Below are 72,089 nucleotides of genomic sequence, written 5' to 3' on the forward strand. Positions count from 1 at the left end.
AAGCATTTGTTCAACTATGTTCATAGCAGCACTATTTGTAATAGCCAGAACCTGGAAACAACCTAGGTGCCCCTCAATAGAAGAATGGTTATAGAAGGTGTGGAACATATATACACTAGAGTTTTACTCAGTGGTAAAAAACAATGACATCTTGAATTTTGCATGCAAATGAATGGACATAGAAAACGCTTTACTGAGTGAGGTAAGCCAGACCCAAAAAGAGGAATATGGTATGTATTCACTCATAAGTGGATTCTGACCAAATTTTTAAGCAATATAATAGATGCCCACAATATTTAGCTGTACCTCATTTGGAAGTAAATCCCTGAGGGCTGCTTCCTAATCATATATGGCAAATGCATGTTACTCATATTACTGAATTCGTAAAATTGAGATATGTGCATGTGACAATCAATACGTATTCAGGATTCATGATGGCCACTGTACAAACTGGGGAAACCGCCAAGCATGTAGTAACTCATTGCTTGAAATGCTTTTCATGCATGGGAACCCTAAACATAATAAAGACGGACAATGGGTCTGGATATGTTAACAGAGCATTTCAAATTTTTGTGCCCAATAGAATATTGTACTTAAGACCAGTATTCCTTATAATCCTCAAGGGCAAGGAATTGTGGAGCGTCTGCATAGCTCCTTGAAAACACAACTCCAAAAGATAAAAGCAGGGAAGTTGTATCCTCATAATGTGTTAAATCATGCACTGTTTATGCTAAATTTTTTAAATATGGATGTCCACTATCAGCAGTGGACAGATTGTGACATAATAGTACAAAGACCACCTTTGCTAAAACAAGGTGGCAAGACCCTTGCACTGGAATAGGGAAAAGGCCAGACCCTATATTAATCTGGGGTCGAAGGCATGTCTGTGTTTTTTCCCAGGATAAAAATCAAGCGAGATGACTTTCAGAGTGACTGATTTTGTGTATTCAGCAGAACTGATGACATCATAGCTGATAATGTCCCAGCATGAGAGACAAAATGAAAAGAGGTGGAGAGAAATCTATGGTCCAGCTTTCTCTGCCTCCACAGAAAGGAATGCCTGATTCAGGACCTGCTGTGACTGTCCTTGTGGCTGTTGCTGTCGCTGTCACTAATCTGTACTGCAGGTGCCATTCTGCACTGCAAGATGCTGAACTGCCTCCAGACCAGACACCGCCAAAGAGGTCCTGCTGAGGTGATCTGACTACAGTGACTACAATTTTCTGCAGTTTGAATCCTGTTTGCTCTGGAGCTCAGATACAGACTGAACATTTTACTGTTTTAGTCACTTAGACACAGAACTCATTTTGATTAAAATATCAGACCTGAGAACTAAAACCTAAGCTTTCGCCTCAGGGAAAGAAAGACTCAAAATAAGAAACGACTGAAACCCCTCTTCAGGTAAGAAAGGGGACGGCCTAAGGGTTTAACGGTTGCTCAGAGACTGGAACTCATATTTGATAACAGCCATCTCATTGTACTCTTACCAATCAGAAAAGCTTTTCTTGTTCTTTGATTAATGTGGATTTAAGAAAATTGTGATATGTTTAATTGTTGATTCATTTTTATGGTATTGACCAATAATGCTGAGAATTATGGTACTGACCTGATGATATTTGTAACTGCATATAAGATGTTCAGAAAGTTTGACGACACACTCTGTAAATGTTTGAATTTAATCATATATTAAGATTTTTAATTTTGATATAATGTAAAAGATTTAAGAGGGGCTCTAGACTAGCTGAAGAAACATTTTCAACTCAGGTGATTCTCCTCTCCTTTAAATATGAGACTATAGCCTTTAGGAGCATGATTATTCACAAAGTATTATAATTTATCCTGACAAGAAAGTATGGCTCCAAAACACAGAGCCCAAAGGTATCTCTCTCCTCTAATCTCTTTTCTTTACAGAAATCAGCAGTCAATGACGGGTTTAAAGTTTTTCCCTCCCAGAAACTTAAGACAGGAAGTTGAAAAAATAAAATATGCCTGACTTCCAATGATGAGTAATTTTGGGTAAAGGGAGAGGTCTTTGCCCAAGGCAGACATAATCTGTCCCGTTGCAGAAGCACAGGTTTTATTTTAAAATTATTAAGAGAGAGTGAATTGTAGGGCAATATTGTACAGGCCACATATTTCTGCATGGTATGGAAACCAGACTCTCAAGCCAGTCACACCTGAGATGGTTACAAAGCACTTACAGATTGGCTGTCTCCTGGGTCAGGATATGCTAATGTTGTTCTGCTCCCTTCTTTGTAATTACAGAGATTGCCTGGGAAGAGGTGTTAATCCAAGCTAGTGACAGAGCCATGGACATGACTTTAGTCCTGCTACCCCAGAAACAGAATGCTAATTAACTTCCCCCTAAGTTTACCTTTGGGGATAAAAGCTGTTTTGAGAATAAACATGGGTGATCTTCAGGATCTGAATGTACCCTGAGACTCCCTTCTGATATTGCTGTGTGAACTGTGTCTCAATTATTCTCCTGCCTCCATGCCGGTCCAGAAAGATAATTTGTGTTGGGGATGGACCCCCAACAAGTAAGATACAAATGCCAGTTATTAAGGCATTTACCTGCAAGTTATAAAGGTGTGAAGACCAGTACAGGTTATCAAAATTATCTCTCACACTGCCTTTCCTATTCTTAAAGATATTTTCATTATGCAAAAATATCTGTCACAGTCATTCTGGTATAAATATGCTGCTATTTAAAACTTATGTTTTCACACACTCAAAAAATTCTTGTGAGTTCCAGGGAGCTGAGTTGAAGGATCCACAGAATGCTGAGAGGAGATAGAGATGAAGAGTGACAACGAAACACCCACTGGTCTTGGGCCATCCAGGTATCCTTGATTTGGAGAAGGAAGTGAGAAGAAGATAATGAAGTAGTAGATGAGAGTTGTAAGGAGATAGATGACCAAGGTTGAAAAACACAGGCGAGGAGTATTGCAGTGTTAGGGGTAAGAGAAAGGAAGCCATGAAGATTCAGGAGGAAAATATTGGTTAGTAATCCCACATCTGTTTGGAGATCCTTGAAGACATCATGAAGGAGGAATGTGGAAAACTATACTGGAGTTTCTCCATAGAAGGGCAATTGGAATTCATAGCATTAGTTTTTGTTTCTATGTGGGTTATCTTTTATTTATAGGTTATTCTTTATTTATGTATTTATTTATATTATTTAATTTTTTCATGCAATATATATTGATTATGTTTTTTCCCCTCTCCCAGACCCTCCTAGGTCTTTCTCATCTCCCTACCAACCTAACCTCACTAACTTTATGCTATTTTTTTCCTTTCTCCCTATGTCCCCCAATCCAAACAAAAATCTAGTAAGACAAAACAAACAAACCAAAAAAAAAAAAAACCCCAAAGAGCTGAGACCGCCTCCCACAAAAACTCAAATAAAACCCATTGAGTCTGTTCTGTGGTCTCCAGTTTCTTCTGGGCGTGAAGTGTGTCCTGGAGAATGGTTGATCCAAACAGTAAAATTTCATTGGTAAATACTTATTTTTCTTTTCCCAAAAGGTATCAGTTTCTTGGTTAGGGATAGGACTTTGTGTCTAGTTGCTTTTCTCAGTGTTGGGATTTCTTATGGTTTGGACGTATGCAAGTCTAGTGTGTGTTGTCCCAATCTTCATAAATTCATGCCTGTATCAGCCTTGTTGTATCTGGAAGATGCAGTTTCACTGGAGTCTTTTATCAGCCCTGGTCCTTACAGTCTTTTGGCTTACTCTTCTTCATAGATCCCTGAGCTTTGAGCAGAGGGGTTTGATAAAGACATCATATTTAAGACAGTATGCTCCAAGCTGCTTCCCTTTCCTAGATATTGTGAAGAGAACAGCAATGAACATGCACACGTATCTTTGTAGTATAAAGTCTTTTTGGGAATATGGCCCAAATTTATCTCACTCTCTCTACGTATTGATGTGTTTATATATCTATGTATCTATCTTCTGTCTGTCTGTCTATCTATCTATCTATCTTTCTATCTTCTACTATCTCTATCATCTATGTATGTGTGTATGTATGTATGTATCTGTCTATCTATCTATCATATGTTTTCATGTGTTGTAGACCTGTGCTGGGCATAGAGTATTAGTTTGTGCATGTGTGTATATTCTTGTCTATGTATTGGAGGCCAGAGAACATAAAGTGTCTTCACCTTCCACACTGTGTTCCCTTGAGATAGGGTATTTTGCTGAAATTGGAGCTTGCCATTTTCTGGCCAGACTGGTTTGTCAGTAAGATCCAACATTCTTCTTTATTTATAGTCCCCTAACACTGTGGTTACAGGTATCTATGCCCATGCCTTGTATTTTACATGGCTACTGAGGATCCAAACACAGGTCTTCATATTCACACAGCAAATGTTTTACCAACTGAGTCATCTCCCCAGCCCATGTATGCTATGCTTTTGTTTAATTACTAGTTTGTTCTTACATGGGAATGAAATACAAAAAGAAGGCAGAAGTTTTTTTTCTTATTTATTTATTTATTTAAAGAATTTTCATTTCCTCCACTCCTCCCAATAACCTACTGCTCCCCGCTCCCCCCACTTCCTCTCCTCCTCCCTCACCATTCCCAAGAGCAGTCAAGGTTTCCTGCCATGTAGGAAATCCAAGTTCCTCCCCCCTCCCTCCAGGTCCAGGAAGGTGAGCATCCAAACAGACCAGGATCCCAAAAAGCCAGTCCATGCAGACGAAACAAGACCCAGTGCCATTGTCAATGGCTTCTTAGTCAGCCCCCATGTCAGCCACATTCAGAGAATCCAGTTTGATCACATGCTCGTTCAGTCCCAGTCCAGCTGGCCTTGGTGAGCTCTCATTAGATCAGTCCCCTTGTATCAGTGGGGGAAAGCACCCTTCGCGGTCCTGACTTCCTTTTTCATGTTCTCCTTCCTTCTGCTCTTCATTTGGACCTTGGGGGCTCAGTCCAGTGCTCCAATGTGGGTCTCCGTCTCTATTTCCATCCATCTTTGGATGAAGGTTTCCTCTGGTTCTGCTTTCCTTGCTCACATTCTCCCTCCCTCTGCTTCTCATTTGGACCTAGGGAGTTAAGTCCAGTGTTCCAATATGTGTCTCTGTCTCTATCTCCATCCTTCGCCATATGAAGGTTCTGTGGTGACATGCAAAATATTCATCAGTATGGTTATGGGCCAAGGCCAGTTCAGGCACCCTCTCCTCTGCTGCCCAGGGAACAATCTGGGGACCTCTCCTTAGGCCTGGGAACAAGGAGACAGAATTTTTGCTTTTTATCTTGAGACATACATTTGGTAAGATGCCAGGGTGACTTTAAAGTCCTAGGCTTAATATAGTTCTCTTATTTCAGCCTTCCTAGACCACCAATGTACATCACTGCACCTAGCTAAGATGAAGTCCTGTAGAAGAAAAAGGAATCTAACAGTTTAATGTGTACATGTATGTGCACGTGTATGAATGTGTGTGCATGGGTATGAATATGTGTGCCTGGGTATGAATGTGTGTGCATGGGTATGAATGTGTGTGGATGTGTGTGGATGTGTATGAATGTGTGTGCATGTGTATGAAATCAGAGGGCAATGTCAGGTGTTATTCCTCAGGCATTGTCGACTTTTTTTTCCCTCTTTTTTGAGACAGAGACTCTCATTGCCCTAAAACTTAAGTAGGCTAAATTGGCTTAGTAGTGAGCTCAGGAATCTGCTTGTTTTTACCTCTCTAGTGGTTGGATTACAAAAGAGAACCATCATACCCAGCTTTTTATTTTTTATGTGAGTTATGGGAATTGAACTCAGTTTTTTGTGCTTGCAAAGTAAGTACTTTATCAACTGAGCTCTATCCCTAGCCCAGAATCTAGATAAAAAATTTTTGAAAAAAAAAAAGCAGTGCAAAACTCAGCTGGATGGTGGTGGTTGCATGCCTTTAATCCCAGTACTCAGGAGGCAGAAGCAGGAGGATCTCTGAGTTCAAGGCCAGGCTGGTCTGCAAAGTGAATTCCTGGACAGTCAGGACTACTCAGCGAAGCCCTGTCTCAAAAGATCAAAACCAAAATTACCAAAACAACAACAAAAGATAAAGCCAAACCAAACCAAACAAAACCAAACTAATCCAAACCAATCAATCAAACAAAAAAAGCGCAAAACCAAAAAAGAAAAGGAAAGAAAAAACTCTACTATTAATTATATCTGCAAGTATATGCGTGCCCAAGCCACATATCCACACTCAAAATGACTTTCATTGCGTGTCTATACTAGGCATTTTTCCTCATAACAAACCTATCATCTACTCCCATATATAGATGCATATTCATATCCATACATATATCTGCATATGTTTATATAGCAGAATAAAGCTCTGGCCCCATCAAAATTACTCTTCTTTCTTCTTATATGGGAGCTTTATACTACATACTTTATATGTAGTATAAACATTATATTACAAAGATACTTGTGCATGTTCATTGCTGTTCTCTTCACGATATCTAGGAAAGGGAAGCAGCTTAGAGCACACAGTCATAAATATGATGTCTTTATCAAACCCCTCCTCTAAAAGCTCAGGGATCTATGAAGAAGAGGAGGCCAAAAGACTGTAAGGGCCAGGGCTGATAGAAGACTCCAGTGAAACTGCATCTTCCAGATACAACAGGGCTGATACACGCATGAATTTATGAAGACTGGGACAACACACACTAGACTTGCATACGTCCAAACTGTAAGAAATCCTATCACTGTATTTTCTAGCTCCCTTTGTGTTTATGTGCAGCCATAAATCCCAAATGCAATTTATCTCCGAGCATAGATACTAAAGCCTGGGATGGACTTTCAGGAGATAAATGCTGGGGAACCGGGGTAGGGTCCTAAATTTGGGGAGTGAGAGAGACTGGAGAGACAGGAGGAATGCTTTGAGGAGGGGCTTTTTTCATTCTTTTGCCTCCCAGAAGCAAAACATTTTATTTTGCTATGTCACTATATGTTTAGAGATGGTTCTTCTGTGTTAGGCTATCCCAACTAATATGTATGACTATTGGGAAGTAGTACATACCTGTTTACTTCTGTACTGTTGGATATGAGTGACTTATTTTTTGATGGACGATAACATCTTTTCTAATTTGCAGTAAAAAATCAGTGTTTCTTCAGTAAGTAAACCCTGGCTGTATTGTTATTAAAATTATTTATTTTTAAGTCAAAACTGCCTTTGAACTTGATTTAATGGTAGTTCATTAAAATCCAGTCTCTCACCATTGCATCTGTATTATCACCAGCTTGGTGGACGGGAAACACACCACTGTTGTAGTTAGCATTGTGTGTAGTAGGGGTTGTTGCCTGAGGCAGAGTGGACACATCTGTGCCTTTTTGTCTGTTTTTAAACTTTATTTATCTTACTTTTTTATTAGTTCTTTGAGAATTTTATACAATTTATTTTGATTATAGTCATCTTCCCTTACTAACTCCATCTAGATCCATGACCTCTTTCATACCCAGTCAACTCTGTATTTTCTTTTCTTTATTAAAAACCATCAAGTCCATTTTGTGCTGCTCCTGTGTCCTTGGGTCATCAGCTGGAGAAATGCTGTCCCATCAGGGGTCACACCCTTAAAAAACTGCCTCTCCCTCTCCCAAATGTAATCGATTGCTAATCAATAGGTTTTCTACCCCCATTATAGGTTTCTCCATGGATGCAGTAAGCCTGTTCAAGCCAAACTGAAAAAGTGTAGCAACAGGTTTCTTTGAGCAAAGCAATTCCTAGTCAGATTCTCCAGTCCCAGAGATTGAGATCAGAGAAGCCACACCTCGAAACGAAAGCAGGGAGACTTTATAGCTTGTAGGCCAGAAGTGATGATATGTCTACCACCAGCTGGTTTTGTGCCCAAGTGTGGTCAAAAGCTGAGCCCTTTAGACAGGGACTTGGGTGGCTTGGCAACTTCAGGGGAGGAAGCTGCAGTTGCTGCCAAGTATGTGAAACTGGGATATTTCGCATCTTCCTTTGCTTGGAGACTCACCGACTGGGCAGAATTAGGAGAGAGGCAGGAATGGGCTTTCTGGATCATGCCGGGGTGTGCTGGAGGTTCCAACTGAGCACCAATAACTCTTCGGTTATGAGTGGGACTTTTCACCTGCCTCTCCTCTCCATGCTGGGATTTTGTTTGACTTGAGCTTGTCCAGGAACTGTACATGCGATCACAACCATTGTGAGTTTGTGTGTTCTACTGTCCTGTTGTATTTGGAAACGGCATTTGCTTGGAGTCATCTGCCACTCTCTGTCTCTTACAGTCTTTCCACACACACTTATGCAATGACCTCTGAGCCTTATCAGGGAGAGGGCAAGTTTGATACAGATGTTTGATTTGAAGCTGAACATTCCAGTCTCCTCTTCTATGCCTTTGACCAGCTGTGGCTCAATATGTTAATCACCATTTGCTGCAAGAAAACAAAGAAAGCCAAACTCGATCCTTCACTGACAAGGTTGGAAGATGGACTAATCTGTAGGTATAGGTTTCAATAGGTCTTTGCTAAAGGTCTTCAGTGTTAATTATCCCTTCTCCATGTTCTCTTCTCTACCCTGTCCTCCCATGCCTCACTCCATCTAACCTCCGCTATCCCATAATTCCCTTTAAGTCCTTTGTTCTATTGCATCCTATCTTCCCTCTCTTGAAAACTTCATTTTTCCCATGGCCCCTTACTAATTCTCTGTCTTCTGGGGGTTTTCTAAATGAAACACACATATCTGAAGCATCAGGTCTACAAATGAGAGAAGACATGGAGCATTTGTCTCCCTGCCGCAGAGTTCTTTCCTTCACTCAGAAGTATTCTTTCCAGATCCATCAATTCACTTACAAATGTCATATTTTTTCTTGTTGACATCTGCATAATATTCCACTGTGTAAGCATATCACATTTTCAGACATCTGTGTTGTGGTATAGAGAGTCTATAGGGAACATGTCCAGAAGTGGTAGGGCTGGATTGTGTGGTAGATCTAGTTTTACCTTTGTGAGGAGACTCCACACTGATTCCCAGAGTTGGTACACCAGTTTGCATTCCCGCAAGCAATAAGTGTTCCCATTTCCTCACATCCATGCTGGCATTTGCTTTCTCCTGTTTTCAATCTTAGACATTCTGACTAAGATAAGATAAAAGTTTTAATTTTCATTTTTCTGATGATTTTAGAAGTTGTTTCTCGGGTATCTGCATTTGATCTTTTCATTGCTCCCTGCTTAGTCATTATCACATTTTAATTAGGTTGTTTGTTTTCTTGATATTTAGTGTTTTGAGTTCTTTACCTGCGCTAGACAATAATCCTCTGTTGTATTTACAGGTGATAAAGATTTATTTCTCACTCTGTAGGTTGTCTCTTCACTGGAGAAATGGTGTCCTTTGCTCTACAGAAGCTGTTTAGTTTCATGTGGTCCCACTTGTCAATTGTTCTTAATGATGTCTGGGTTCTGTTCAGAAAGTCTTTTCTAGGGCATATAAGTTCAAGAATATTCCCTACTTTCTTCTCTATCAGATTTAGGATATTGGATCTTGTATTGAGTTCCTTTATCCATTTGGATTGAGTTTTGTGCTGGGTGAGAGATAAAGATACAGAAATACCATTGAGTTCATTTTTTGTTGGCCATCCTCTGTTGGCCATGGGGCCTACCCTAAGTGCAATTAATATGCCCAGTGAGACCTGTTGGTGAAAATTAATTTTTCACAAACAAGTGGTTGTCATTTGGAGATAGCTTCTGGGTTAGGGGTGGAGACTTGTGCTCACGTCACCTCTTAGCTCTAGGACCCCATTTGTTACAGACTTGTTGTACAGGCCCTGTGCACGCTGCCACAGTCTCTTTGAGTTCATATGTGCAACATTCCTGTTGTGTCTGGAAGGCACTGCTTACTTGGTGTCTTCTGTCCCCCTGGTTCTTAGAAACTTTCTACCTCCTGAGCCCTGAGGAGGACATTTGACGAAAGCATCCCATTTAAGATTGAGTGTTCCATGATCTCTTATTCTTTGCATGTTTTCTAGCTGGGAGTACCTGTATTAGTTCACATCTCTTGCAAGAGGAAGCCTCTCTGAGGCTGGCTAAGTAGGAGCTGATCTATGGGCATAGCAGAGTATTGTTAGGAATCATTTTATTACTGTGTTCCTTTAGTAAAACATGAGTATTTGGTTTTCCCTCATGTCCATGGCCTATGTAGTATCAAGTTCTTGGCCACTCAAGCAGTATCAGGCATGGATTCCATCTCCTGGTGTGGGCCTTAAATACAATCTGAGAAAGGCTGGTTTTCCCACAATGTCTATGCCATTATTGCATCAGCACATCATGCAGGGAGGTCAGATATCAAGGGTTTATCTGGTTGTTCTTCTCCTCTAGTACCATACAGAGTACCTTCCAGTAACCATGGACACTAGTCAATAGAGGTGAAGGCTTTGTTGTGCCTGGAAGGTACTGATGAAGATACTAGGTCAATTCTCCATGTTCAATTAAAATATGTGTGGTCTTCAGCAATAGGCCCTTGCCATCACTAAGTGGAGATAAACCAATACCATTGGAAACAACCTGAGTTATTTGGCATGGAGCCCCTTTGACAAACAACTTAATTAGTTGTAACCCATTCCTAGAACTGGAGGTTTCACTTGGTGTCAAGAGAGGTCTAGTTGGGACTTTGTCTTTCCTGTTATTTGGTGAGTTTATTTACATTTATTTCATAGACATATATATTTTAAGAAGCTTGTACTGTAGTAGGTTTACACATAAACCCTCAAATGTCCCTAATTATTAGTTGTCCCTCTCCATATATTATTTTCCCCCACTTCCCTCCCCTCTCTTTGCTGACAGAAGTTTCTGTCCCACCTGGTCCTACAGCCATGCAGTCCCTAAGAAACCCAAGGAGGTTTACATTAATTATAAACTGGTTGACCTATTAGCTCAGGATTTTTATTAACTCTGAAAAATTACATTAACCCATAATTCTTATCTGTATTAGCTACATGGCTTGGTACCTTTTATCAGGGAGACATTCTCATATTGCTTCCTCTGTGTCTGGGTGATGACAGCAAAGTGAACCTTTCCTCTTCCCAGAATTCTCCTGTTCTCTTTGCCCTGCCTATACTTCCTGTCTGGCTACTGGATAATCAGCATTTTATTAAATCAGTACAACTGACAAAACTTTAAAGAGTACAAGACCATTGTCCCACAGCACCGTCCCGCCATTTTTTTCAAAACAAGAACTCTGAATCTAATCTTCTTTGTTTAGCTTTCTTCCTGACCATTATCAAGAACAACTTGTAACCAGCACTCTGGACAAAGAAAAAGAGCCATAATCCATTTTTTGGGGAATGCAAGCTACTTCCTGCTGATTGGGGGGTGCTGGTAATTTTTCGAGGACCTAAAGAAAAGTTAGAATTTTAGCCAAGTCCTGAAATATTCTGTGAGGCTTGATCATCTCAGGCAGCAGTCTTAAGGCTGTTCTGGATGTAGAGCTCAGACATCTGGATCCACCCCATTCCTTAGCTTTCTGAGAATCTAGCCTCATGGCAGAGGTTCTGGCCAGATCCATGTTTATTGCCACAACTCTATGGTGTTTCAAGGTCCCTGGCACCACCAGGAAGCATGTTATTGGCTACTCATCAACACCATTTAAGTGTTTGTTGGTGGGTCCTCTTAAAAGGGCTACAAGATTTTTGCAGCTATAGCTGAGTCAGGAAGCCTCTCTTAAATGAGATGTACTTCCCTCTAGCAAACAGAGCCCGCCTGAGAAAATGTTGCTACCAAGAAGCCATGTTTAACTCTCTTCTTTTGTATCTAGAATTACTTTCCAAACTCTCTCTGATTTTAAATGGATTTACTTGTCTACGTGGGCACCAGAGGTTTCTGTCCCACCTGGTCCTACAGCCATTCAATCCCAAAGAAACACCAAGTCTTATATTAATTATAAACGGTCTGGCCTATTAGCTCAGGCTTATTATTAACTCTGAAAACTCACATTAACCATTACTTTTTGTCTGTATTAGCCATGTGGCTTGGTACCTTTCATCAGTGAGGCATTCTTCTCTTGATTCCTCTGTTTCTGGGTGACAATAGCAAACTGAACCTTTCCTCTTCCCAGAATTTTCCTGTTCTGGTTGCCCTGACTATACTTCCTGCCTGGTTGCCCCACCTATACTTCCTACCCGGCTACTGGACAATCAGTATTTTATTAAACCAGTACAACTGACAAACTTTTACAGAGTACAAGACAATTGTCCCACAGCATCTCTCTATTTATCCTTTCTAGTCTCCCCACCCCTCTGCATCTACATAACAATTTATCCTGTTTCCTCTACCTTTGTAGTTTCTTCCCCATAGACACTTACTCTGTACTTAAGTTGTGAGGTTGTATAGATAGTAGCCTATCAAAGAGGCTTAAACACTAACATCAGGATATAAGAGAAAAGATACCATGTTTGTCTTTTTGATGGTAAGATGTGCTTCTTGGATGCAGAAGAAGGATGAAACCTGTTTTCTAATTCAATCTGTTTGTGTCTTCTGATTGGGGAATTGAGGCCACTTATGTTGAGAGTTATCAATGAACAATGTTTATTAATTTTTGCTATTTTGTTGTTATGATGTGGCCCTCTCCTATCTTTTGAGTTGTTTTTCTGGCAGGTCTGCCTTTCTGTGAGATTTGGTCTTTCTCTTTTGCTGCTTTCAATATCTATTCATTTTTCTGTACGTTTAGTGTTTTTATTACTATATGATGTGAGAATTTCTTTTCTGTTCCTTTGTATTTTGTGTTCTGTATGCATCTTGCACATTGGTTGGCATATCTTTCCTTAGATTTGAGAGAGTTTCTTCTATGATTTTGTTAGAAATATTTCTTGTTTCTTAGACCTGGGTTCTGTCTTTTCTTTTCTGTACCTATGATTAACAAATGTTCTTAAAATAGTGTTCCAGTTTCTGCATATTCTATTTCTGATTTTCTTAGATTTAGCTCTTTCTTTTTGGAGTGATCCAATTCTATTTCCTTGGATAAAGCTTGATATCATTTTTGCCCTTGACCCATTTTTTTTTTGGTGTAGCTTTTTATTGAGTTTTTTTCTTAACTGAATTTATTTCAAATTTTTTTCCATTTTTGTTTTTCTTCAGAAACACATCTCTATTACATTCTCTTTTCATATCTTTAATTGCTTTCTAATTTTTTTCATGGTCTTGAATTTACACATATTCACTATGAGTTATTAGAGCATATTAATATCTGATATATGAATTCATTATCTCATGACTCAACTAAATAGCTTTTCTCAGGGAACATTATTGTCTTGGTTATTCATGTTGTGTTTTAGTGATAGACCCTTGAATTTATAGTTATGTCATTGGTGGTACTTCTTCATATGGATATCTGATTCCACCATTGTTGAATAGGTCTTTAGATATTTGCTATTTTCAAGTTGTCAAATTGTAGACAAACTGAATGACACTTGGGGCAATTCTGTGTTGATTTTGTAGGGTACCCCTGCTCAGTTATTTATTAAAAAGAGGTCATCTCTGAACACATGCTCATAATAGCTACACTAAACAGATCCAAGTAGGTTATATATAAATGTAACAATACTAATTCAAGCAATGAGCTCATGAATTTGAAATGGAATATACAAGAGGAGTTGATGGGGGCCAGCGAGAAGTAGACATAATGCAAATATAACACTTATGCTTGAGATTCTAAAGAGGTTAAATAAAAAGGAAATTGAGATGTGAACAAAATAGCTAGAAACCATGTCTCTTCCGAAAAGGGATAAAAGATTTGATGTTGGGGGGGTATCAAGACTTTTATTTCCCCAGTATAGATTGTACCTTTTGGGGGGGTCTATTGAAATGCACTGTTGATCATAACAGAAAGAGCTAACGTGAAGGGCTTTTGGAGAAAAGCTATAATCTCACCAAGGAGACAGGTTGGGACAAGAAAGGCAGTTTGCTTGATTAAATGGAGAGTTTTTATTTAGAGTCTTGCCAGATATATTGACAGCACATGCCTTTGAGACCTCTATGTTATCTTGGAGTTAGAGATGATTATGTGATTATGTGTGTGAGAGAGAGATTGCTTTTGTCTTATCTATACACATTCTTAAGTCCAATACAAAATCGCTGATCCTTAATCCCTTCTTGAAATAGCCTTGGCATCTAGCTACTTCTTTCATGTTTCAATTTCCTCTTTTAAAAAAATGACTGACCAACTACATTTCAACATGAATATCACCTCAAGTGTTAACTACTTAGCTGCATGATTAAAAGATAAACACAGGTATGTACTTTTTCTTGTGGAATGGGACTTTATTACAAATGGGAATCTGATTTCAGAGGCGTATGTTAGCAAGAGTGGGGAGATGTGAGGAAGCAAATTTGTGTGGATGTCCAGACATGAGATCGTTGGAAGAGGTGAGAAGTCCAACAAGTTAGGAGTTCTATTGATACTGATTAAAGGTGTGATGGAGACTGCTATCAGTACCAGAGTGTGGTAGACTAGAAACTGGAGGCCAGGCTGGACAATGTTTCAGTACAGAAAAAGTAACCTTTGTGTCAATAAAGTACATAATCTGTTCTTTGTCATATGTAGGGTTCTTTGTTACTTACCCATATAGATGAAACTTTGGAAGCCCAAGCGGCCCATCAGTCCTTGGCTTAGTTAGGGTTTCTATAGCAGTGATAAAGACCACAACCAAAAGCAATTTTGAGTGGAAAGGATTTACATCATCCTATAGTTCTAGGTAATAATTCAACACAGGAAGTAAGGGTAGGCCAGAAACCTGGAACTGAGAATCGAAGCAGAGGCCGTGAAAGGGTGCTGCCTACTGATTTGTTCTCCATGGATTTCCAAGACTACTTACTTATATACCCCAGGCCACCATCCCAGGGGTAGTCCCATCCCAAACAGGCTGGACTCTCTCACATCCACCATTAATAAAAAAAAATCCCCACAGCTTTGCCTACAGACCAATCTTATTGAGGCATTTTATCTTTCAAGCTTTCTTCTTTTCAGATGGTTCTAGCCTGTGTCGCGTTGACAACGAACAAACAAACAAACAAACAAACACAACCAAAAACCAAACAAACAAACAAAACAAACCACTGACTAACTCAGTCTTCAACAGGGAGGTATTTCTTTCCCTGATGACTCCTCAGAGATCAGGAACAAATGTTAGAGGCTTTGATCCTTCTTTAGGTTTGACCTAAGGATGAGGTCCTTGGGTTGAGATCTGCTTCCATCAAGAGGGAGAGAGGAATTTTGACACTTCCAGTGGCTTTCAACTTCACAGACTGGACACAGCTCCTAGGGAAGGGCATCGATATTGACTGTGTTATTCTCAGTTAAAATGCCCTTGAGAACCACAGTGATAATAGGGAGAGTCCTCTGAACAGGAGTTGGGTATATTCTTGTAGAAGCGATGAGGTGGCTGCTGGAGAAGATTCTCAGAGTTTTTGCATTGAGCAGAGAACAGGCAATTGCTGTGATCATACACTGAACTTTTAATTTATCCTCTTTCACCCCTTCCCAGTTCATCCTTTCTAGCCACTGAGATCTCCACCTGCTTATTAAAGATCTGAAATCTTTGTCTAATTAGATGGGGAAAGGAGTCAGGTTCCTGGTTGAGTTTTAAAGCTTTTGTCCACTATCTATAAAGAGTTGACTAATAAGTTGCACAGCCAGAACGACTTGGCATTCCCAACTCTCGGTGCTGAGATTAAAATACTTCTTCAGATTTTAGGTAGCCTACATGGAAAGATATAAGAATTATCAGAAGCTCCCCAGGTTATCTTTCATAGCTTGCTACAGTTAATATATTCGTTAAGAACTTCTTCACTCATTCTAAAGACAGGCAGTCATACAGTCTCAGTGAGTCCTTCTTCCATCAACAAGACTCCATTTTCTGTGCATCAGGGCTGCCTAATCTGGCTGTAAATGAGTTATAAGCATGAGCATCGTCAACTCAGGTACACACTAAAATGGGACTCTTTCTCATGCACTTGCAGGCGGTTAGGATGATATGGATGTCTTATCAGGTTAGGAGGTCAAAAGCCATTCGAAGTCATTAACAAAGATAGGCTCTGGAAAAATGACTGTAGTTTGAATTGTATCGGGGACAGGTCAGACACAGGGAAGGGGAGGAATACCCAGATGAAGACCACATAACTACCCTGAGAAAGAGAAGGGTATTGTCTGAGGGAGAGAGACTTTCGTTTCCCAAGTTCCCTATATGAAGTCCCAGAGCGAGTGAGGGAAAGTTTGTTCAGGAAAAGGGGATAGTTGGAGAGAGATCTGCAGGGAGGAAGGAGGGAGAGGGAGAGAGGGAAGATGATGCAGAGTTGCCAGGTGAGGGATGACTGATGACAGAGAGGCTGACGGCTGAGGATGTGCTTGGGTATGCACAAGTCATCAGTGATGCCATTTGTGGCTGAGTGTGAGGAGATGAGGTAGTGTAAGAGGATGCAGACAGCACCCAAGGTATCTTCCTCAGAGTTTCGGGTCAGTGACAAGGCAGTGAAAGCTTGCCTAGAAGACATCTCAGTCTCTTCCTACATGACTATAAAAGTTACCCAATTAGTGGATGCGTCGAAAACTCATTGTACCACACGGTGCAAGTATTGGTGACAAGAGAGTGGCCATAAGGGCCAAATTTTATTATAAAAATTTATTTTTTCTTTTTGAGAGTCTATGGATAAATTTAGACCATTTTATTGAAAGGACATCTCACAGTTTACTTAGAGGGAATAGGGACATGGGATCCATTTTGTGTTTCCTACTGGAAGAGCAATGTTCATCCAGAGGGCATCCTTTGTGGGTAAAGGACCTTCTCTGACTGTCATGTATGAGACCTGGACCCTCTGCATTGATTCACCTGAGGTCTGTTGTGATCATCCCTGAAAAGAATTACTGTCCCAACTCATGGAGGTGAAAACAAGGCAGGGCCAACCCCATTTGCTTGGTCAGGCTAGACACACCTAAAATAGAAAAGTTTGCAAACTAAAACTGACCAAGAATCCATCTTGAGGGAAATGGAGAATTCATTGCTCCAATGAAAGCGAAAGTCTGGTTACCTGTAGGTTTCTTGGGCTGAGAGGAGGTGGTGAGTTCAAACACCATCAGCCACAGGCTATTCTTTCCTACTCTAGAGAGCAGTGGTACATGCCACAAAAAGGGACAGATGTGAACAGGAGAGGGGAGAAGAACCTCACAGAATATATGTCAGTTCTATCCTGAATAAGTTGCCATGGCCACCATGTCACCTATTAAAAGTTAGGGTCCTCCCAGAAAGAAGGTAAAGTGGATCCTGATGGGCTATTATGGACTGTTCTTTTAACACTGATGTCGGGGTGTCTACCAAAGACAGCCTGGGCCAGGGACCTTCAGCTGCAAACAGAAAACAAGGGCTCCACAGAAGACTGAAAGGCTCTCTTTAGTGTGCCTGCTGATGGCTGACATCACAACTCAGGGGGCCTTCAGCTCTCTTTGGGGAGCAGCTGCAGTCAGAGACCTTCAACTCTTCCCAGACTAATCAGGCACCCACCACAGCATCAGAAGGAAGAGCGGGTAGAGCCAGTGGAAACAAGGAGAGTCACATGGACCATCAAAGTGTCACCATGGGAACAAGGCTGACTATCCAAATGCCTGGTGGTAAAAGTGCTTAGCAGACTAGAATAGCTATAAATGTGTTTTCATAAAGAGAATATTCTGGAGGAGGGACTCTGTGGGGAGGGTGGGTAAATTCTGAGAGAGTATTTCTTCCCTGAATAGATTGGGAGAGCTTTTATAACAGCTAAGGGAAGTTACTTGGTCTTATGTGTCCACTGTGTGCGGTTGTATCAAGACAGCTAAGTGAACATCGCACTCACTAGCTTATTAATTGGCAGAATCCACAGCACCATTTCTTCCTTGAGACTGGCCATCAGGATAAAACTCCATGGGTCATTAGGAATTAGACTTTAGATGTTTGCAGGTGATGTCACAAGTTACTGGGGAGTCAGGCCCCAAATGGACAGGTAAGACTTGGTGAAAGTATGGCCACTCCTTTTAGTTTTGGCCATTTCTTCTTCACCAGTGGTTCTCAACCTTCCAAATGCTTGCTATCCTTTACTACAATTCCTCGTCTTGTGGTGACCCCCAATAATAAAGTTATTTTGTTGCTACTTTATAACTGCAATTTTGCTACTGCTTTGAACAGTATTGAGATCATCACCCACAGACTGAGAATCTCTGCTCTACGCTAACTACTCAATCACAGTAAACTCTTATCACAGTGTTTCCCCAATTTTGTTAATGTCTGTAAGAGGTAGTTCTTGTTCTTGTCTCGACACACTCAAATTATTTAGTCATCTTAGCCATGGGGATAATTTTTTTCATGTTGTCCCAAGTCTCTTGGGTTTAGTTATCATCAAAGATGCAGGTTTTTATAGGGAAGCAACATTTGAGAAGGGCTACTACTTAAGCCTTTATCGCTTTTTTTTAAAAAAATCCCACATGCTAAATCCTCTAGAAAAAAAGGAAGGATAAATTAGGGACAGATAAAAATGAAGACTCGTGACAGGCTATATATATGAGCACTTAGAACTCATTACTTCAAGATGTGGTACAGCTTCAACCAAAATAAAACTCTCTTAAATAACTAAATTATTCTTTTTCATATCTCACAGACCATTTCCAGACAGAGCATGTAAAGCTTACTGTATTCATAGTTATAACTCTGTCATGGATTTTCAATATATATATATATATATATATATATATATATATATATATATATACATACACATATATATACATGCATATATATATATGTCAGATAAAGGTTTAAGTTTCATACATATATGCAAAAGTGGAAAGTGTAGACTCCAATGTGAAGCTATAAAGTTTCTGTTTCAAGTAGCTATTCTAACTGTATAGAAGTTCTCTGAGATGTAGAGACTTTGGGTCTTACAAATTTTGTTGAGTGTGTTTTCTATTTGCAAGTTATTTATAATAAAGTTTATAAGTTAAAATAGCTAGATTAGTTAAATTTCTTAATAACGCAAACAGAAGATTGAATACTATTCTGGAAGGTGTTTCTGATCTTTAAAAAAAATCTCCTATACTCACTTCTCCTTTTTTTTTTTTGCAGAATTTTGCAGAAAATGGTTAAAGTCACAGGCTATTAGAGCGTGTGAGGAAAAATGAACTTTCAGGGTGCCAGGGAGAGGAGAATGCCAATAGCCTCCTGCTACCTGAACATCCAATCTCAAATACAAGTTCAACTTCCTTCTGTCTCCTTTGACAGTTTCAAATCTTACACTGTGCCTTAAGGGTTCCAGCCTGAGGCCGCAGATAAGAACTTTTTTAGATGCTAAAATTTAGAGACAGCTCTGACTGACCCACTGGCTTCTTGCCTTCCTGTCAAGCATTTGCCTCTTACCTCAAGCGACCTGTGCCCCTGTTCCTGTGCGTGTTAGCTGCCACTCTGCTCTGGCTCCATCTATGCTTGCTCCAGAACCTGAGCTCTTTAGCTTTGATGTCACCACTGTGTCATTTAACCCTTGCTGGCAGTCTGATGTCAGAGATCTTGGTGACCGAAGGAGACCTGTGCAGGTGCTTTCCCTACTGAGACTCTTGTCTGTGCCTCTTGTGGCTGTTGGGCACAGTACCTCCCAGCCAAACTGATACAGAAATTTGAAGAGTTACATTCAAGCAAGGTACGTAGATAGTATAAGCTTTGGGAGGCGTGCCCAACAAACTATCCAAAGTTTTAGCTATTATGCAAACAGGTACTTACACTAATAAAAGAAAAAAATGTTTTTTCCCTCATATGTTGGCAAGAAAGTTGTTTGCCAATCCTTTAATGGGCAGAGTCAGATAAGCAGAGGTTGGCACCTTCAGATGAAAAGTCTCCCACTGATATGGATCATTGCCAAAGAGGTGACAACCCTTTCTCTAATTATAGGTTAGGAAGTAGTCATATAAACAGAACAAATAGCATCTCTTCTTTTTTCTTACAATAAAAAATATATTTATGGAAAAAGTAGATCTTGAATTTTCGTTTTTTATATAAATTTTTATTTTTTTCTGAGAATTTCATACATAAGTACTGTATTGCATCATTTCTATCCCTCCCTTACTCCCTACAGCTCCTTCCATGTTCTTTCCACTCGTTCTCAAATTCATAACCTTTTTTTCATAATCATTGTTTTTTCTTTTATACAATCCACTATTGTCCATTCAAAAATTTACTAAAGCATGTTAGTATAAAATCTTTGAATGTATAAAAGTATGATTCAAAATAATTCTTGTAGAATGACATATTTTAGCTTTATTTACAATTTCTATAATTTTGCACTATTTGTAGTTTGTATAAGGTTGGTCAATTTTTAAAAATCTATTAATGTTATTTACTCCACTAATAATTTAGCAATTGATCTTCTGTTGTTGAAGATGCATTAAAAGGTCGATGTTCATTTATGATAAAAAGCATTGTTAGGAAACAATGTAGGGAATGAATGTCTTCAGTTTAGTAGAACATAACTTTCAAAAAAAATAAGAACCATATTGGAAAAACTTGAAGTTGTATTTCTACTTAAATTTAGGAAAAACACGATGAATCTCTCAATCTCTGCTTCCTGTCACCACTGTATAGAAGACTCCAGCCAGGAAAAGACGGAGAGTAAGGGCTCTACTAGCAAATCCCTTCACCTGGGAATCTCCAAGACAGACCAGTAAAATGCATGAGCAAGAGTTCATGAAACACAAGCAATATCAAGTCTACTCAATTTCATGAGCAGTCAAAGATGGGCATCAGACATCTGTCAAATTACCAAGACTTTGAGGGCATAATGAATTGGTGAAGATACAGGCCCACTGGAACTTTTGCACTCTAGTAGTGAGAGTGTGGTTGGCATAACCATTTCGGAAAGACAGTTTTCAATTCTTGGTTAAGTTGAAGCATGTCTATTCAATGAACATATTCTGGAGAAACTATTTTGCATGTTCACACACAGGAATGTTCATAGAATGATTAGCAATTCGGGCAAAGCCAGGTAGCAGACAATAACAAAAGAACAAAGTATGAATTCATACAGGGAAATAAAGGATCAATGGAAAACAGAAATTCTCACTACTCGAAAGCCGTGTAAGGCAGATGCAATATAAATTTGGTCAGCTGCTGTGGAAATCAGACATGAGTTATACTTAGCTGTGTTGAGCATGTCAGTCTTTGAGGAAGGCCATGTCTCTGGATGGCCATGTCCCACATTTTTCCCAGCTCAGCATATAAGCACTTTCCCCCTCTTGAATATGACTTTCTTCTCTTCTGGCACATCCTTAACCCTTATAAATCATACTTTTTCTACCCTATGTCTTTTCTTTGTTTTCCCCAGAAGCTCTTATACAACAGGATTTGGAGACAGAAGGCAAGAAGCTGTCTCTTGCAGAAGATGCTGAGAATCCAGGGAGACTAGAGTAGCCTTGGATCCTTTTATCACTGATAGTTCTCTCTAGTTTGGCAAGGACTTGCCACTGCAACCTCCTACACTCTGAGCCTCTTCTTTAACTGTGTTATTAATGGGTGAACTTGAAAGCTTGCTTCTTTTACTACTATTTAGAATGCCATGTTTCAATTTTGGATATCTATTACTTAATGCATAATAATACAATGTTCAGTGATTTTATGTGCCTACATTTTGAACTTGCTTAAAAGAAAAAGATTTTTTTTCATCATATCATATCCTTGGATTGGGTCTCTAGTAATAGCATGATGCTTGAAATGTTTTGGTCTTATGAGTATGAGTATGGTTATTCCATACTCAAAAACATGATTCTAACTCTGATTCTCTCTCTCTCTCTCTCTCTCTCTCTCTCTCTCTCTCTCTCTCTCTCTCTCTCCCTCATCCCTTATATCTCTCCTTCCTTCCATCCCCTAATACAGTACATATTATATATTCCTGAATAGGACTCAAATGGGTTAATATGTGAATTTTCCATTTTGAGAGATTTTTGCTTTCAACGTTTGAGGAAATGGAAGTAGGGAGAGATTTAAAGAGTAAGTGGAATCCTGAGTGAGCAAAGAAGACTTATAGTGAAGAGTCATTTATTCTTGGAAATTCAAAAGCTGACTACATGAGAGATGGACTATTTAGTGGTGGCAATTAATGACCATATTTGTCTTACAAGAACACTATAGTTTCTAAACTGAGGCACTCTCTATTATGGTTTAGGTAAGTGGCCCTCATGTGTAAAAGACTTGGTCTTTAGTTAGCTGCTACCAAAAGCAGCCTTTAAGAGGTGGGGTCTGATGGTAAATCTTAGTTTATTGAGATTTTACCATCAAAGAAGACTATCGGACACCCATCTTTTCTTTTTGCCATGGGTTTCTGGCTGCCATGAGTTGTTTTAATACATGTTTCCATCATGATGAGCTGCTTCGCCATAGGCCCAACCAACAGCCAGGTACCAAGAACCAAAACCTCTCAATTTATGAGACAAAATAAATTTTTCCTTTTTAAAAGTTGATTAAATGTTCGTATTTACCACAGAAATAGAAACCTAACCAACACAGTTAGTTAGCTAGATGGTTAAAAAGTACTTTAACATAGAGAATTGGTTGCCATGGCCTCCAACTTGGAAAGGCCTCCTAGGACAATTTTGCTAGGTACCCACAATAGAACAAATATTTGCTTAACCCAAAGTTCTCACATTTGTATTGCTATGTTACTTTGTATATTGTTCTTTTCAGCCCATAATTTCATCTCTCTAGATACAATATAAAGTTTGCAGCTGCAGGAAGACTGTCAATTAGAAAGCCAGCTATGTATGGTAAACACTAGCTAGTGGGATTATCACCATCTATTAAAGAAAGATGCTGGCCAGAAGCATCAGCACTTGTCAGATTGTCATGCCATTTGACCCCTTTACAATATTCAAATCAGGGGTCAAAAGTTCTACTGATACCTGTTGCAGGAGAGCATCTTCTTGAATGCATCCCTGAGCTCTGGACTCCAAAAGGCATATATAAAGGGGTCAATGACTGCATTACACATGATCAACATGCCATTGATCTGGAAGAGAGACATGTAGCAAACACAGTAAGGGTTATTCGGGCAGAAGGTCATTAAGAGGACATGGAGGACAAAGGGGGCCCAACAGAAGTTGAAGACCCCAAGAAGGATAGTCAGTGTGATGGCACCTTTCATGTTGGCTGTAGGTAGAGTAGAGATCTTCCTAGCATGGGAGCGGGCAAGTAAGAACATATGAATGTAGAGACACAGGATGAAAACTAGCATCAAAGGGAAGAGTGACGTGAAGGTGATCACGGTGGGGATGTGGTGGGAGAAGATCACCATGGCGATGCCGCTCCCCATGCAGAATATCCAGATTACTGCTAGGGTGATGACGGTGTGGCGCATGGTCACAATGCTGTGGTATTGCAGGGCATGGAAGATGGTGATGTAGTGGTGAGCAGCAATCACAGACAGGCTGAAGATAGAGCCCAGCAAAGAGAGGATGAACAAGCAGTCAATGATGTCATCGGCTGTACTTTCAAAATTGCCACGAGGCTCGAGATAACCCCGATTTCTGAACATGATCAGAATGTTTTCCAATATCTTGTACAGACTGCCCAACATGTCAGAAATGGCCAAACTGCAGATAAAAAAGTACATGGGGGACTGGAGATTCTTATTCTTGATCACAGCCAGGAGGACAATCAGGTTCTCCAGAACTCCAATGATGGAGATTGTGAAAAATATCTCTTCTGGCAAAACTGCATCAGGGCAATCTGAATTGTTTCTTGCCGTGTCATTGGTGTGTTCATATGGACTGATAATACGTTTCATTTTTCCTGCTTGGGGTTAAGACAGATGGTGCTTGAACTTGACCAGACAGAAATCTTGATGGGTTCTTCAGAATATTTCTTTGTGAGGGAAGATCTGAAGTTAAAGAGAACACATGAAAACACATATTGCAGAAAGACTACAGAATAAAAACAAGCCACATTAGCTTTAAGAAAACTATATTCCTTCCATAAACTGTCATACCGTGGCAATTTAAACAACACATTTTACTACACCCTCATAGTAGCCGACTTACGAGTAATGTTTGCAGTGGAATTTTGAGCTCTGAGATAATGGAAAGTCATCCTTTTCTCTCTCTCCATTCCATTTTACCCTCATGAATGATGTAGCTGTGTAGAACAGATGAGAGTGAATGCCAGTAGGCCCTTGGGCGAGAGAAGAGTGAAAGGAAGGAGAAGTGTATGGAGAAGGAGGAAAACACAGAATCTTCTCCACCTTGAAGGTCAGGATGGGGTCTGTGAACTGATGTGACCTGTAGATCCTTTCTTTTTCATCCCTTTATCTTTCTGGGTCACAGCCTGACCATAAAGGTGTTAATAAGTGGTTCACATAGTGTGAACATTATTACTTCAATTTCCAAAGCTGTTAGGACCTGGGCTTAGGGCTGTGCACCTGTCATAGTCCCAACTACTCAGGAAGCCAGAGTGGGAAGATCTCTTGAACTCAGGATTTCCACTCCAGCTTGAGCAGCAGAAAGAGAATTGTCTCAAAGCAACAGCAAGACCCAAAGCCAAAGACACAGAAGGCAAGCACAGAGCTCTTGGGGTGATTGGACATCTTCTCTGGTGATGTCCAATAATTTTCATAATGCCTCAAAGTGTCCCCTCAAAGTAGATTATGTGCTTTTTAGGCTCTCTTGAATCCTTCTGAGGAAAGGTCAGCCCAAATATGTAGCAATTCCTCTGTGGTCTGGAGGCTTCACATTTATTGCTCTTTTGGAGACCAACTGGATTTTCTTGTCCTATGTAGTTGAGTGTGTCTTCTTATCGGGCATTTAGATTCTGACTGTTGACAGTTGTGTTCTCACATCTTACAGAGTCTGGTAGTTTGAATGTAATTGACCCCCATCAGCTTACAGGGAGAGGCACTATTACGATGTGTGGCTTTGTTGGAGTAGGTGTGGTCTTGTTGGAGGAAGTGTGTCACTGCGGAGGCAGCCTTTAAGTTCTCGTAGATGCTCAAGATACCACCCAGAGTCTCAGTCCATTTCCTTTTGCCTTCTGATCAAGAGCTAGTTCCATGTCTGCCTGCATGCTGCCATGCTCACTGCCATGACAATAAAGGACTGGACCTCTGAACTGTAAGTCAGCCCAATTAAATGTCTTCTTTTATAAGAGTTGCTGTGGCCATAGTGTCTCTTCACAGTAATAGAAACCATAACTAAGACACAGAGTCAGTGTGGTCTCCTAGGAACAGAACTGAAGTGACTTGTGCAGGCTTTCAGATATGCCAGGCTAAGCTGAAGAAAAGAGTGTGTGCCTGTTAGGGTTGGGGTGAGGCTTTCTGGAATTACCTTTGAGTGAAGTAGGGTCTCTCTCAGGATCTCAGATTCTCAACTAACTTCTTCATTTTTGCTTTTAGTTGATTCTTATGAGACATGAAGCCACTGACAGCTGTGACGGAAGTTTAGCAAACTTCCACCTGACTTGACTTCTAATTCCATTTATTTCTGTGTCCTGTGTGGAGTCGATGTGTTTTTATTGGCCAAGGAGCCTAAATGAAATTGTGTACTGCTGTCCACTGTGGTGAGTGGGGTAAACAAGCTGACCTGTAGGGATGGCAAGGCTGGTGTATCAGGCACGGGTGTGGTTTTTCTACCATTGTGGCTTTTGCTACAACGAAGCATGGCAAGTTCCTGACTTGAAGCTTTATGATTTATGTGTTTTATAGAGGCATTCCTAATTATATCTAGCAGCTGATTACCTTGAAGGCACCATTATCAGATATGCTACTGAAGACTCTTCCTATAATGTCCCCCGCAACCACTCTGCCTTTGCCAGCAAAGTTCAAAAAACAGGCTACGGAAAAGTTTTGAAATTACCAATGAAGTGGAAATTTTCAACATTTTTCTTTCTTTTTTGTCATTTTAAAATTAGGACTTTGAGTTTTGTTCCATGCATTTTGATCACATTCACTTCTATCCCCCAACCCCTCCAAGATCCATCTCCTCTTCCAGACCCATACAACCTCGGGTCTTCCTCTTAATTAAAACCAAACGAAAACAAAACAAACCAGTAAGCACAATTTGTGCTCCTTAGGTACGCTTGAATTTATGGCCTTCTACTGAATCATGGGCTGACCTACTGGGAACACACCCTTAAAGAAAACTGACTCTCTTTCTCCCTCCCCCAGCAGTTATCAGTTGTCAATAGCTCCTCAAGAAGGGGTGGGATGTCACATGTAACTTCCTTCTCCATGTTAGGCTTTTGTCTGGCATGAGCTTGTGTATGTCATATGCTTGTTATCATAGTTACTATGAGTTCAAATGTGCGACTGCCCTGTTGTGTCTGAAAAACACTGTTCCCCGGTAGTCATCTACTGCCACTGGCTTTTTTAATCCTTCTACTTCCTCTTCCACAGTGATCCCTGAGTCTTGAAAGGAGGGGTATGATACAGATGTCCCATGTAGAGATGAATATTCATTTATTTCTCATTCTCTGTACTTTGATCAGTTATAGTTCTCTGGTTTTCATCTCCATCTATTGAAAACAGAAGCTTTTCCTTTGAGAGTTAAGAGAAGCATTAATCTATGGGTACATCAGGAGATGGTTTGATATTATGCCTGCTTAGCAAAGAAACAGCAGTAGGTTCCCCTCTAGGTCCTTTTTTAGCCATTGGTTTTTGGCTTGCATAATGGTGCCAATATGGGTTTCAGTGTACAGCGGAGCAGGTTTTAAATCTAATCAGAAAGTGGTTGGTTAGTGCTATGACATTCATGCCACTATTGCACTAGTGGGCATGTCTTCCCATGCTGACTGGTCATTATTGTACCTTGATAATTTCACATCTTGGTAAATTTATGATTAGTTTTCTCCTCTAGTAGTGTAGAAAGCACCTTAAAGCACCATGAATATGTCTAGTAAGCATGAAACTTCCAGGTGAGCACTAACTTGATTTCTCCATGTTCTGATGACTCACATAGACGGTGCCTTCAGCATTAAACTCTTACTCTCAAATTTTGAGGCAAGCCAATAGCAATGGCAATAACTTTTAACATTGGGGGTACCTTATTGCCCAACAATTTCAGAAAGAGGTAATCTATTCCTGACACTGAACTTTTTATTTGTTAGCATGTGATATCCAGTGACCCTTTATGGGGTAACTCCATTTAATTTCTTTATATATGTTGATGGAGGAAGGTCATCTGTCTATGTGTTACTTTCATTGGTTAATAAAGAAACTGCCTTGGCTTTTGATAGGATAGCAGCTTATATAGGCAGAGTAGACAGAACAGAATGCTGGAGAAAAAGCAGAGTCAGGCTGAGGCAGAGAGTTGCCTGCCATGAAGCTGCCAGGTCAGACATGCTGAATATTTCCCGACAAGCCATGACCTTGTGGTGAGATACAGATTATTAGAAATGGGTTGAATCAATATGAGGGAGTTAGGCAATAAGATGCTACAGATAATGGGCCAGTCAGTGTTTAAATGAATGTAGTTTCCGTGTAATTATTTCGGGCGTAAACTAGCCAGGAGTAGGGCGGCGGGAACGTGGCCTGCTGCTCCTTCTACAATATGTGTTTGTATATATTAGTATGTAGAATATACAAAGACCTAAAATATCCTAAACATTAAAAAAAACCAAACAACCCAGCTTAAAAATGGGGCATGGTGCCAAACAGAGAGTTGTCAAAAGATAAAAAAGAAATGACTGAGAAAAACCTTTTTGATGTTCAATATCCTTAGCAATCATGGAAATGCAAAAATACTTTGAGAATTTATACTACACCAGTTAGAATGTCTAAGATCTAGTAAACAAACCCCAAGTGATAATGAAGGGTGCTGATATGAATATGGGAAAAGGGGAACATTTATTCTTCACTCATAGCAGTGCAAACTGGTACAGTCACCATAAAAGTCAAGCCAGAACTATCACCACCACACAACTCAGCTCTACCACTGAGGCCTATTCTCTGATAAAACTCAATCCCCCCACAGACATACCTGTTCCTCCAGGTTTGTTGCTGCTCTCTTCACAACAGCCAAGAAATGAAGACAGCCAAGATGCCCAGCAGCTGGTGAATGGATTTTAAAATATGTAGAGCATTTGCAAAATGAAATAGAATTTAGCTGTCAAGAAAAACAGAATTCTGACTGTTATGAGTGAATGAATGAAGCGGTAAACAATCACTTAAGGTAATCCAGAAACAGTGAACGTTGCACATTTTCTCTCATTTGGGGATTTTAACTTTGAATCTTCAACGAGTGTGTATTCTATTCAGAATAATATAGAAGTCAGGAGATTAGTAAGGAGGGGATTTCAAGAGAGGGGAGATAGAACCTTTTTGTATAAAGGGATCCAGGGGAATGATGGAGCAAGAAAGGCTAGGTGAGTGGGGAAAGGGAGGGCAGAATAGAGGAAGGCGCGGGGAGGAGGGTAAGTACACTGGAGACATTTGAAAAAGCTGCGTAGAAACCCACTACTATAGAAGTTTCAGAAAGTACATACATAAGCAGATGTAGAAAGTTAAAATCTTATAAATATAGTTGATGTCAGTCTTATGTAGGATCTGAAAATGTTGACCTCAGCAAAGCTGGCAGAAGAGCAGTGGCTTAGGAACGTGAATGAAGACAGCGTGGTTAAGGGGACCTGTGATACATTATAGTTAGACAGAGGGCCATGCTCTGGTGTTTTGTTGTATGGTAAGGTGACTATATATCAGTGTTATTATTGTCAATTGATGTGGGAGAATTGTCTGTATTCTGTCAATCATATTTTAATAAAACGCTGATTGGCCAGGCAGGCAGTATAGGTGGGAAAACCAGACAGGAAGTAGAGGTGATGCAATGAGAACAGGAGAATTCTGGGAAGCAGAGAAGTTCCTCAGCCACTCCTGCGCAGACCACCGAAGAGGCAGCATGTAACGTGCCCAGCTGAGAAAGGTATGGAGCCATTATGGCTAACATAGATGAGAATAATGGGTTAATATAAGTTATAAGAGTTAACAAGAAGCCTGACCTAATGGGCAAATCAGTTTATAACCTTATGGAGTCTTGTGCTTGATTTTCTTTGGGGCCTGCCTGCTGTGGGGTACTGGGCGGGACGGATACCCCAACAAGCCAGCCCCTCATACTACAGTCAATACTGTGGATGTAAGCTCCAGCTTTGGTGGGAGTATGAGCTGCTGCTGGATATATAAGGGGACGGGTGTGGGAATAGAGCTTTGGTTGGTACTCGGTCTTATTGCTGGAACTGAGACTGTTGTGTCTTCAAATGCAACAGATTGGGCTGGGTTTGTAGCTATTCTTTATGTAAATGGACTAGTGGTTGCTGAAGCCTGGGTTTGGGAAGTCAACACCACACCCAGAACTTCCCTAGACTCCATCAAAAGTGAAGAAGGTCTGGGGAAATACTAGAGGAGATGCATGGAGGGAGAGACCTAACATCTAGTAGACCTGGGGACCCAGAACCACCAGTGGCAGGGGCATTGACAGGGACATGAGCACTTGTTCACTTGTTCTGGTTCACTTTCCTGGCATTTCTATATGCTCTCGGGGGATGCTACTGAGAGTAGCTAGCCCTCTGGTTCTTAAACCACACCTGGATCTGGTACTCCTTCAAGCGAGTTTCTCCCCCCCCCCCAGATCCATATGTTGCTTATATGTAGGAAACTTGCAAAATCTCAAAATTCCTTGGTGAACTTGGTGTGTTCACTCTGCTCATTGCTTGAAGCCTTGAGGGGAAGTTGAGGCCCTGGAGGGACTTGGAGAGCCAGACCTGGGAGACAAGGTGGATCTGAGGGACATGGGTAAAAATGGAAACTTGGGTTCACTTGGGGTCCTGGAGGCATCTGTAGACCTGCAGGGAAGGGGCTTTGAGGGCATTTGGAGATGATGGGCATTAGGGGGTCTGGAGGCATTTGGAGAGCTGGGGCACCTGTGTATTTAGAAACAGTGGGGGATCTTCCTCCATTGGAACATCTAGGAAATCAGCAGGATTCTATATCTTGGTACACTCTGTTCAGGTGTTTGAAGATTTTGTTACAGGATCTGGGGCTTGTCACCTCTGATTGTTGGGCCCTCCTTACCCACTAATACAATCTTGCAACCAATTTTGAATGTTCTCACCCAAGAGAAATCATAAATATTTAAGTTGATATACATGCTAATTATTCAAGTTTGAGCACCACTTACAATGTATTGCATGTATCAAATCATCACATTGTTTCCCCATAAACATGCATAACTGCTATGTATGAAAAAATAGCATTATGAAGAAACTAACTTTAGGAGCAACCTGAAAATTAACTTTGCAGCTTGCAAATTAGCAAAATGCACGCAATGATCCTCTTTGAAAGGCTATTAGTCTTCATGAGTCCTTCTCGCTTTCAAAATAAAATTTCAGTTTTAAAACAACTGGGGCCCAAGGTAAGAATGTAGCTCAGTTAGTGAAGTGTTTGCCTAGCATGCTCAAAGTGGTGATTTCCCTTCCTCACCCCCTTAGACTGGACTTGGTGATGCACACCTGTAATGCTAGCAGCTGGAGGTGGAGCTAAGAGGATGTAAAGTTCAAGGCCATCCTAGGTCAGCATCTCTGAAATATTTCAAACAGATCACCATTTTGTTCTAATCAGTAAACACTAGGCATTATATATCATTTTTAAAAAGTTTAAATTTTTTTGTGCTAGAGAGGATGTGGAGTAAGGGGAACACTCCTCCATTGTTGGTGATAGTGCAAACTTGTATAGCCACTTTGAAAATCAGTATAGTGATTTCTCAGAAAATTAGAAATCAATCTACCTAAAGGCCCAGCAATACCACTGTTGAGTATATACAAAAAGGATGCTCAATCATCACAAGGACATGTGCTCAACTATGTTCATAGCAGCATTGTTTGTCATAGACAGAACCTGGAAACAACCTAGATACTACTCAACCAAAGAATGGAGAAAGAAAATGTGGTACATTTACACAATGGAATACTACATAGTAGTAAAAAATAACGACATCTTGAAATCTGTGGGCAAATGGATAAATCTTGAAAAAGCCACATTGAGTGAGGTAACCCAGACCCAGAAAGACAAATATCAAATGTACTCACTCATAAATGACTTCTAGACATAAAGCAAAGAAAAACCAACTACAGTCCACAATCCTAGAGGACCTAGACAACAAAGAGCACCCTAAGAGAGACATACATGGATATACATAGGAAGGAGAAAAATACAAGATCTCTTGAGAAATTGGTAATATGGGGCTCATGAGAAAATGTAGAAGGGGAGGAGGAAGAGAGGGGAGCTAGAGGCAAGTGCATCTCACTTAAGAGAGGCTTTCTGACTCAGCTTTAGAAGCAAAACCCTTGCAGTTCTATTAAGAGGCCCCACCACCAAATACTTAAATAGTATTGATGAATAGCCAATAGCATGCTTCTTGGTGGTGGCAGGGACCTTGAAACTCCATAGCATTGTGGCAATAAACATGGCTCTGACTAGTACCTCTGTCATGAGGTTAGGCTTTCAGAAAGCTAAGGAATGGAGTGGATCTAGCCGTTAAAGTCACGGCTTTAATCCTAGCCAAAACAGTAAATTAAAGACTCATGTGATAAAAAAAGAGAGATATACAGTAAAGATAGATTCAGACAAAAGAAACCTCTAAACGGTTTAAGTGTGTTTAAAAATATATGTAGTCTGGGGAGAGAAAAGAATAAAGATAAACTCCTTAAAATAAAAAAGAAAGAAAGAGAGTAGTTGGGTGTGATGGCCCACAACTTTGATCCCAACACTTGGGAGGCAGAGGCAGGCAGATCTCTGTGAATTCAAGGACAACCTACTCTACAGAGTGAATTCCAGAACAGCCAAAGATACACAGAGAAACCTATAGCTACCAAATTTCTTCCCTTCTCTCCTGGCGATTCGCAGGGCCATATGACCTCCGGCTTCCTGGAGTCTCTGCACCAGCTCTGGCTTGAGGGGATAACTTAGCAAGAACCTGGTTCTCTTTGTTATGGTGATTCCACTTGTATTCAAGGTCTTAGCAGTGGGCCATTAGCCTGCTTCCCCTGGCTGACCTTGCCCGAGGGGCCAGGAAGCTTTAATCTTCTCCTCCTGCTTCTGGTTGGGAGGAGGCCTTGCCTTTTTGATCCTGGTTGCCCACTGGTATAAATATCTGACTTGAGTTTAATAAAGTTGCCATTTACTCTTGTAGATGAGCCAGGTCTCTTTGTGTGTGTGTCTTCTTTTTCAACCCTCAGGAAATTGTCCCTTCTCATGGGCCCAAATTCAAAAAGCGCGCAGCCTGGGTCGGGCATGGGTATCCACTGAAAAACGCAGACTCCCACAAGAAACCTAATCTCAAAAAGCCAAAAGTTAAACGTAAAAATAAAAGAAATAGAATTTAAAATAAAGCCACATAAAGATGGAAAACACACAAAGAATCTGAATCCTGTATGTTATTACATTCTCTTTGAATTGTTTGAATGCTGAGGAAGGAGCAACAGCTGCTAAAACATATTTAAATATAAATGTTGCTAGATTAATCCAACATACAGATTTTGAAAATGTCTTGACTTCAAAATTAAAGTCAAAAGGTATGTTACTTTGGAGAAGAGTTTTTGCTTTTGTTTCCACAGGAAATTAGAGGTGGTGGATTAATTTTGGGTTAAGAAAAATCATGTTTGATCAGGGAGGACCCCCCCCCCGAAGAATCTCCAATAGGAGCAGATGGTCCAGATGATCCAACATTTCAGAGGAATTCTGCTGGAGTTTCCTCTGAGTTCTCCATCCAGAACAGTTTAAAGACTGTTGGCTGGGATGATCAAGCCTCACAGAAAATTCCATTCAGGACTTAACCATAATCCAAAATTTTCTTTAGGTCCCCATTTTTAAGATTATCAGCAGCCCCAATCAGCAGGAAATACCCTGGAAAACTATACCCACATTCCCAAAAAGATGGATTATGGATGTTTGCCTTTGTTTAGAATGCCAGTTACAAGTTGTTATGGATAATGGTCTGGAGAAAACTAAACAAAAGAGATCCTATTCAACGTTCTTGTTTTGAAAAAAACAATAGGGGAAGTGCTGTGGGATAATGGTCTGTACCCTGTACTTGTATTTTAGCCAGGCAGGAAGTATAGCTGGGGCAACCAGGCAGGAAGTAGAGGTGGGGCAACCAGAACAGGAGAATTCTGAGAAGAGGAAAGATTCAGTCTGTAGTCATCACCCAGATGCAGAGGAAGCAAGATGAGAAGGCCTTGCTAATAAAAGGTACCAAGCCATGTGGCTAACACAGACAAGAATTATGGGCTAGCATAAGTTATAAGAGTTAATTTAAAAAAGCCTGAGCTACTAGGCCAATTAGTTTATAATCAATGTAGAGCTCTGTGTGTTTCTTTGGGGCTGATCAGCTGTGGGAGCAGGTGGGACAGAAACCTTGGTCAACAATCTCCCAAGTGCTAGGCTCATACGCATGTGCCGCCCTGCCAAGATAGACTTGTAGCTGGTAGTAATGAAGCCTGTTAAAGGAAGCAGAAGGATGCCATGCTCACAGGCCTTGTTAGGTCCAGGATTCCTGTGACCAGTTCATGTTTACTCTCCCTGGTTTTGCAGAAAAGCTCCTTATATCCACAAGGGGTGACTGCACACTCTGACTCCAGAGCGCACCCCCTGACCTCTGTGGAGAAATCCCCACCACTGACTTTAGAGGGAGCCTCTTTCTGCACAGTCAGTGGAATGAAGTCTGAGCTTTGGACCACAGTGGGCAGAGCCCAGCAGCTTACCAAGCAACAAGACCAGGGAAATGACCAGAGTGAGGAATGAGAGTGCCTGGCCAGCCTTTCTACTTTCTATTTGTTTCTACTGCGGAATGGACAAAGAGCCCAAATACTTTAGGAGTCTAGGAAGCTTCTCCTGGGAGGAGAGCCACTACAGTAACCCTTTCTGCCTTGTCGGACCTTAACCTTAGCCAGCTAGACTCTCCCCACCCACTGCTGATCTCACTTACCTGACTGGTGTCAGGCACTTCAACTCCTCCTTGCTGGCCTTAGAGGCTTGGCTCCATAGACTTTTATCTAAGGGCCCTCCATTTGTGAAGTACAGGTTAAGTCTTAATTACTTTCAGATGTTCTTTTGCCCCACCATGTTGGATTCCATGTCATTCATGTTTTCCTCATACTTTGTGCTGAACAGTTATTTTAAAATGAATCTTCTAAATCCCAACAAACTGGCTCCTCATTACCAGGACAAAAGATGCCACTGCCACTGGTCACCATTCTTCCCCACCCCCATCCTGCCCAGACCTTAGGTCTCTCTGGCTCCCAGGGAGTCTTGCTTCTGTGCCTCTCTGTACCTTGTGCACAGAGCCCTTCAGCTTCTTTCAAGCAGATCTCAGATTTCCATAAATTGCCAGCCCCATCAAGTGTTCTTGTCGATAAGGTCTACTCTGCTAATCTTAAGCCCAGACAGCACAAAGCAAAAATCTTGGAGCAGAGAAAAGAATGCCAAGTAACTCTGCTTAGAAATTAGCTAAATTAAATATTTCGGTATAAAACAAGCCTAGAGATAATAATGAGATGTCTCCATGGGCTCCTAAAATGAAAAAGAAGGAATGAAAAAGCTGTCTTAAGTTGCTATAAGGATATGAGAAGCAAATCTCTTTCTCTGATAGGAGAGATGCAGAAGTCACTGAGAGGCAATTGTCTTTTGAAGCTACTCACCTGGTTTCTGCCCTCCCTTGTCCTGCCCCTGGCCTGAGGGCGATCCCCCCGCAAAGGTTGGAGGCTCTGTGCAACCTCACAGTCTTGTTTCTTTGTCGGAGCTGATGTGAGGTTTCATTTCAGCAATATGTTCTTGTTCTGGGTGCTCTGGGGCCCCACTCAAGGACTTAGGACTTGCAGCTAGGCAGTGCATAGGAATTTAGTAAACAGTGTAACAGTGTTGCTCAACATGTGAAGGAGTGGGCAGAAACCCTTCACTCCTCCTGGGACTGCAGGGAAGGAGGTCCCTTCTTTAGTCTTGCTCAAGGCCTTGCTCTCAGTAGCTCCATGTATCCCTTCCTGTTTTCATCCCTTTTGGACTTTGTATATTGCATGACAGCAAGGCAAGCAAAGCGGTGAGTGTATGCATGTTCTGAGTGATTTTCACTTTGGGGAACATCTGGCAATGAATATGCTTAACTCTTAAATATGCTGTGTCTTAAGGAGCTGCCCCAAGCTAGAGAACGACTGAAGAGCAGAGGAGGTGTGCATTGTCACTGAGCCACACAGGAGGTGTGTGGCAGTGAAAGTGTTGCTCCGAGTGGCAGGGAGCCATCATGTGCCAACTCCCTGGTCTTTTGGCAGCAAAACTCTCCTGTTTTTAAACATAGAAAGGATCATTCAGGAAGAGGTGAAAGGGAATGATTTTATTCTCATCTCTTGCTCCACTAGTGAAACCATGTCGTAACTCTTGGGTGGAGTTTGGTAATCATTTAAAGACCAAGAGAAAAATCAATGAATTCATTAGTAGGGAGGAAGTTTCAGGTAGATGAGGCAGTAATAAACTTTATTTTTATATTCTAATTAAAATTAAGATACTTAAGAAGGATGTAATACCATAGTTAAGAGGCTTTGCGATGTAACATTTTCTTATGTATGTTCTTAGCTGTTCTAGTCACGGTCCAAAGCATGAAAGGAGATAAGAAATTTGTACAAGATGTTCTTACCTTCAGCTCTGAAGTAGGATTTTTCTGGCCACGATGACTGAGAAGGAATGAGCTTTGAAGAAGAGGAAGCAAATGACGCTTGAGCTTTGTAGACAAGCTAGCAAATGATTCTTGGACCAGAAAAGGCCGGAACATATGCATCACTGGGAGACAGCTACTTGTTGTCATAACCTTGAGTAAATGTCACTTGAAATGAACTGCGTACTTCTGGTAACACAGAGCTGGAGAGACTGAAGGAAAGAATCTCATGAAGACAGTATTCCTGGCTCTAGAGAGAGGAGATTCTTTTGAGTGTTTCTGAAAATGTCTATGGCAGACTGTGAAATTGTAAACTTTCCCATTTTAAATGTCATTTTAGAATTGCATTTAATTATTCAAGGAAGGAATTAATAAGTTGGAATTTTCAGGGAATTTTTCTGGAGGAACAATTGTTTTAAAGTTACAAATGAACCTCCTAAGAGTTCCACCTTATCAACATTTGACTCCTTAACCTCATTGAGAATAAGAAAATAACCCTATCATTCATATTTCTAAGACAAACAAGGGACCAAAGGAACTTGTGTGCTCAAGGGTACCTGATGGGGCTTGGGCCAAGATAAAAAAGAAACCCAAATTTTTCTGCATTGCTAGTTCTTCTCTGACTAAATCTGTCCTGAAAACCACTACTAATAGTTCATCATTCAAACCACAATTTTTCAGTTTGGGGGACTGCAATGTTATTTTCTGTTTGCCAAGGTCTTCGGGAAAGGATTGCTTTTGATAAATGCCACATTACCGAGAAGCATGTGTCCATGTGTGTGTTAGAGATTGAACCCGGGGCCCCACAAATTCTAGGTCTGTACTCTACCAGAAGGCAGATGCCTAAGTCCATTCTGATTTTAAGTGTGGACTGGGTCATGATTTGGTTGGAGCTGGATTTATAGCCTGAGAGCTGAGCTCTATGACCAGGGCTACAATGGCATCACTATTTTACTTATAAATTATACTTATAATTAATTCCTGTTCACTCTCAAGATGGGACTGAACAAGAGAAAGGCAGAAAGGACATCATGGCATTACTGCAAGCTGATTTTCCCAACACCCTATTCAAAGTTAATAGCTTCCTCATGGGAAAGGAAAAGAGGAGTAGAAAACAGAGAAAGACTAGAACAGGGACCAGTGGGACAAAGGGAGAGGTAGGAGATGGGGGGGGCGTGCTATTTTAACAGTGGACAAAATCCTGGGGTTTGGAATGTAACTAACATATGTTTATGCTGAAATGTGCTGTTGATCCAACAATAATTTATGTAGTGTTTTCTATGTTCTAGCTATGGTCATTGCTCTTAGGTTTTACATATGTGGTCATTTTGTCTTCATAACACGGAGGCTGGGGGTACGATTCAGTGATGGTTGCCCAATATATTCAAGGTTCTGAATTTTATCCCCAGCACCACATTTTAAAATCTCCTGAATTTGATCCCCAGCGTCAGATTTTTCAAATCTTTTGCAACACGTGTGAGGTAAACTTTACCAAATATTATGATATTTCAGAGACCATGATAAGCATTTCTGATTTTGTTCTAAGGATGAGAAGAAACTACTGGCCTTTAGAAAGGGGGTGATTCAAAGTGCTTCTCTGGCTGCTTGTGGAAGATACACTACAGGGATAAGAAAATGGAGAGGGAGTGGAGGTGAGAGGTAGAGTCTTCATGGGGTATGCTGAAGGAGAGAAGGGCAAGTGGGAAAGTAAAACCAGATATAACCCTTTCAGACTGAAGTTTTGTTTTTAAAATAGGGCTGGAGATGTGGCTTAGTGGTCATGAGTGTGTACTCCTCTCACAGAGTTAGAGGCTAGGGTCCCAGCACCAAAATCAGGCAGTTCACAATCAATTATAATTTTGCTCCAGGGTCTGATTTCTTCTTGTGGCCTTCACAGGTACTCATGTGTATATACATCCATACAGATACATAATTAAAAATAAAGGCAAATATATAAAATAAAAATTATGAGTGTTAAAATTTTCCACCTGCTTTTTATGTGTTTATTTATTCTTTGAGAATTTCATTCTGCGTATTTTTGTCACTTTTGTTTCTATCCCTTTTCCCCCCCGCTCCCTGCAAACCCACGTCCTTTCTCTTTCTGAAGGAAAGGAAACCATGTCTCGGTTTGTGCTTTGAAAAATCCTAGAAAATACAAATCTGTGCCAGGTGTTTGTTCTAACGTATAACTCAGTGCTTTGTCTTTGAGGGGAAAAAGCCATTAATAGATATTAGGGACAAGATCAAAGTAAACAGAAGGTGTACAATGAGCTCTGTCTCATGAAGTCCTATTCAGCGCCCCAGACAGAGGTAGTCATTGATCAAGGAAAGGTGACAAGTTTTGTTCAGATGGGCAGTTACTCCCTGATAGCTTCATAGCTGCCTGCGTAGAAAAGAAAATCTTGTGTACACTGTCACAGTCTATAGGTTCCTATGTGTGTCCTGCTCTGTATGGAAAGACACTGTCTCCTTAAAGTCTGTCGCTGCTCTGGTTCTTATAATCTCCCTGCCCCCTCTTCTGCATGGATCCACAAGCCTTGCGGGGAGGGTGTGATAAAGGAATCTCATTTGGGGCTGAGTACTACAAAGTCTCTCACTCTCTGCATGTTGTTCGATTGTGAATCTCTGTGAATTGCCATCTACTACAAGAAGCTTCTCAGAGGAAATTTGAGGAATTCGCTAATTTGCAGATATAGCAACATGCTGTTACAAGTTGTTTTATTGCTATGTTCATTTATCAGATTAATAGTAGTAGGATTCCCCCTAGGGACCATGATCTAGCTAGTCTCAAGTTCTTAGCCTCAATTACAATATCAGGTATGCATTCCATTTCATGGAGCGGGCCTTAAAAAATCCAGTTAAAAAGTGGTAGGTTACTCTTTTAACATTTGGGCCATAAGTGGGCATTTACCGTGTACAGGCTGATATTGTGGCTCAAAGGGTTCATAACTGGGTACGGATGATTCGTTTTGCCCTCCAAGAAGCACGTAGAGCATATTACAGCATTATAAACACTAGCCAGTAGGGGTAAAGTAGTTTCCAGTTGACTACCAGCTAGATTTCTCCATGTTCTTTGCCATTGTATATGTGGTGTCTCCAGTAAGACAACCTTACTTTCAAGTTGTAGAGGAAGTTTCTCTGATGATGGCTGAGTAAGACACTGACCTATCAATATAGCAGAATGTCATTAGGAGTCATTGTATTGCTATTTACTTTTAGTAGAACAGCGATATCTGGTTTTACCCTAGGTTTCTGTACTATCTAGTCTCAGGTTCTTGGTCACCCAAGCAGTGTCAGGAATGGGTTGCATTTTGTGGAGTGGACTTTAAATCAAATCAGACATTGGCTAGTTACACCCACAAGCTTCATACCACCATTGCCTTAGCATAGTTTGCAGGCACTAAAGTTTGTAGAGCAAAGGTTTTGTGGCTGGGTTGGTATTTGCGTTTCTCTTTTGGTACCTTCCTGTCCCAAAGTCACTAGAACATCGGGGTGAAGGCTCAATGTAGGCGGAAGCTCACTTATGTTCAATGAGTTGTGTGCATGCTGTCTTTAGCAAAGAGGCCTTGCTATCAGTTTGTGGAGAGCAGCATATAATCTAGGTAACATCCTGTATTGTATGGGGGTTCCCATGGGACCTATTTGGCCAACAACTCAATTCAGCGTAACATATTACTGGTTCTGAAAGCGTCATTTGGTGATGAGAGATGATGATTATTTGACAATTTCATTTTGAACGCCTATATATATATATATATATATATATATACATATGAATATATATGTATGTATATCTATATATACATTTTAGCCCCTACTTTGCTTCTTGGAGCAGCATTTTCTCAGGTGGGCTCTATTTGCTAGAGGCAAGCATGTCTCATTGAAGAGAGGCTTCCTGATTTAGATTTAGCAGTAAAAACTTTGCAGTCCTTTAAAGAGGCTTTACAACAAAGTACTTAGATGGTGTTGATAAATAGCCGACAGAATGCTTCTTGGTGGTGGCAGGGACCTTGAAACTTCAGAGGTGTGACAATGAACATGGCTCCTGCAAGTACTTCCACCATGAGACTGGACTCTCAGAAAGCTAAAGAATGGAGTGGAAGCAGCCATCAAAGCCACGGCTTTAATCCTAGCTATATCACTTAGGAAATTAAAGACTCACATGGCCAGAAAATAAGAGTTATACTGAATGGTTTTCAGTGTGTTTAAAAATATATGTAAGCTTGGGAGAGAAAATAAAAAGGATAAAGTCCTTGAGAGAGAGAGAGAGAGAGAGAGAGAGAGAGAGAGACAGAGAGAGAATAGTTGGGTGTGGTGGCACACACCTTTAATCCCAGCACTTGAGAGGCAGAGGCAGGCAGATCTCTGTGAGTTCAAAGACAGCTTGGTCTACAGAGTGAGTTCCAGGGCAGCCAAAAATACATAGAAAAACCCTATCTCAAACACCAAAATTAAAAATAAAAATAAAAGAAATATAGTTTAAATAAAACCTCAACAAGATGGAAACTACACAATGATTTTGGATACTGGATGTTATGGTGTTGTATTTGAATTGCTTGAAGAAGAAGCAAGAGCTGCTAAAAGACATTTGATTATAAATAAATGTTACAGAATTAATCTAACATATAGTTTGAAAACGCCTTGAGTTCTAAATTAAAGTCAAAAGATATTTTACTTTGGAGAAGAGGTTTTGCTTTTGTTTCCACAGGAAATGAGAAGCTGTGGATTCATTCAGAGTTAAGAAAAATCATGTTTTAAGGAAGACCCCCTGAGAAATCTCTGATAGGAGCAAATGGTACAGATGTCTGAGTTCTACATCTAGAATAGCTTCAAGAATGCAGGCTGAGGTGATCGAGACTCACAGAATATTGCTGTCAGGATTTGTCCATAATTCTAAATTTTCTTTAGGACCCCATAAGATTATCAGCACCCCCAATCAACAGGAAGTATCCCAGAAAACTACACCCAATTCTCCAAAAATGGATTTTAAATGTATTTCTTTGTTTAGAGCATTGGTTACAAGTTGTTATGGATAATGGTCAGGAAGAAAGCTAAAAAAAGGAGATTAGATTCTGAGTTTTCATTTTGAAAAAAAGGGGGAACTTCTGTGGGTCAATAGTCTTGTATGGTGTAAAGATTTGTCACTTGTATTGTTTTAATAAAATGCTGATTGATCAGTAGACAGACAGGAAGTATAGGTGGGGTAACGAGAACAGGAGAACTCTGGGAGGAAGAAAGGCTCAGTCTGTAGTCATTACACTTTGAAATGTCGACAATCTTGGTAAATTTTTCTTTTGATGACTATGTAGTATCCATCCCTATCTTTTCTGAGAGTAAAATGGTCCCTCTGGTGAGCCTTCCAGATCAGATTATGGCAACACACCTTTAATCCAGTAGCCACACTAATTTCCATAGAAATCGGGTTTAACATATCTTTAATTCCAACCCTAGAGAGGAATATAAGTTGGGAGGAAACAGCTCTCATCACATAGTCTTATGCTGAGGTTCCTGGAGGAAGGATCGTCATTTCAGAATGAGGTTGAGGTTAAAGCCAGTGGCTGGTTGATTGCCTTGCTTTTTGGATCTTCAGGTTGAACCCCAATTTCTGACCCTGTGCTTTTATTTTTTGTGCTTCAAGATTTATGAATTTCATCCTAGTGTTTGCACTTTTCTGGATCTCTTTAATAGATTTATTAATTTTCTCTATGTAGAACTCTATCATCTTAATACAGGTGTTTTTCAGGTTCTTTCCTCGTGCTTCAGGTGTGTTGAGTAATCAGGGCCTGCTGTGGTAGGTTTGTGGTAGAGAGAATGGCAGTGACTGTTAGGTACTGTTTTTTTTTTTCCTTTTACATTGGGATCTACGCATCTGGGCTGAGCTTCATTGTAGGTGCTGATATCTGGACTTTGTTAGTGTGGGTGTTCTATTTCCTGACTTCTGTCTCCTGTTTCCTTGGCCTGCTAAGCTAGTGTGTTTGTTGGGAGTACTTGGTGGAGTTGGGGACTGGGATGAAGCGACAAATTGGGGGAGGGAGCTTAGGAGTGGAAGATCTGTGGGATCCACAGGTGATGGGGGCAGGGGGTAGGAAGGGCTGTAGCTGCTATTCTATTGTAGAATTGGAGGTGAGACTGGGGGATTGTGTCTGGAGGCTTCACTTGTGTTTGAGGTATAGATGTTAAGGTTTGAAATGTCATCTTGGTGATTTTTTTTATGACTATGTAGTATCCTTCCCTATCTCTTCTGAGAGTAAAATGGTCCCACTGGTTAGACTTCCAGACCAGATTATGGTAACACACACCTTTTATCCCAGTAACACTATGACACACAACTTTAATCCAGTAGCCACAGTAATTTCCATAAAATAGAGTGGTATACTCCTTTCATCCCAGCCCTAGAGAGGAATATAAATTGGGAGGAAACAGTTCTCCTCACACAGTCTCATGCTGAGGTTCCTGGAGTCAGGATCACCATTTCAGACTGAGGCTGAGGTAAGAGCCAGTGGCGAGCTGGCTGCCTTGCCTTCTGGGTCTTCAGCATTGCTCCACTCTCTCTGTTTTCAGTTTCTTCTCAGATTCCTGTGTTGAGTTTCTGCTTTGGCTTCCAGTGACTTTCATCTGTAAACTGACATAAGGAAGCTTTTTCTTGCATAAGTTGCTTTAGGTCAGCATTTTATCAGAGCAGCATGGAGGCATAATAAGATGGTACTATATTCAAAGTATGTATATTTGTGGAATTCAGATGTCAAAGTACCTACTCTTCCATCCGCCTTGTGTGAGGATGGCTTCCTGTAGTTCTTAAATTATGAAGGGTGTGTAGTATTTCATGAAACAAATATAATTTTAAATAGTAATCATGACTAGGAGGAAAACGGTAAAAGCCTATATTTGGGATCTAGAAAGAGTGGGGAGTGAACACAGAGGGATGACGGGAATATTTATTAGCCTATGGCAGAGACTGACAAAACAGGCCATGGAGGCAGACGGTGTGGGTGTGAATCACTGATAGGAGCCTGGGAAGCTGTGCCATCTTGATGCACTTACCCGGCCTTGCCAGCCTTTGCTTTTCACTCTGTTTTTTTTTTTTCTAAAGGATACTGCATTTCCTGTCTGTTGCAGATCAGTGTGTTCATCACCTACTGGACTCCATTTCTACGTTCTCCCTTTTCTCTTTTTCATTCCCTCTGTGGTCATTTTATACATATTAACAATGTATTTGATCTTATCAACTTATTATCAGACCTCCATCACCTCCCAGACTGCCCATCACATCCTGTGCAAACACCACGTTCTTTTGTGCTTTCCATAACTCACTGAGTATAATCAATGTTGCCAATTCTCTCCTACAATCATGTCAATATTTGAGGCTCCAGATGAGGGCCTGCTTCATCTCCCCAGGTTCTGTGAGTGAAGCCACAATTTCTTCAGCAACAGGTTCTTATTATCACATTCTGTAAGGTGTACTAGGTGTGAATCTGAGAGAGGGTTAGTATCTAGAATATTCAAAGAACTAAAGAGACTAAACAACAAAAGCCACAAATAATTCAATTAAAATTGAGGCATGGATCTGGTATACTTCCTGGCCTTTTCAGATGTCAGTAACATACATGGTACATAGATGTACATATAGACAAAATACCTGAACACATGCAGTAAAAAATGGGAGATCTAAAGAAAAGAAGTACAAATGATTGAGAAATTCATCTGTTTCAAATGTTCAGTTTTAAACTATCCTTAGCCATCAAGGCAATGCAAATCAAACTACTTGGAGATCTCATCTTCACCTAACAAATTTGGTAAGATAAAAATATGATGGAGAATGTTGACAAGGATGTGGGGGTGGTGACTGCGTGGCCATTGCTGGTGGGAGCGTGAAGTAGTGCAATCACTATGGAAATCACTGTGTAGATTCCTCAAAAAGCTAGAACAAATTCGTCACATGACCTACCAGTTTATTTCTTAATAATTCACCCAAGGACTCCATACCCTGCTGTAGAGGTAATTGTTCCACCTTGTTCATTGGCGCTTTATTTCCAGTGCCAGATGGCCATCAACTTATGAATGGACAGTGAAAATGTGTACATTACACAAAGCAACATTATTCATGTATTAAAAATGAAATTATGAAAATTTGAGTTAAAATTGGGAACAGTCATTCCTCGTGAGGTACCTGAGACCTAGAAAGACAATCGTCACACCCTTCCTATCATTTGAGGATGTTAGCTGGAATCTTCTGACGTATATTCTGTTTGGAATCCCCATAGAAGTCAGAAGGTCATTAAGAAGAAAAGTTTAAGGAAGGAAGGTAGAACACGGTGGTGTATAAGGTTAAAAAGGGAAAATGGAACAAGAAGCATTAAATGGGCTGGGGGTAAAGGGCAATGTAGGAGACAAAATACAAAAATACCCAGGATAATCAAAACAATCCTGTGCAATAAAGGAACTGCTGGAGGCATCACTATTTCTGATATAAGCTCTATAGTAGAGCTATGGTAATGAAAAATGCTTGTTATTGACATAAGAACAGAGAGGTTAACCAATATTATCGAATCGAAGATCCAGATATTAATCCACAGACCAATGAACACCTGGTTTTTGACAAAGAAGCTAAAAATATACAATGGAAAAAAGAAAGCATCTTCAACAAATGGTGGTGACATAACTGAATGTCAACATGTAGTAAAATGCAAATCGATCCAAAACCCAAGTCTATATGGATTAAATAACTCAATATAAATCTTACCATATTAAACCTGAAAGAAAAGGAAATGATAATTAACCACCAATGCATGGGTTCGTGAGACTACTTTCTAAATATAACACTAGTAACACAGACACTGACGTCAACGAAAAATAAATGGGATTTCCTGAAACTGAGAAGCTTTTGCAAAGCAAAGGACACAGACAATAAGACAATAATGCAGCCTGCTGAGTAGGAAAGCATCTCCAACAATCCCACATCACACAGAGGACTGATTTCCAAAACATAGAAATAACTCAAGAAATTAGACGTCAAAATTCCAAATAAATCCGTTAAATAGTATGGTCCAGAACTAAACAAGAATTCACAACAGAAGAATCTCAAATGGCTGAAAGACACTTAAGGAAATGCTCATTATCCTTAGCCATTATGGAAATACAATTCAAAATTATTCCGTGATACCATCTTACTACAGTCAGTATCCTGGCCAGCGGGATGCGAACTGGGGTCCTGATAAACCTAGAGGAGAGGAATGGAGGGGCAAGAGACATGAGAAATGATGGAAAGACAGGAATTCTGATCCAGCCATCTAGTTTATTATTTCATCAGAAGTTGTTATATAGCAAATGGGCAAAGGGGGGAAGAAAAGGGTGTCAGGAAACTCAGATCTGCTGGAATTCAGGTCCAGAGACCTCCCTAGCTGATAGGTAAATACTGAGTTTCTGTGATTGTTGACTAACAAAGGAAAATGCTAACTGAGTTCTTGAGTCTGGTGCCTGCAGGTCTCTGCTAGGAGATAAAATGCCAGGTTGATTTCCTAGACCCTGCAGAGGGAAAGAGGTAAATATTTTTCTTAACTTGTGAGCTTAAGATGGCTGTAAACAGAATGCAGATCTCAAAATACAGGTCTTTGCTTCTGGCAAGTCAGAATGGCTAAGATCAAAAACACCAATGATAGATAGCTTATGTTGGAGAGGATGTGGAGTAAGGGGAACATTCTTCCATTGTTGGTGGGAATGCAAATTTGTACAGGCACTTTGGAAATTAGTATGGTGGTTTCTCAGCAAATTGTAAATCAACCTACTATGGACTCAACAAAACCAATCTTGGGCATATACCCAAAAGATGTTCAGTTATACTACAAGGACATTTGTTCAACTATATTCTTTATATAGCATGATGATGATGATGAAGATGATTATTTTAAGCAGAGAATGCTTCCTATCACTTTGCGGAGAGCAGCATATAATCTTGACAACATCCTATGTTGTGTGTGGGTTCCCATTTGACCCCTTTGGCCAACAACTCTTTCAGTATAACATATTATTGGTTCTGAAAGCTTCATTTGGTGAAGAGAGATGATAATTATTGGACATTTTTACTTTAAATTCATATATATATATATACATGTAAATATGCATATATATTTGTATGTTTGTATCTGTATACACACACACACACACACACACACACATTTTATCCATACTTGGCTTCTTGGTGGCAGCATTATCTCAGGTGAGTTCTGTTTGCTAGAGGTAAGCACATCTCATTGAAGAGAGGCTTCCTGCGACAGATTTAGCTGCAAAAACCTTGTTGCCCTTTTAAGAGCCTCTACTATAAATTACTTAAATGGTGTTGATGAATAGCTGACAGCATGGTCTTTGGTGGTAGCAGGGACCTTGGAACTCCACAGAATTGTGGCAATAAACAGGGCACCTGAAAGTACCTCCTTCAGGAGGCTGAACTCTCAGAAATCTAAGAATGGGGTTGTTACACCATCAAATTCAGGGCTTTTCTTCCTAGTCATATTGCTTAGTAAATTAAAGACTCATGTGGCCAGAAAATGAGAGCTATACAGTAAGGATAGATTCAGAGAATCAAGCTTCTGAATATTTTACAGTGTGTTTTAAAATATATACACAATATAGAAAGAAAACAAAAAGGATAGAGTCTTTAAAAAGAGAGAAAGAGAGAGTAGTTTGGTGTGGTGAGACAAACCTTTAATCCCAGCACTTGGGATGCAGAAGCAGGCAGATCTCTGTGAGTTCAAGGTCAGCCTGATCTACAGAGTGAGTTCCAGGACAGCCAAAGATACACACAAAAAAAACCTGTCTCAAAAAACCAATATTAAATATAGAAATAAAAGAAATAGTATTTAAAAAAGAGCCCCATAAAAATGGAAACTACACAGAGAATCTGGATACTGTATGTAATTGTGTTGTCTTTGAATTGCTTGATGGCTTAAGAAGAAGCAAAAGCTGCTAAAAGACATTTGATTATAAATGTTGTTGGATTAATCCCGACATACATATTTTGAAAATACTTTGAGTTCAAAATTTAAGTCAAAAGATATTTTACTTTGTAGAACAACTTTTGCTTTTGTTTCAACAGGAATGAGAGGCTGTGGATTTATTTTTGGTTAAAAAAAGTGTTTGATTAAGGAAGATTCCCTGAGAAATCTCTGATAGCTGTGGATGGCCCAGAAGTCTGAGTTCTACATCCAAACAGCTTCAAGACTATTGATTGAGATGATCAAGCCTCCAAGAATATTCTAGTCAGGATTTGACCAAATTCTAAATTTTCTTTGGGTTCCCATTAGATAACCAGTGCCTCCAATCAGCAGGAAGTAGCTTAGAAAGCTATATCAACATTCCCAAAAACTGAATTAAGGATGTTTTTCTATGTTTAGAGTGGGAGTAACAAGTTGTTATATGTACTAGTCAGGAAGAAAGCTCAACAAAGGAGATAAGATTCTGAGTTCTTGTTTTGAAAAATAAAGGGGAACTCCTGTGGGACAATGGTCTTGAACCCTGCAAAAACTTGTCACTTATATTGTCTTTATAAAATGCTGAATCACCAGTAAACATGCGGGAAGGTTTGTCAGGGCAACCAGGCAGGAAGGACAGATAGGGTGATGAGAACAAGAGAACTCTGAGAAGAAGAAAGGCTCAGTCTGCAGTCATCACCCAGACATGAGAAAGAAAGATGAGAATGCCTAACTGATTAAAGGATCCAAGCCACGTGGGTAACATAGAAAAGAATTATGTGTTAATGTAAATTATAAGAGTTAATAAGAAGCCTGAGAAAAAGGGGCAACCAGTTTATAATTAATGTAATCCTCTGTGTGTTTTTATGGAACACAGCTGAGTAACTTGGTGGGACAGAAACCTCAGTCAACAGTTGGTGATTGTTGTGAGTTAATTTTGTGTCCAGCCACGTTGCTGAAAGTATTTGTCAGCTCTAGAAATTTCCTAGTGGAATTTTTCAGGACACTTACATATACTATCATATTATTTCTTGAAATAAAGATACTAGGACTTCTTTTTAATTTCTGTATTCTTGATCTTTCTTGTTTGGCTTATTTCTTCAGTTAACATTTCAATTACTATATAGAATAAATATGAAGAAACTGGACAACCTTGCCATTTTTCTGACTTTAGCGAAATTGCTTTTAGTAAAGGCTCTCTCCATTTAATTTGATTTTAGCTATGGTCTTGCAGTAGACTGCCTCTATTATGTTGAGGTATATCGTTTTTTAAAATCTAATCTCTCCAGGACTTTTATCATGAAGGTGTGTTGGATTTCGTTAAAGGCCCTTTTTACACCTAGAGAAACAAACATATGATTTTTTTCTTTCAGTTTCTTTAGATGGTTAAGATGGTTAATTATATTTACTGATTTTCTTATATTGATCCATCCCTGAGTCCCTGCCATGAAGAGTACTTGATAATAATGGATGGTCTTTTTGATGTGTTTTTAGATTCAGTTAGAAAATATTTTGTTGAGAATTTTTGCATCAATGTTCATAGGAGAAACATATCTATAATTCTCTTTTTTGGGGGGAGGTCTTTATGTGGTTTAGTTTTAGGGTAACTGTGACCTCTTCAAACAAAATGAGCTATATTTCTGAAAATAAAAACAAACTGTTTCTATTTTGTGGAGTAATTTGATGAGTATTATTGTTAACTCTTCCATGAAACTCAGGTAGAATTCTGTGCTGCCCTGGTTTTCTTTTTTCTTCCTTCCTTCCTTTCTTCTTTCCTTCCTTCCTTCCTTTCTTTCTTTCTTTCTTTTCTTCTCTCTCTCTCTCTCTCTCTCTCTCTCTCTCTCTCTCTCTCTTTAGTTGGCAGACATTTAATGACTGCATCTGTTTCACAAGGGTTAATAGAACTATGTAAATTGCTTACCTGATCACGATTTAACTTTATTAAGTTGTATCTATTAAAAATATCCCTTTGCCTAGTAGCATATCAGTTGTATTTTAAAAAATAAAGGCTCCCTAAAAATCTGAGAGTAAAACAGTTCCACTGGCCAGCCTTACAGACCAGGTTATGGTAAACACACATTTAAATAAGGTGCCACAACGACACCCACCTTTATCCTAGTAGTCATAATGACATTAACAATGACTAGTTGGCATAGAAATCAGGTGGTACATGCCTTTAATCGAAATGGTGCGCGCCTTTAATCCCAGCCCTAGAGAGGTATATAAGACAGGAGGAAACAGCTCTAACACACAGTTTTATCTTAAGGTTCCTAAAGGCAGGATCACCGTTTCAGATTGTGGTCAAGGTAAGAAGAGTCAGTTGCTGGCTGGATGCTTTGCCTTTTGGATCTTTGATTGAACCCCAATATTTGACCTGGTGTTTTTTTATCAATTGTGCTTCACCTTTCTTTTAGATTATCAAAATTAAGTGAGTATAGGTTTTTAAAGTATGCCCTCTTTACTTTGCCCTCTGGATTTCCTTAGTGTCTGTTATATACCCCTTTTAATTTCTAATTGTGGTAATGTGGATATTCTCTCTCATGAGTTAATTTAGATAAGGGTTTGCCTACCTTGTTGATTATCTCAACAAACCAAATCTTTGTTTCATTTACTGTATTGTTCTCTTTGTTTCTATTTTGTTGATTCCAGATTGGATTTGATATTTCTTGACAATTACTTCTTTTGAATGAGATCTCTTTTTGTTCTAGAAAATACCAGTTTTTCAGTAAGTTGTTAGTATGAGATCTCTCCAGGTGTTCTATGTATGCACTTAGTGCTATGAACCTTCATTTAATTTGATTTTAGCAATGGGCTTGCAGTAGACTGCCTCTATTATGTTGAGGTATCTCTCTTTTATCTCTAATCTCTCCAGGACTTTTATCATGAAGGTGTGTTAGATTTTGTTAAAGGCCTTTTCTGCGTCTAGGACAATCATGTTTTTTTTTTTTCCTTTCAGTTTGTTTATATAGTGAATTGTATTTCCTGATTTTCTCATACTGAGCCATCCCCGAGTTCCTGGCATGAAGAGTATTTGATAATAATGTGTGGTCTTTTTGATGTGTTTTTAGATTCAGTTAGAAAATATCTTGTTGAGAATTTTTGCATCCAGGTCATAGGGGAAACATATCTATAATTCTCTTTCTTTGGCGGTCTTTATGCGGTTTGGTTTTAGGGTAACTGTGACCTCTTCAAACAAAATGAGCTATATTTCTGAAAATAAAAACAAATTGTTTCTATTTTGTGGAGTAATTTGAGTATCATTGTTAACTCTTCCATGAAACTCAGGTAAAATTCTGTGCTGCCCTGGTTTTCATTTTTCTTCTTTATTTTTCTTCTTTCTTTTCTTTCTCTCTCTCTCTCTCTCTCTTTTGGTTGGGAGACATTTAATGACTGCATCTGTTTCACAAGGGTTAATAGGACTATATAAATTGTTTACCTGATCACGATTTAACTTTATTAAGTTGTATCTATAACAAATATCCCTTTGCCTAGTAGTATTTCAGTTGTATTTTAAAAAATAAAGGCTCCCTAAAAATCTGAGAGTAAAACAGTTCCACTGGCCAGCCTTACAGACCAGGTTATGGTAAACACACATTTAAATGAGGTGCCACAATGGCACCCACCTTTATCCTAGTAGTCATAATGACATTAACAATGACTAGTTGGCATAGAAATCAGGTGGTACATGCCTTTAATCGAAATGGTGCGCGCCTTTAATCCCAGCCCTAGAGAGGTATATAAGACAGGAGGAAACAGCTCTAACACACAGTTTTATGCTAAGGTTCCTAAAGGTAGGATCACCGTTTCAGATTGTGGTCGAGGTAAGAAGAGTCAGTTGCTGGCTGGATGCTTTGCCTTTTGGATCTTTGGTTGAACCCCAATATTTGACCTGGTGTTTTTTATTAATTGTGCTTCACCTTTCTTTTAGATTATCAAAATTAAGTGAGTATAGGTTTTTAAAGTATGCCCTCTTGACTTTGTCCTCTGGATTTCCTTAGTGTCTGTTATATACCCCTTTTCATTTCTGAATGCGTTAATGTGGATATCTCTCTCATGAGTTAATTTAGATAAGGGTTTGCCTACCTTGTTGATTATCTCAACGAACCAAATCTTTGTTTCATTTACTGTATTCTATTTGATTCTATTTTGTTGATTCCAGTTTGGATTTGATATTTCTTGACAATTACTCCTTTTGAATGTGATCTCTTTTTGTTCTAGAAATACCAGTTTTTCAGTAAGTTGTTAGTATGAGATCTCTCCAGGTGTTCTATGTATGCACTTAGTGCTATGAACCTTCGTTTAATTTGATTTTTAGCTATGGGCTTGCAGTAGACTGCCTCTATTATGTCGAGGTATCTCTCTTTATCTCTAATCTCTCCAGGACTTTTATCATGAAGGCGTGTTGGATTTTGTTAAAGGCCTTTTCTACGTCTAGAGAGACAATCATGTTTTTTTTTTCCTTTCAGTTTGTTTATATAGTGAATTGTATTTCCTGATTTTCTTATATTGAGCCATCCCCGAGTTCCTGGCATGAAGAGTATTTGATAATAATGTGTGGTCTTTTTGATGTGTTTTTAGATTCGGTTAGAAAATATTTTGTTGAGAATTTTTGCATCCAGGTCATAGAGGAAACATATCTATAATTCTTTCTTGGGGGGTCTTTATGTGGTTTGGTTTTAGGGTAATTGTGACCTCTTCAAAATGAGCTATATTTCTGAAAATAAAAACAAACTGTTTCTATTTTGTGAAGTAATTTGATGAGTATTGTTGCTAACTCTTCATGAAATTCAGGTAGAATTTTGTGCTTTTTTTTTTTTGGTTGGGAGACATTTAATGACTGCATCTGTTTTACAAGGGTTAATAGGACTATGTAAATTGCTCACCTAATCACGATTTAACTTTATTAAGTTGTACCTATCAAAAAATATCCCTTTGCCTAGTGGCATTTCAATTGTATTTTAAGAATCAGAGTAAAACAGTCTCACTGGCCAGCCTTACAGATCAGGTTTTGGTAAACACACACATTTTAATCAGATGCCACAATGACATCCACCTTTAATCCCAGTGGTCACAATGACAGTAGCCACAGTATTTGGCATAGAAATCAGGTGGTACATGCCTTTAATCGAAATGGTGCACGCCTTTAATCCCAGTCCTAGAGAGGTATATAAGACAGGAGGAAACAGCTCTAACACACAGTTTTATGCTAAGGTTCCTAAATGCAGGATCACCGTTTCAGACTGAGGCTGAGTTACCAGTCAGTTGCTGACTGGATGCTTTGCATTTTGGATCTTTGATTGAACCCCAATATTTGACCTGGTGTTTTTACTAATTATACTTCACCTTTCTTTTAGACTATCAAAACTGAGAGAACAGGCATTTTAAGGTATGCCCTCTCTTGACTTTGTCCTCTGGATTTCCTTAGTGTCTGTTATATACCCCTTTTCATTTCTGAATGCGTTAATGTGGATATCTCTCTCATGAGTTAATTTAGATAAGGGTTTGCCTACCTTGTTGATTATCTCAACGAACCAAATCTTTGTTTCATTTACTGTATTCTATTTGATTCTATTTTGTTGATTCCAGTTTGGATTTGATATTTCTTGACAATTACTCCTTTTGAATGAGATCTCTTTTTGTTCTAGAAATACCAGTTTTTCGGGAAGTTGTTATTATGAGATCTCTCCAGGTGTTTTATGTAGGCACTTAGTGCTATGAACCTGTAAAATCTTAGAACCACTTTGAATGTGTCCCACTGTTTGGTTATTCATTTACCTTCAATTTCAGAAAATCTTTAATTTTATTTTTTTATTTCTGTCTTCACTCATTTTTTCATACACTAGAGAGCTGTTCAATTTCCATGAGTTTGTAAGCTTTCTCTTGTTTCTGTTGTTGACATTATCTATCTATCTATCTATCTATCTATCTATCTATCTATCTATCTATCTATGTTTATGTCTATCTATCCATTTATCTATCTATTCATTTATATCTGGATTATCGTTTATTGGTGAGAGAGGAGTATCGATGTTTACAACTATCAGCATTTGATGGTCACTATGTAATTGAAACTCGGTAGTGATACTCTTACAAATATGGGTTCCCTTGTGTTTGAGGCATAGATGTTAAGAAATGAAATGTCATAGTGGTACAATTTTCTTTCGATGATTATGTAGTATTTATCCCTATCTTTTATGAGAGTAAAACAATCCCACTGGTCATCTTTCCAGACCAGATTATGGAAACACAGACCTTTAATCCCAGAAAACCAATGATACACACCTTTGATCCCTGAAGATACACTAGTTTGCATAGAAGTCGGGTGTATGCCCCTTTAATCACTGTAGTACATGCCTTTATTACTAGCCCTAGAGAGGAATATAAGACAGGAGGAAACAGCTTTCAACATACAGTCTCATACTGAGGGTCCTGGAGGCAGGATCATCATTTCAGACTGAGGTTGAGGTAAGAGCCAGTTGCTGACTGTCTGCTCTGCTTTCTGAATCTTTTGGTTGAACTCCACTTTTTGACACAGAGTTTTTATTAGTTGTGCTTTACCTTTCCTTTAGATTTTCAAAACTGAGATAGTACAGGTTATTAAAGTATGACCTCTCAATTTTGCCCTCTGGATTTCCTCTGTGCTGTTATATGCTTCTTTTAATTTCTGATTGTGTTAATGTGGATATTCTCTATCTCTCTCTCTCTCTCTCTCTCTCTCTCTCTCTCTCTCTCTCTCTCATGAGTTAATTTAAATAAGAGTTTGCCTACCTTCTTAATCATCTCAAAGAACCAAATCTTCATTTCAAAGCTGTATTATTTGTTTCTGGTTTGTTGATTTCAGCCTTGAATTTGAGCAGTTCTCACCATCTAATCCTTTTGAATGTGATTTCTTCTTTTTGTTCTAGAACTTTCAGTTATTAAGTCAAATTGTTAGTGTGAGATCTCTCAAGTTCTTTGAAGGCACTTAGTGCTATGAACTTGTAAACTCTTAAAACCACTTATAATGTGTCCCACTGTTTGATTATTCATTTACCTTCAATTTTAGAAAGTCTTCTTTTTTTAATTTTATTCTGTCTTGACACCTTTTTCATTCAGTAGAGAGCTGTTAGAGTTCCATGAGTTTGTAAGCTTTTTCTTGTTTCTGTTGTCGATTCTCTCTCTCTCTCTCTCTCTCTCTCTCTCTATCGTACTACACATTTATGTCTATATGATTATTCGTGGTGGGAGAGGGGTATTGATGTTACCCAAGATCAGTGTGTGGTCTTAAGTTCCGTAGTGTTACTCTTTCGAATATGGCTTTCCTTGGATTTGAGGTATAGATGTTAAGAGTTGAAATGTCATCTTGGTGAATTTTTTCTTTTGACTACGTAGTATCCTTCCCTATCTCTTCTGAGAGTAAAATGGTCCCACTGGTTAGACTTCCAGACCAGATTATGGTAACACACACCTTTAATCCCAGTAACATTATGACACACAACTTCAACACCAGTAGCCACACTAATTTCCATAAAATAGGGCAGTACATTTCTTTCATCCCAGCCCTAGAGAGGAATATAAATCGGAAGGAAACAGTTATCCCCACACAGTCTCATGCTGAGCTTCCTGGAGGCAGGATAGCCATTTCAGACTGAGGTCAAGGTGTAACAGCCAGTTGCAAGCTCTACAGCATTGCTCCACACCCTTTGTTTTCAGTTTCTTCTCCAGATTCCTGTGTTGAGTTTCTGCTATGGCTTCCATTGATGGTAGACTTTAATCTGTAAACTGACATAAGGAAGCCTTTTCTTCCATAAATTGGTTTAGGTCAGCATTTTTTCAGAGCAGGATGGAGGCATACTAAGATGGTACTATATTCAAAGTACGTATATTTGTGGAAGTCAGATGTCAAAGTATCTACTCTTCCTTCTGCCTTCTGTGAGGCTGGTTTCCTATATATCTTAAATTATGAAGGTGTATAGTATTTTATGAAACAAATATAATTTTAAAAATTAATCATGACCAGAAGGAGAGAAATGGTAAAGACCTACATTTGGGGTCTAGAAAGAATGGGAAGTGAGCAGAGAAGGATGATGGGAATAGTAGCCTATGGCACAGACTGACAAGACAGTCTATGGAGGCAGATGGTGTGGGTGTAAATCAATGATAGGAGCCTGGGAAGCTGTGCCCTCTTGACGCACTTACCCAGACTTGCCAGCCTTTGCTTTTCACTCTGCTTTTTTTTTTTTTCTAAAGGACCCGCATTTCCTGTCTGTTGCAGAAACAGTGTGCTCATCACCTACCGGACTCCATTTCTAAGTTCTCCCTTTTCTCTTTTTCATTCTTTCTGTGGTCATTTTATACATATAAACGATGTATTTGATCTTATCAACCTTTCAACAGACCTTCATTACCTCCCAGACTGACCCAACTCATCCTGTGCAAACATCACGTTCTTTTGTGCTAACCATAACCAACTGAGTATAATCAATGCTGCCAGTTCTCTCCTACAATCATGTCAATAGTACCATTGTAAACTAGTTCTGGCCAATCGATTATTGACTGACAAGGGTCTATTATGAGCTGAACTGGTTAAATGTGACACCCTTCCTTTTCTTTTTCACTTGTGCAGGCAAATCATCTTGATAGAGGAAGTGAAGTTGGTGCAGAACATTTACCAAATATCAGAGTCTGCACAGAAGAAGTGAAGTAAACCATTGTTGTAAAATTCTTAAGTAACATGGTGTATTTCAACGAGTATGTTGGGGAAGTCATTGGGAAGAATGGGCCTTCTACACAGTCATTATTGTGCTTGGAGGAAATTGAGGAAGAGAACCAAAGGCTCCAAGGACACAGAGCTTGTGCCCCTTGCTCTGTGTGTCCAGATGCTGCTCAGAGCAGAAGTGCAGATGCTGGGGGCAGCACAAATAAGCTCACAGGAGATTCCACTCCCAAGAACACCCAGAGTCACACGGAGCAACGTGTGGAAGAAAAATTTTCCCAGTTACCATTTACAGACTCTCAACCATATATCTCAAACGGCAGAGTAAAGTCTTTAAGAGGGCCAGCAGGACAGAAACATGAAATGTGGGGCTCAAACGAGAAGGACAGTGGTAATGTGGACCTTGAGAGCAATGGCCTCTCACAGTCTCTTTCCTCTTCCAGTTCTGAAGAAGTCAACCTTATTTTGAGGGGAGCTACAGGCCACCAGAGAGGCCCAGCTTTTCCCAAAATAGGTTTTCAACAGGAAGCTGAACCCTTGATTCCCAATAACATGAAGGCTCCCTGTGAGAAACCTTCTGGCTTCTACAGCTTCCCTCAGCCTAAGCCACATTGTTCCCAGAATTCTCCACCGCTGCCACTGCCCCAGCTCTTACCTTCAGATACACATGCAGGATTGACAGGAGCCTCTGATCATCCCGATTCTGTAGTTACAGGGGTTCAGAGATTTAGGGAAATGCTGAAAATACCATACAAGCTGGAGTTAAAAAATAAACCCGGCAGAAGAGATTTGAAGCATATTGTTATAGATGGATGTAATGTCGCATTTACCCACGGGCTGCACAAGTTCTTCAGTTGCCGTGGAATAGCAATTGCTGTTGAATATTTTTGGAAGCTTGGTCACAGAAACATCACTGTATTTGTGCCGCAGTCAAGAACAATGGATGATCCTAATATCACAGAACAGCACTTCTTGACCCAGCTCCAGGAGGTTGGAATATTATCTCTAACTCCTTCCAGGACGGTCTTTGGAGAACAAATTGTTGCTTGTGTTAACAGGTTCCTACTACACTTAGCGCACAAGACTGGCGGTGTCATTGTAAGCAATGATAACTTCAGAGAGTTTATGACTGAGTCAGTGTCCTGGAGAGAAATTATTGCCCAAAGATTGCTTCAGTACACGTTCGTGGGGGACATATTTATGGTTCCCGATGACCCTCTGGGAAGAAACGGGCCTTGGCTAGAAGAATTCCTGGAGACATGGAGCCTCTACTCAGTGCCCTGCCAAATGTGGACATGTTCGCCTGGAGCCACAACACCCAAATAGTCATCACCAGCTACCAGCCTCCATATTGGAAGCAGGTAAAGACTTCAGGCCCTTGGCTTTCTCAGCAGCTCCACTTCACAACTCTGACCACCGTTTCTGGTATACAGCATAACTATCTCATGCCAGCACAGTGAACTTCTGCAGAGACCAGCAAGCTTAGGGGGGTCCTGCTGAAGATCTTCCCTGATTCTGAGCAAAAACAGAAGATTGAGATCCTGGCAGCTCGGCCATTCCTGAAAGACCTGAAAGTGCTTTCTGATGTGGTGTTGGACCGAAGGCTGGGCTGAGATCCCACGGCTGAAGTAGACCAGAGCGAGCTCCCAACTCTGGACAATCATAGTGGGAAGAAGCCTTCCAGAGTGAATGGGATTGCTCTGGATTTTCTAAGCAAAGGAAGGGATGGATGTGTTTTATGTTTACACAAATCTGGAGTTTTAAAGCCATCTTTATTTCTCTGTATAAAATTTGCTGGTAATATAGATTTAACCTTTTCTGTAAAAGGAAAGCACATTTTCTGCCTTTTCAGAACTGTGTATCAGCAGTTACTCTTGAGTGTACTTTCAACTTTCTGTTTTTAAAACCATTTCCTTAGAGCTGAAGAAATATTGATAAGTGAATTAAGTTTTGCCTTTGGAAATAAAATTAAATAAAAAATATAAACCTCAGTGTCTCACGACTCAACTTTGTGCTCTCCCTAGAAACAATATATGTCATAGAGAGTTCTGTTCCATCTTCCATTCAAAAGCCCAGGTTTCACAGGTTATCATTGCTATTGTGCAGAATGTAACAGCCAAAACTAGAAGGTGGGAAATGACTATAGAGATTACTTAATGAACACATGCTATACTGGAAAGAGACATGACATAAGCAAATTAATTTTTTTAAAAAAATTATGTGTATGAAATTTTGCTTCATGTGTGCATCTGTACTGCACATGTGCCTGGTACTGTGAAGGTCAGAAGAAGGCATTGGATTCCCTGGTTCTGGACAGATCATTGTGAGCCACCATGTGATGTTGGAAACCCAAATCTGATCATTTCTTAGAGTAGCCAGTGCTCTAACCACTAAATCACATCTGAGTAAAGAAACCAAAATTTTAAAATGCTAAGACTTTGCTTTTGTTTACTTTAATATCTGATAGTAAACTAATGAGAATACACTAAAATATAATGAAGAATATGTCTAAATATATGGCAATGGTATAAATTAAGACTTTTAGCATCTATAAACAGCTATAAAATTAAACTCAGATATTGGACATTGATATAATTCTAGGTAGCGCCATATTTTTCCAGCCTTTTTTTTTTCATTGAAAACCATGCTGTCAGAATCTCACACACTTATTTTTGATTATATTCGCCTTTCCTCACAAATACTCATGGACTTAACAACACTTCCCTATTGCATGCTCCTTGCTGTCTTATTTGACCCATCAAGTCCAACCTCTACTGCCCAGATACTATCAGATATGTGATTGACAGGTCAGATGATTGACCCAGCAGGGACCACATCCTTAAAACTGACTCTTCCTCTCCCCACAGCTGTCGATTGCTCTAAGCTCTTTAACTGAAGATGCGACTTCATGAAATTTCCTTAGTGCTGGGACTTTTTTCCAGTTTGAGCGTGTGTAGTTCTCATGAATCACAAGGGCTGTGAAATAATCTGAACCACTTCCTGTTTCTGAAAAACTCGGTTTCCTTGTTGGAATCCACGTTCACCAGCTCTTACAATCTCTCTGTCCTCTTCCTTGATGATCTCTGAGCCTTGGAAGTGCAGGTTGTGATATCGTTGACCGATTTCGAGATGAGAGTTCTTTTTCTTCTCTGTCTTCTGAGGAGCTGGAGATCTCCGTGTTCATTGCCATCTCCTGAAAACTTCTCTGGTGAGGGTTGAGAGGTGAGCTTATATACGCGTGTAATGTTATGTCATTAGAAATTGGTTTAATAGTATGCCTATGTAACAGAATAACTGTAGTAGGTTCTTCCCTAGAGTCTGTGATGTGTCTTGCCCCTGCTGCTGATGCCAGGTGCAAGCACCTCGAGGTACACATGAGGGGCCAGACCACACTCCTAAAGACCCCCAAATGCCAGGCTTTGTCCACAGAACACCCTAAAAGACGGACCCAGCGACTCCAGGTGCAGGTGGCTAAGCTCAGAAATTGAAAACCTGCCAATCAATCCCCACCCTGGAATTCTTCACCTGCAAGAAATCATACATAATCCCTGTCTTCTACTCAGTTTTCTGCTGCTTCTGGCTGAGCAAAGGTACCCACCATCCTGGTGTTTTTCCCTACAAATGAATCTCTTGTGTGAGATTTGTTGTGAGCTGACTTTGCTTGTCTCCCACCTGTCAGGATACCTTTTTTTTCAGAACATTAACACTTGCCTTGGGGAAACTTCACTCCCAGAGCTACAATACTTCACGTGGGAAAGCCTTTCCTGTCAGAGCTGTAACACACCAGGTGTGGGGTCCAACTTCAACAGTGGACCTTAAGTCGAGCCAGCAGGTAGTTGTTCATTCCCGTGTCACTTGTCCTTACTGCACCTGTGCACCTGTGTTGCCAGCTGGTAATGACTGTGTGCACAGGATCCACAGCTGGGTCAAAGTGGTGATGACTTTTCTCCTGCAGTAGTTTCGTGGCTTCTTCCCGCACCATGGAAGCTATACAGTGGAGATGAGGCTTCAGTTGAGAGCAGCTTCATCTCTACAGGTTTAGTGAGTCATGTATGCAGTTTTGTCAGCAACAGGATCTTAATGTCTCATTCTGTAAGGTGTACTAGGTGTGCATCTGACAATGGGTAAATATGTAGAATATACGAAGAACGAAAGAAATTAAACAAGAAAAACCACAAACAATTCAATTAAAATTCAGGCACGGATCTGGTACACTTTCTGGTCTCTTCAGGTGTCAGTCACATATATGGTATAGACGTACATATAGACAAGATATCCGAACATATGCAGTAAAAAAGGAGTTGGAGCAAGAAGAGGTACAAATGACTGAGAAATACATGTGTTTTAAATGTTCAGTTTTCAACTTTCCTTAGCTAATTAAACTACTTTGAGATTTCATCCTCACCTAACATAATTGGTAAGATAAAACTGTAGTGGAGAATGCTGACAAGGATGTGGGGGTGGGAAATGCTTGTCCATAGCTGGTGGCAGCGTGAAGTAGTGCAATCATCTTGGAAATCATGTGGAGATTCCTCCAAAAGCTAGAACGTATTCACCACATGTCCTACTGATATATTCCTTACTCATCCACTCAAGGACTCGATATCAAACTGTAGAGAAAATTTCCTCTCCTTGATAATGGATGCTCAAGTGTCAATACCAGATGGCCATCAACTGATGAATGGATAGTGAAAATGTATACATTACACAAAGCAATATTATTCATGTGTTAAAAATGAAATTATGAAAATTGGAGTGTAATATTGGGAACAATTATTCCTCGTGAGGTACCTGAGACCTAGAAAGACAATTGTCACATCCTTTCTATTATATGTGGATGTTATCTGGAATCTTCTGACATATGTATTCAGTTTGAAATCCCCATAGAAATCAGAAAGTGTTTAAGATGGAAAGTTTAAGGAAGGAATATAGAACACGGTAGTGTAAAGTTTTAAAAGGGAAAAGTGAACAAGAAGCATTAAGTGGGGTAGGGGAAAGGGCAATGTAAGAGATGAATACAAAAATCCTAGTATAGCCGAAACAATCCTGTATAATAAAGGACCTGGCAGAGGCATCACCATTTCTGACATAAGCTTATTGTAGAGCTAAGGCAATGAAAAAAGCTTCTTACTGGCATCTACAGAGTGAGTTCTAGGAAAGCTAATGATACACAGAAAAACCCTGTCTCAGAAAACCAATTTTAAAAATAGAAATAAAAGTAATAGTGTTTAAAATAGAGCCTCATAAAAATGGAAACAACACAAAGATTCTGAGTACTGTATGTAATTGTGTTTTGTTTTTGAATTGCCTGATGGGTAAAGAAGAAGCAACAGCTGCTAACAGACATTTGATGATAAATGTTGCTGGAATAATCTGACATATATATTTTGAAATTGCCTTGAGTTCAAAATCTAAGTCGAAAGATATGTTACTTTGGAGAACAACTTTCACTTTTGGTTCTACAGGAAAAGAGAGGCTGTGAATTCATGTGTGGTTAAAAAATGTGTTTGATTAAGGAAGATGCCTTAAAAAATCTCTGATACCTGCGGATGGCCAGAAGTCTGAGTTCTACATCCAGAACAGCTTCAAGACTACTGTTTGTAATGATCAAGCCTCCAAGAATATTCTAGGCAGGATTTGGCCATAATTCTAAATTTTCTTTATGTCTCCTAAGGTAACCAGTGCTCCCAGTCAGCAGGCAGTAGCTTAGAAAACTATATCAACATTCCCAAAAAGTGAACTATGAATGTTTTTCTGTTTAGTGTGGTAGAAAATAGTTGTTATATATACTATTCAGGAACAAAGCTCAACAAAGGAGATTAGATTCTGAGTTCTTGTTGAAAAAATAAAGGGAATCTCCTGTGGGAGAATGGTCTTGAACCCTGCAAAAAATTGTCACTTGTATTGTTTTAATACAACACTTGTATTGTTTAATGCTGTCTGATTGGCCAGTAGACAGGCAGGAAGGATAGGTGTGGTGATGAGAGCAGAAGAACTCTGGGAAAAAGAAAGGCTCAGACTGCAGTCATCACCCAGACACAAGGAAGACAGATAAGAATGTCTAACTGAGAAAAGGTTCCAAGCCACATAACTAACAAAGACAATGATTATGGGTTAATGTAAGTTATAAGAGATAATAAGAAGCCTGAGCTAAAAGGCAGCCAGTTTATAAGTAATGGAGTCTTCTGTGTTGTTCTTTGGAACACAGCTGAGGGACTTGGTGGGACAGAAACATCAGCCAACAGTTGCTAATTATTGTGAGTTAAATTTGTCTCCAGCCAGTTTGCTGAAAGTATTTGTCAGCTGTAGAAATTTCCGAGTGGAATTTTTCAGGACACTTACGTATACTATCATATTATTTCTTGAAATAAAAATACTAGGACTTCTTCCTTTACTTATTTCTCCAGTTAACACTTCAATTACTATATAGAATAAATATATAGAGACTGTACATCCTTGCTTTTTTGTAAACTTTACTGGAATTGCTTTTATTTAATGCTCTCTTCATTGAATTTGATGTTAACTATGGGCTTGCAATAGACTGCCTCTATTATGTTGAGGTATATCTCTTTTATCTCTAATCTCTCTAGGACTTTTATCATGAAGATGTGTTGGATTTTGTTAAGGGTCTTTTCTGCATCTAGAGAGAGACTATCCTGTGTTTTTTTCTTTTAGTTTGTTTATATAGTGGATTGTATTTATTGATTTTCTCATATTGAGGCATCTGTAAGTCACTGGCATGAAGAGTATTTGATAATAATGGATGGTCTTTCTGATGTGTATTTAGATTCAGTTAGAAAATATTTTGTTGAGAATTTTTGAATTATATTCATAGGGGAAACATATCTTTAATTCTTTTTCTTTGGGGGGTCTTTATGTGGTTCGTGTTTTAGGGTAACTATGACCTCATCAAACAAAATGAGATATGTTTTATGAAAATAAAAACAAACTGTTTCTATTTTGTGGAGTAATTTGATGAGTATTTTTGCTAACTCTTCCACAAAACTCAGGTAGAATTCTGTGTTGCCCTGGGTTTCTTTTTTCTTCCTTATTTTCTTTCTTTCATTCTTTGCTTTTTTTTCTTTTTTCTTTTTTTTGTTTTTTTTTTTTTTGAGATAGAGTTTCTCTGTAGCTTTGTAGCCTGTCATGGAACTAGCTCTTGAAGACCAGGCTGGCCACAAATTCATAGAGATCTGCCTGCCTCTGCCTCTTGAGTGCTGGTTTCAAGGTCTGTGCCACCACCACCTGGGTATTCTTTGTTTTTTTTTTTTTGGTGGGTGGGTAGGAGTCTTTTTATGACTGCATCTTTTTCACAAGGGGAAATAGGACTATGCAAATTGCTTACCTGATCATGATTTAATTTTATTATGTAGTATCTACCGAAAATTATCCCTTTGCCTAATGGCATTTGAATTATATTTTAAGAAATAAAGACTGTCTAAAAATCTGAGAGTAAAGCAGTCCCACTGGCCAGCCCTACAGACCAGGTTATGGTAACATATACATTTAAATCCAGTAGCCACAATGACACCTTTAATCCCAGTAATCATAATGACCAAGACAATGAAAGTAGCCACAGTAGTTGGCATAAAAATCAGGTGGTACATGCCTTTAATCGAAGTGGTGCACGATTTTAATCCCAGCTCTAGAGAGGAATCTAATACAGGAGGAAACAGCTCTAACACACAATATTATGCTGAGGTTCCTGAAGGCAGGATCGCCATTTCAGACTGAGGTCAATGTAAGAGTCAGTGGCTGACTTGATGCTTTGCCATCTGGATCTTAGGTTGTACCCCAATTTTTGACCGGGAGTGTTTATTAATTGTGGTTCACCTTTCTTTAAGATTTTCAAAACAGAGAGAGTACAGGTTTCACAAAGGATAATAGAATTATGCAAATTGATTAACGGAACATGATTAAGAAAAAATTCCTGAACACATGCTGTAAAAGGGAGTTCTAAAAAGAAGAAGTACAAATGACTGAGAAATACATGTTTTTTAAATGTTAAGTTTTTAATTGTCCTTAGCCTTCACTTAACACAATTGGTAAGATAAAAGTTTTATTGAGAATGTTGACAAGGATGTGGAGGTGGTGACTGTGTGGCCATTGTTGGCAGTGTGAAGTAGTGCAATCACTATAAAAATCACTGTGGAGATTCCTCAAAAACCTAGAACAGTTTCACCACATGACCTATGGTTATCTTCCTTAGTAACCCACCTAAGCACTCGATATCATGTTGTAGAGATAATTGCTCCTCCTTGTTCATTGGTGCTCTATTCCCAAAGCCAGATGGCCATCAATTGATGAACGGGTAGTGAAAATGTGTACATTACATAAAGGAATATTATTTATGTGTTGGAAATGAAATATAAATTTGGAGTCAAATTTGGGAACTACCATTTCAAGTGAGGTACCCGAGACCTAGAAAGACAGTCACTCACTCTTTAATTTGTGGATGTTAGTTGGTACCTTCTGACATATGTATTCTGTTTGGCATCACCATTAAAGTCAGGACGTCATTAATTTAATGGAATTGAGGCTCCATTAGAGGACCGGCTTCATCTCTCCTGGTTCTGTGTGTCAAGCATGCAATTTTTCTGCAACAGGGTCTTATTGTCACATTCTGTATGGTAATCAAGAACACTGACAGTAATCCGTAATAGTTGTGGGTCTCTGGGTATTTAGAGGCCAACAGCTTTGTGGACAGGAGTTCAGTAGCCCAGACATTCTGAGCAGCAATTGTGAATGGAACCACTAAAAATTAGAAATCTCTGTACATTAAAAGACATCATAATTTGAGTGAAGAGGCTGTGTAAAGAATGGGAAAAGTATTTTCTAGGTGTTCATGTGACAGAGAGTTAGTATCTAGATTATACAAGAACTAAAGAAAATAAACAATAAAAACCAAAAACAATTCAGTTAAAGATAAGGCATGGATCTGGTCACTTTTCTGGTCTATTTAGATGCCAGTCACATATATGTATATAGATGTTTATATAGAGAAAGTAGCTGAACACATGCACTAAAAAGGGAGTTCTATAAAGAAGAACTACAAATGACTGAGAAATTCTTTTTTTTGTTTTTAATGTTCAGTTTTTAACTGTCCTTAGCCATCAACTTGATGCAAATTACTTTGAGATTTCAACCTAAAAGAATGGGCAAGATAAAAATAGGATCAAGAATCCTGAGAAGGATTTGGTGGATGTGAAGGCATGTCTGTTGCTAGTGGGAATTTGATGTTGTACAATCACTATAGAAATCTCTGTGGAGCTTCCTCAAAAAGCTAGACCAGATTCACCACATGACCTCCCTGTACAACCCTTGGGAGTCCACCCAAAGGACTCAACAGCCTATTGTAGAGATGACTTCTCCTCCTTGTTTAGTGTTGCTCCATTCCAAAGCCAGATGGTTATCAACTCATGTCTGAAAAGTGAAAATGTTGTACATATAACCAATGGAATATTATTCATGTATTATAAATGAAATGATGAAAATTGGAGTTAAAGCTAGGAATAATCATTCTGAGTGAATTACCGGAGAATTAAAAAGACAATGTCACACGCTGTCTATAATTTGTTGATGATAGTTAGAATCTATGTATTCTGTTGGGAATCCCCATAGAAGTCAGGAAGACTTTAAGAAGGAAAGTTTCAAGGCAAGGAAGATAGAACACAGTGGTATAAAGTGTTAAAATCAGAAAATGGAACAAGAATCATTAAATGGTGTGGGTAGAGCAGGGTAGGAGAAAAAATACAAAAACCCAGGAGAGCCAAAACAATCTTGTACAATAAAGGAACTTCTGGAGCCATCACTATCCCTGACATAAATTCTATTATAGATCTACAGTCATGACAAAAGCTTTGTATTGGCATAAAAGCAGATAAGTTGGCCAATATTATCAAATCAAAGACCTGATTAATCCACATACCTTTGAAAACTAATTTTGGACAAAGAAGCTAAAAATATTGAAAGGATTAAAGAACACATCATCAACAAAGGGTGGTGACATAACAGGATGTCAACATGTAGAAGAATGGAAATATATTCATATCTAGCCCATGCACAAAACTCAAGTCCAAATGGATTAAAGTTAAAACCAACAACATTGAAGCTGATAGACGAGAAAGTGCTGAGTAACCTTCCATGCATGTGTACAGGAGACCACTTCCTAAATAAACACCAGGAGCACAGACAGTGACAGCTACGATAAATACATGGGACCTCCTGAACCTGAGAAGCTTCTGTGAATCAAAGGACACATTAGATGAGTCAAAAAGGCAGCCTACTGAGTGGGAAAATATCTCCACCAACCCTACATCAGACAGAGGACTGATCACTAAAATATAGAAAAAACTCAAGAAATTTGACATCAAAATTCCAAATAACCCAATTAAAAAGTGTAGTAGAGAACTAAACAAAGAATTCACAGCAGAAGAATCTGAAATGGCTGAAAGACACTTAAGGATATGTTCAGTATCCTTTGGTGGACACAGTCACAAAGTAATCCCACACTAGTTCATAATCATGAATAATAAAGAGTCATTTATTTTGGGGTAATTTACAGATAAATGTCCTAGACCACAGTCCTCTGAATGAATGGGGAACACCAATAGTTCTAGCAGTCGGAAACGAGAGCCTGAAGACAGAGAGGGAGCACATACTTTACAGCTGCTTTTTCAGTATAAGAGTCCATGTTTAAGTGGGCTGCGGTCTTAAAGGCTATCAACTGAAGGAGCAGAATGCATTCACATAGACTCTCCATTTTTTGTTTAAATAGGAGAGTTCCATGCCCAATACAAAACAATACACTCTAGGAACAGATATCAAGTATAATTAGAATTACAACCAGCATAAACAATATTAAGCAAGGAACATATACTAAATGTTTTACTGAATATTACATCCTAAGAAGTCTAAATCTTGTACAGGATGTGTCTTAGTTAGATCATAAGAGGACAGTTCATATAACTATATAATCTTCAACCCCATAGAAGGCCTGAGAATGGAGATAATATTACTTGAGCAGGCAGGAAGACCAATCAAGCAGCTTCCAAAGCAAGCAATATAGGATGGAGACAATTAGCTACTTGAACTGAGCGATCGCCCAAAGTCTCATTTGCAATGTTGAAGCAGCCAACTTCGGCTAAGTCCTAGGGTTCTGGCAGACCATTTTCAGAGGCAGAATATGACTTGGCAAGATTTAACAGTCTTTTTCCTTGTGTCCTTTTTATCCATTCCAGATACCATGTACTTTGTTAGTAGCTGAGGTATGGGCAGTTTCTTGACAATATGTCATCAGTGCCAAGAAGAAAACTTGGAGTGTCTTTTGTCTCAACATTCTCTCAGGAATAATTTGGTGTTGTCAGGAGCAATTATGTCTCATGTCAACAGAACCCTAAGGTATTTAAATGCCATGTTCTACAGATCCCTGAAGTGGTTGAAGATCACCAATCTAGACAGAATACAATCTCTATGTATCTAATCTCTATGTATCTAAAGGACCTAATTGATCTGACTGTACGTACAACAAACATCAACAACTATTGAACTATAATATTTAGTACCTGTATATAAAAACTATACCAATATGAAGTATCCAAATCTGATGGCTCCCAACTATTCACTCTTTTACCCACTATTTTTTTCCCTTTTTTAAGAATGAATATAGTTTTGACCCAAACCCTCTATCTAGTATAATTAACTATCAACTATCAACCACCCTTGAACAGTGTTCCCAACCCACAGGACAAATTTTTTTGGAAGTTAGGGGACATCATACTCTAGAATTGCTTCCTGCTGTCATGTTTTCTTAATGGAATCCACAAAAGTAAAGTGACAGTTAAGTTTCAAAGTTACTGTCTAGTATAGTTGCAAACAATTTCCAAGTAATCAATAGGGTTTTTTCCTCCCAAAGTTCTTATTTGGAGTTCTAGCCAGAACGTTATGAGAAGGTGCACCATTTTTCGAAGCTGGTACACAAAAAACTCATCTTTTAGTAGCACGATCAGCATCACATAGTCATGTCAACCAGGTGGAGTTGTTGCTGTGAGGCTCCATCTTTTCCTGGAAACTTCAACGAATAGAGTAGAAAAATGATCTGCAGGAGAATCTGTTGTTCTTTGTAGAAAACTTAAACATCATTCATGTACGCATGATTTAATATAGAATACAATATAGACAAAATAGAAACACAGAAAGTAAAATTTTCCTAGAATCTTCCTTCTGTTCTATACCAGATGGCTCCTGTTATGAGACAGAAACTCTGAATGTACCTTTTAACAACCAGCTTGGATTTAGAGAAGTACAGAGCCATTGTCCAACCCCCAAAACAGCTGACTATATTAATGTGTATGTATGTGTGTGCCTGTGTAAATGTATGTGTATCCAGCTCCTGGATTCATAATCCATATTCCGTTTCTTAGATGATTCTTAGTGAGTAGATATTTTACCTTCTGTCAGCCTTCAAATATTCAGGGTCTTTTTACTTTTTGATGATGCATATTTTCCTGTAAAGATAGGAACAGAACCCTGCCGCAAACCTATATGCTTTCCTTACTACCTGTATTATTGTCACCATTGTGGATGAACTGTCATATCTCTTTTTCAAGATGTTTCTCCTTTTCAAAGTGAATCTTTATCAGTTTTGATGGTATCCATAATTTTTTTCTCCTGTATAAAAAAAGAGCAAAACCCGGTCTTCAATATAGCACATCCACTGGTTTCCACTGTGAGGTCAACACATCTTTGAAATACACCAGTTGATTTAATTCACAAGTTTTTTTCCATTATCTAATGCCTCTCTGCTGCTGTTGTTCCTTTCTCATTAGCATTGAGAACATTCAAGGTTAATAAAGCATTGTGAAATCTATATACCGGGGCATTTGCCATCCCTTTCTGTTTGTTCAGTTTACCTTTTATATTTAATTGAAAGATGTTTTCCACATAAGTTTTTAAGTTTTTACTTGGTGTATGTGGTAAAGCTATCCATTCTGAGACAATATTTTCCCTCTGCACTAATTCCTATAAGAGAAATGCTGGAAGTCAATATGACTAGAATATCATTATGTTTTGATTTATCCTATCCACATGTGTTTCCTGTAATTTCTCTTCAACAATTGTCAATTCTTTTTTTGTTGTTTTTTTTTTGTTTGTTTGTTTTTTGCTTCAGTCGTTAATTCTCCTTGAAATGCAATAGTGTTGTGGCAATAAACATGCCTCAGGCTGATGCCTCTACCATGAGGCTAGAATCTCAGAAAGCTAAGGAATGTGCTGGATCCAGCAATCAAAGTCAAGACTTTAATCTAGCCTTATCACTTAGCAATTAAAGACTCATGTGGTCAGAAAAAGAGAGATATACAGTAAATACAGATTCACATGAAGAAAACTGCGGCGCGCGTCCTGACCAGCAGGAATGAACGCCACTAAAAACGAGAATTCCTTCCCTGTCACGTCTTTTTTTGGAGCCCTTGGTTGAGGAAAATTGGGGGAAGGGAAGACAGAGTGCAGGGACGAGAGAAAGCTTAGAGAGAGGAAGTAGAGCCCAGAGGCAGCTGCTTTTAAACGGTGGAGAGGCTTGAATGCTGATTGGTTGATGCCATTTGCTGGTCTGAGCATGTGCAGGCAAGGGTACTCAGCCCCACGTGGCTAAGCCAGGTATGGACTTGTATACCTCCAAACTGCAGGACCACCTGTGCCTCCAGGTGGCTCCCTACAGCTCCCCCTTCTATTGTTAATAAGAGCAATAAGGCAAAACTGTTTTCCAATCTGGTCCCCACCTCATGATGTGTGGACCGATCAAAGAAAAGAAAAACAAGACACACCCTCCCCGTGCAATGGGACAACTACCCCCTGGGAGTGCTAGGGCTGTGTCTACACACCCTCCACCTATGCATACCTTCCTCTATGCCGTGGGACTATCTGGTCCCTAGAGGGTATGCATGGCTAATTGCCTATGAGCTCTTTTGAGGCTGAGAGCCAAACTTGGGGTGAGGATACACATTCCAAGGCTGCCAAGGCCTGTGTCACAAAGACCTTGTATCTCCTCACTTGGTCTAGCAGGTAGCACACCAATCAAAGACATACAGCACTTCCACCTAGACACAGCATGCCAAGAATATCTCTACTCCCACCCATTCCTTAGGAAGGAAAAGGCAAAATAGAGTCAGTCAGAAAATTGTTAAGAGATAAGAGGTTGCACAGGGTGCTGCTCAAGTCAATGGTGTGAAATAGCTGTTCTTGACACTGCCCAGAGGGTCTTCTCTGCTGCCTCCGCACGAATCTTCCAGAGCAGGACACTCAGCATCCACTGGGTCATCTTTCTTCTTTATTTCTCTTGTCAGTCTCGCTGTCACCCAGATGTATTTCAGCATTCCTAGAAAAACATAAACAAAACTCTCCTCCAAAATTAACATTTAAGAGTATTAAAAATCTCAGTGTAAAAATTCAGCACAATCAGTACTGGAAGCAGGCTGGTTTTGAACTTAGAGACCTGCATGTCTCTGCTCCAAAGAGCAAATCTTGTTTGCCTGTGCCATTAAAGCAGGCCTTAGAATTAGATGGAATTGCTTTCAAACAGAGCATGTCTGTTTGTTGCTGTTTTTCCAGCAAAATTTTGAATTGAAAATTAAGTGTAAAGAATGCAAGAGAAATCCTTTCTCTGGGGGAAGCTGTCACTGCTAGTCCCCCTCTTTTGTCTAAAACCAAACAGTTGTCACTGGGAATCGAACTTACAACATCAGGAAGAGTAGGCAGTGCTCTTAACCTCTGAGCCAACTCTCCAGGCCTCTATTCAGATGAAAAAAAAAAAAAACCTCTAGGTAGCATTGTTTGTCCCACCTGTTGCCTGAGGCAATAGGTCCGCCTTTGTTACCTAGGATACCGGTAACCAGGTTGACGCGCTTTTATTATGATAATTACGACTAATTCTGCCTGAAGTTTTTTGAGGGAAAATGGGCGTCGACAATCGAATCTAGCTGCTTCCTGCTGAAGAAAGGACGATGTTTGGGGGATAAATGTTTTTATCTGACTGTGAATTTTTGGCAACAAATGTTTTTATCTGACTGAATTTTTACGACCGTGGCTGTGACCGGCGGCAGCAGCAGTGGACGGCGGCGGCGCCTGCGACAGCTCCGCCTCTGAGGCACGGCCCATTGTGGTGCGCTCCGCATGGCCCAAACAAAGGCATGGCCCCGCCCCGGGCCGTGCGTGGGCTCACCGGTTTATCCTGTACCTGCGAACTGTGCACTCCAACTGTGCCCGCCCATGTTGCTATGGAAATGCGGCTTTTCGCAGAGCCGGTGCTCAGAGCTCAGCCCCTCTCTGCCTTCTACGGTGCCACTGCTCACCCCGCAGCTTCTGCCTCAGTCAAGGCAAGTTTGCTCAGGTGCTAAAAAAGTCCTCCGAAAACCACAGCCCCGCCAGAAGGCCAGGACACATAGCCTCCGATGTCATTCGGACTTTAGCCCGCCCAAGTCTCCACAGGGACCTGGCTTTTCATACGCCTCTGTGGACTCCAGCAAACTCCCGCCAGTAACTGGTTAGCATGGCCACGCCTCCAGGACGAGTTAGCACTCTCCGGTGCAGTTTTGCGTCTCCCTCCTGAGTAACTGGGATTACAGGCGTATGCCACCACGCCTGGCCCACTTCCGTGTCCCTAATCAGGCATCACCGCTCAAAGGCGGGCCGGCGGCCGCCAGCACTCTCTGCACGATCAATCAGCCTGTCCTTCTCAGTCAAAATTAAAGTTTTCTGTATGTGAGAGCCAGAGCCTGAGCTCTCTTATCAAAATTAGGCGAAAATCACCTCCAAAAGCTCTGTGGCTCTTTAAGAACAGGAAAGGCAGTCGTCAAACACGATCAAACCCGCCTCCCTACGAGATTGTTGCCCTGAGTCTCTATCAGCGAGTACGCAGGTGGACGGAGAGGGGGCGGAAGCCGCGGTCTCCCGTACCCCATCGTCCTCATAGTCTCGCCTTTAGTTGCCTCACTTTTCAAGATCCTCCTGCACTGAACTTAAGGGGTATTTCTTCCCCATTGCTTCCTGTACCTTCTTTCAGATACCTTAACTTTGATTCTTTCTATTTTCTTTTCTTTTTAGGCCTATACTTTTTCCATTCTTTTTCCTCCCCTTTCTGGAGGATTTAACTGACGTCACTCACTGCTCAACGTGGCAGGGTTCTGAAATATCTCCACTCTCTGTGTCCAGTGTCTGATTTCAGCTCCTTCCCGGGCTTTCAGCACCAGTTGCGGCGCGCGTCCTGACCAGCAGGAATGAACGCCACTAAAAACGAGAATTCCTTCCCTGTCACGTCTTTATTTGGAGCCCTTGGTTGAAGAAAATTGGGGGAAGGGAAGACAGAGTGCAGGGACGAGAGAAAGCTTAGAGAGAGGAAGTAGAGCCCAGAGGCAGCTGCTTTTAAACGGTGGAGAGGCTTGAATGCTGATTGGTTGATGCCATTTGCTGGTCTGAGCATGTGCAGGCAAGGGTACTCAGCCCCACGTGGCTAAGCCAGGTATGGACTTGTATACCTCCAAACTGCAGGACCACCTGTGCCTCCAGGTGGCTCCCTACAGAAAACTTCTCAATATGTAGAGTGTTTTTAAAAATATATCTAGGCTTAGGAGATAAAAGAAAAAGGATAAAGGTAATTAAAAAATAAGAAAAAAAAGAGTAATTGGGTGTTGTGGCACAAACCTTTAATCCCAACACTTGGGAGGCAGAAGCAGACAGATCTCTGTGAGTTCAAGGTGTTGT

General features: G+C 39.8%; 1 protein-coding gene, 1 long non-coding RNA gene and 1 pseudogene across 4 annotated transcripts; 2 read left to right on the plus strand and 1 right to left on the minus strand.

Annotated features, from left to right (window-relative positions):
- Positions 1-19,995: 19,995 nt before the first annotated feature.
- On the minus strand, positions 19,996-35,817 carry LOC148119963 (adrenocorticotropic hormone receptor-like). 2 transcript variants are annotated; one of them, XM_087895938.1, is made up of 3 exons: positions 35,661-35,817; positions 27,969-28,094; positions 19,996-23,881 (listed from the first exon to the last, which is right to left on the minus strand). In XM_087895938.1, the coding sequence occupies exon 3, from the start codon at positions 23,786-23,788 to the stop codon at positions 22,895-22,897; it is 894 nt and encodes a 297-aa protein (XP_087752064.1). In that variant the 5' UTR covers positions 23,789-23,881; positions 27,969-28,094; positions 35,661-35,817; the 3' UTR covers positions 19,996-22,894. The 2 variants fall into 2 exon arrangements, with proteins under 2 accessions (XP_087752064.1, XP_087752065.1); XM_087895939.1 differs by lacking the exon at positions 35,661-35,817 and adding an exon at positions 34,675-34,856.
- LOC148119964 (uncharacterized) lies at positions 34,946-37,663 on the plus strand. The gene is made up of 2 exons (XR_015734683.1): positions 34,946-35,069; positions 35,600-37,663. It is a non-coding gene; the product is annotated as an uncharacterized LOC148119964 (long non-coding RNA).
- A 12,760-nt stretch (positions 37,664-50,423) lies between these two features.
- Positions 50,424-56,724, plus strand: LOC148119965 (NEDD4-binding protein 1 pseudogene; annotated as a pseudogene). Its single transcript, XR_015734763.1, has 2 exons — positions 50,424-50,463; positions 55,248-56,724. The product of XR_015734763.1 is annotated as an NEDD4-binding protein 1 pseudogene (transcript).
- The last annotated feature ends 15,365 nt before the right edge of the window (positions 56,725-72,089 follow it).

The sequence above is a fragment of the Myodes glareolus genome, chromosome 13, assembly GCF_982192425.1.
Source record: "Myodes glareolus chromosome 13, mMyoGla1.1, whole genome shotgun sequence".
Classification (NCBI taxonomy): Eukaryota; Metazoa; Chordata; class Mammalia; order Rodentia; family Cricetidae; genus Myodes; species Myodes glareolus.

What these genes read in the sequence shown, in the direction of transcription:
- LOC148119963 (XM_087895938.1), bottom strand. Translation starts at nt 23,788, where the DNA reads ATGAAACGTATTATCAGTCCATATGAACACACCAATGACACGGCAAGA.